The 72089-nt window shown below is 38.4% G+C and overlaps 1 non-coding gene and 1 pseudogene across 1 annotated transcript; one reads left to right on the forward strand and one right to left on the reverse strand.

Annotated features, from left to right (window-relative positions):
- Window positions 1–4831: 4831 nt before the first annotated feature.
- Window positions 4832–38128, forward strand: LOC122688517 (annotated as a pseudogene).
- A 30476-nt stretch (window positions 38129–68604) lies between these two features.
- On the reverse strand, window positions 68605–68677 carry TRNAC-GCA. Its single transcript has one exon. It is a non-coding gene; the product is annotated as a tRNA-Cys (tRNA).
- Between the last annotated feature and the right edge of the window lie 3412 nt (window positions 68678–72089).

The raw sequence follows: 72089 nt of genomic DNA on the forward strand, positions 1-72089 counted from the left end.
AGACACAAGGTGTATAGCCCACACAGAAATGGAAAATCGCAATCTCAAAACATAAATCTGACCACATCTCTTAATTATTTAAATTTAAACATCATCAATATTTAATAAATCAGAAAAGTATGTGTGCTTCAATATGATGAGACCCTGCCTAGTCTAACAAAGCATCAGGACTTCACAGCCTTGACAGAAAGCATTGCTCTGACACTGGGACTTCCCTGGTGGTTCAGTGGCTAAGACTCTACATTCCCAATGCAGGGCCCTCAGGTTCAGTCCCTGGTTGGGGAGCTAGATTCTGCATGCCTCAGCTAAGACCCAGCACAGCCAAATAAAGAAGAAAAAAAAAAAAAAGTAGAAAGTGTTGCTCTGACTTTGAAGTCTGGGACTTGGAAAATAATTCCAAGGACTTTGGCAACCTCACCTCTTCTGAGGGCTTCCCAGGTGGCGCTAGTGGTAAAGAACTCACATGCCAATGCAGGAGAGTTAAGAGGGTTCAATCCCTCGGTTGGGAAGATGCCCTGGAGAAGGGCATGGTAACCCATTCCAGTATTCTTCCCTGGACAATCCCATGGACATGTTGCAGGGTGGAAGTTGATTCTGGCTCCATGTCGTAAACTGTTTCTTTGACTTGCTTTTATTATTATAATCATACTCAATGGCTTGCCTTGAGGACCCTGCCCCTCTGCTTGACTGTAAACTAAAGTGCCTTTGTTCAGCTCACAGAGAGATACTTTGTCCCTGCTCACCTATAAATAGAAGATATTAACACACCCCTTCTGAAGGCTGAACGTTCCTTTGGAGATGTTTTGCAAGACTGAAGACCTTTTCACTTTACTTCCCCAGTGCTTCTCCCTCTCTAGTCTGCCTTTTGACATTAGTTCCTTGTTGCCTCTTTCTCTCTGATCTATTAAAGAACCTGGCATCCAGACCCCAACAAGATGGTTATTTTGAGGGGCTAGCCTGCCATCTTCTTGGTCTGCCTGCTCCCCAACTAAAGTCTCTTCCTTGCCTCAACACCTCATCTCTTGGATTCGTTGGCCTACCGTTCAGTGAGCAGAGCGAGCTTGGACTCAGTAACAGAGGAGCCTGGCAGCCTACACATCCATAGTGCTGCAAAGAATCGGGCACGGCTGAAGCAACTTAGCACACATGCATGCACACCTCTTCTGAATGCTCAAAGCAGTTTCTTCCTAAAGGGAAATGCATCAGGTATGTGCAAACAGACTGTTTTAAAAGTGAAGTGAGAACAGGAGACAACAAGAGGTTTCTGTTTTTTATTTTTATTTCTAATTTTTATTCCTATTTGTGACCTTTGTCCTTTACTTTTAACAAATCCTTTTACCAAATCCTAGTAAGAACAGCAACTTGGGAGCTAAAATTGAAATTGCACTGGTAAAGTCACTGGGAACTTAGAGCTTGTTGGGGATATTGGTGTATGGTGACATTAGCTTTGGGCTTATGTCTGTGCTTCCTTTCATTCATTTGTGGAAAGACCCAATTTTCTGAGACTCCTCCTTGAAAAATTCTCTCCTGCCCCTCCAACTCGATTGCCGCATTCCTAAGCCCAGAGATAAAGCTCCACTAAGATCTATTCTGGGCCATGGCAATTACTTTTGAAATATTTTGCCAAGCCTAAGTATTGGCAGAGGTTTACTTTAGCATTGGAACTGGCATTGACTAGCTGTTCTCAAGTGTAGGTCTGATTATTTTCAGCCATTAAAAGAAGAAGAAAAAAAGGATTCTTTAGACAAGGGCAGATTCTCTTTCAAATCCTGCCTGCTGTGCAAGCATGACAAAAGATTGAACGGATGGGAATGCGCTGAAGCAACCCAAATGCATCCTTTGACCTCTGAGCTCAACCGGCTGTCATGCACAAATTTGATTTTTGCTAGAAAGATCCATTTTTCCACCCCTCAAAGGAGAAAAGTAATGAGACTGAATGAGTTGAGGAATTATTTCTTGAACAATTTCTCACAAGTGATGTATAGCAAATCTGGAAGTTTTCCTTTCAATACATACTTTTGTTGGGCAATTTAGGGAGTGAGGACAAATCAGAGAACTTTTCTGCTTTAAAAATAAAAATCACGTTATAGAAACCAACCATATGGGCCATGTAGCACAGTGAGAAACATCTTAAACTCAGCATTTGAAGACGTAAGCTAAAATCTTAGAACACAGTCTCTACCTCTTACAAGATGTGTCATCTTTTTCTTGATTTCTGTGTCCTCTTTTTATATTGATTGGATATAAGCAAGTATCAATGATGTTGAGCCTTTCTGTCCAATCTCTCCACCTCCACAAAGTAATTTTCCTGAAAAGGGAAGTGACTTATTTATCCAGATGGGAATGAACACAAGTACATACTTACTTTATTCTAATGAATTTAAAATTGAGTTAAGCAAGGATAATGATAGGTAGTTAGAATAGGAAACAAGAGTCCAAAATGGCGGTGGCTAAAACACAAGGAAGGGAAAAGCCCGCGAAAATAGAACAGAGGAAGGTCAAAGAAGGTCCGAGGACTGAAGTGGGGACCTCAAGTAGAACAAACAGCGCTGCTGGATAGCCCAATTTACATAGAGCGGGCCAGGGGGAGGAAAAAGCATATAAAAAGCAGAGCCAAAGGGCCTGGGGCATTTCTCTTTCTCTCTCCTCTCTCCCCTCTCCTGTGCACGCGCACTGGTGCTCTTGCTCTCACTCTCGTGCGCTCTCTCTCTCTTTCTCCTCTCCTCACGTCTTTGGGTGAGCATGGCCTCATGCCTGGAGGATGTATTTTCCTGCTATTTTCTAAATAAAACTGAGCTGTAACATGGAGCTGTAACACTGATCTGGCTAAGAGCTATAACAAGGTCTATTCAAGACCCGAGAGCTATAACCGGTCTGTCCAAGAGCTGTGATGCTCCGAGGGCTTTAATGTCCGTTGCTTCAAGTTTTTGTTGAGACAAGACAGAACTGAGGAGATTACACTCGCCTAACATCTATGGTGCCGTGACTCAGGTTGAACCTGGCTGAAACAACCTCTGCGCAGTCCCCGCAAGGAAGAGGCCAAGCACAGCAGGAGCCCAACCCAGTGAAAGCTCCCTCAGTAGAAGCGGTGCGAAGAAAACCCAGCACAAGGGAAGTGACAAGAGGCCCATCGCGCTGAAAACCAGGACAGTGAAAAACGAACTCAGCAGAAAGCTCACACGGCTCAGTCTCAGATTCCAGAAGACCTCCGGTTAAGGTAGGAGGTCCTTGCTCCTATGGTTGGAGGGACATGTGCCTAACAAAATCTTAATTCTTTTACAATCTTTCATTTCTTGTTTCCCCACCCCACCCCCCACCCCGGTGAACAGGTGAGTGGCAGTTATTGAGGGACTCTGGAGAGGCTATTCCTCGGTATGTCCCAAAGGCACTATCTGCTGAGCTGGGCCCAGTAGCTGTGACCCAAGCAGGTGGGGGTTCTTCTGTCCTTAACCTTTGTGCCAAGGATTAGGCCAGTGAAAGCTATGAGCACAGGTCAGGTGTTTAGCAGATGCAAAAATCCAATGAGAGACACAGCGATAGGTAAGAGGTGGATTTGTTGGGATTCAGAGAAAAGCACACTCTGCAGGGTGTAGGCTATTGCAGAGGCAAATGTTTAGGCCATGGAATGCCATCTGGCTAGGTTTTGCCAATGGGGTGAATTCATATGATAATGAGTGGGAGGATCATCCCAACCTTGGAGGTGTCCTGCCACCTCTGGGTGTGTCATTTAGCTTACAGATTGGGGTTTAAGGTTCACTTGAATTTGACTTGTCATCTTGGACCCAATTGATTTTGATTGGTTTATGTTATGCCCTTGTGCTATGTCATTCTTTCAAAGGTTGTACCCTGCCCCCATCCCTCCTGTTTCATGCTCTTTTCCTTTGCCCCGTCCAGGCCCACAATGTTGCCTCTACAATCTTCTGGAGGGACAACCAGAAAATAGCTGGCCCTTGGGAGGGAAATACTGTATAATATCCAATCCCTCTAAATATTCAGGCCTTCATCTTCCGTGTTTCCTGCAACCTGTGCAACACCAGCATCTCTCAGTGAACCTGCTAGGGTGGGTGACAGGCACACAATGCCTGCTAGAAGTCCATTGGTTGGCATCCCTTCAAAGACGATTGGGCTTACAAGGATAATGTTTGCCATTTTGGGAGTTAGCTCTGCAGGCCATTTGGGCCCAAACCCTTACCACCCTTCTTCTAAAGTTACAAACATACCTCAGGATCAAATCTCTACTCCACTTGTGTGGAACATCTGGTCTGTTGCCTCTTAACAAATTTGTTCTTAAGCCAATTCCTAACTCCTACATTCAGGACCCTGCCCCCTTGTAAGCAATGTAGCTCCACCCAGTCTATTATTAAAATACCTTAATGCCTCTAACAGGGCCAGATAACCACTCCTTTGTCATTACTTCTGTTATTACCTAAAGTAGGTCTATAACAATGAAATGTTTACTATTGGAGACACCCTAACCTGCTCTTATGGAGGACTAGGGGAGGAAATCAATGACTTACAATCCCTTAGAGCAGTAAGAGGACAAGGCTTATGACTGTTTCACTGTTTCCCAGTCTCAGGGCATAGGCTTGGATTGCCTTACATCAGTGTATCTATTCCCATCTGTGGTGAACAAACTGGCAATGAGTTAAAGTTACAACCCCTTAATCTTACCCAGCACTGGTCACGCTGGAGATTTTGGGGATGCCCAACTCCAGTCCAGGGGTCCCAGGAGGTCAAACTGCCTTGACCTGCCTAGGGATCTGGTCCTCAAAATGTTGTCTGTCTTAAGTATGGGATTGTTGTATGCCCTAAAAGTGAGCCTACTAGGCAAATGCTGTTAGGCACAGGCAACCAAGAGAAGGAACCCCCTCGTGAAGGCTCACCTCTCACACCCCCAAAGAGACTGGAGCCTCCCACAGCTCCCGAGGTGCCTGGTGTTCCTTCCTTGTATCCAAACGTGCCCCCATATCCAGGAACACCCCTTCCACAAAAGCCAACTCAAGTATGTCCCTTAGTTGAAACTGGAGGAGAATTCAGACCAACCCGGGTCCATAAGTCCTTCTTCATCTTAGAACTAAGACAGATCAGACAAGACCGGGGAAGCTATACAGATGACCCAGGAAAATATAAATACACTCCAACACATTACCTTGGCCTTTGACCTGACGTGGAAGGACATCATGGTCATATTTAGTCCAAGTTATCTGACCCTGAGCATACTAGGGTCTTAAAGGAAGCCTGAAGATATGGAACAGGGCTTCACATGTCAGGTGACAAATACCCAGTAGGGGAAACTGCAGTCCCCTCCTCAGATCCTAACTGGAATTATAATGACCCCGAGCACATCTGGGAAATCCCTTTCCCATTTTCTAATCTGTGTGAGGCAGGACTGAAAGCAGCCCAGCAAAAAGTCATCAGCTATGCCCGGGTCTCAGCAATCACTCAGGAGCCCAGTGAGAACCCCATTGCCTTTCTGGAAAGGCTAAAAGAGGCCCTCCAAAAGTTTACCAATCTGGACTGAGACTCTTACGAGGGACAAGTGATTTTAAAGGACAAATTCCTGTCCCAGTGTGCATCAGAGATCAGAATAAAGTTACAACAGCAGGTCCCTGCTGCCTCTTTAGATGAGATGGTCCAGATAGCAACTAATACCTTTTATAACAAAGAACAGGAGAAGGAGGCCAAGGCCCAGGAGAGGGAGAGAAGGAAAGAGATGAGGCATGCCCAGATGGTGGCCACCCTCCAGGGAAGCCCTATGGCCAACCCAAGTCCTTAAAGCACAAGGCACGAGGCAAATGCCTAATCTGTAGACAGGTGGGGTATTGGGCCAAAGAGTATCCAAACCGTGACAAGTCTCCTAAAATGTCTTGCTACAAATGCCATCAACTGGGACATTGGGCGCTACTCTGCCCTTGGGACCCAAGAGGCTCGAGGTCAAGTGCCAAGCCTTCCCTCACGATGGCTCAACAGGACTGAAGCAGCCTGCTCCAGCCAGCCCACCTGTCACAGATAACCATCATGGGGCTGGAGCTAAGGGTGCAACTGGATGTGGCAGATAGGTCTGAGAATTTCTTGACTGACACAGAGGCTACCTACTCTGTCTTGAGCTCCTATTCCAGAGCCTTCTCCTCCCAAACCTGTGCCATTTTGGGTGCTACAGGAAAAGCAACTACTAAAAGATTCACCTGAGCACTTCTTTGTTGCTGGGATGGACAAATATTTTCCCACCAGTTTCTGGTGGTCCCTGAGTGTCCTACTCCCTTATTGGGAAGAGATATACTCACTAAACTGAGGACCACCCTTGTGACGGAAAGCTTTTCAGCCCCTAGAGTCCTACAGTGTCTGGTTACTACTGAAGAACCCGTTACACACTTTCCAACTTTATGTTCACGAAAGAGAGAGAATAGCCTTGGGAGTGTTAACTCAAAGGTTGGGGTCTGAGCCCCAACGTGTAGCTTATTTATCCAAGAGGCTTGACCCAACCCACCAAGGCTGGTCTCCCGGCCTTCGAAATCTTGCAACTATTGCAATCCTGATAGAAGGAGCTTTAAAACTCTCCTTTGGGGGCAGACTAACTATTTTTACCAGCCACGAAGTAAAACAACTCCTAAATGGGAGAGGCCTTTTATGGATGTCTGATCAAAGAATCCTCAGATATCAAATAGTGCTGATGGAAAATCCAGGCTTCACTATATCCCCTTGTGAGGTTCTTAACCCAGCCACCCTCCTGCCTACCTCCAAGGGCTCTCTCCCCTTTCACTCTTGCCTAGAAACCTTGGAACGCTGGATGAAACCCCGAGAGGGATTGTTGGGAAGATCCTCTGGCCACTTCTGAGAAAATCTGGTACACTCATGGAAGCAGCTTTGTCTTGGATGAAAAAAGAAGAGCCGGATATGCAGTAGTCTCCAATTTTGAGACCATAGAGTCTAAGCCTCTGCTGCCAGGTCAACAAGCTCCAACAAGCAGTACCAGTTCAACAAGGATATATAAAACTACAGCCAACCACGGAAAATATTACCCATCCTTAGATGGACTATAAGGATTCTGAGGTCTGACACTAGCAAGAGGGGGAGGCCCAATACCCCTCGCTGTCCCAGTTCAGCAGGAAGTAGCCAGAAAGACCTTGACGCCCCTATTCCCAAAGAATTGGGCCTCCCATCTCTTGAGTGGGGAATGTTAGGTAGTTAGAATAGGAAACAGGAGTCTAAAATGGCGGTGGCTAAAAGACAAGGAAGGGAAAAGCCTACACAAATAGAACAAAGGAAGGTCAAAGAAAAGTCCGAGGACCGGAGTGAGGACCTCAGGTAGAAGAAACAGCAATCCCAGATAGCCCAATTTACATAGGGCAGGCCCAGGGGGTGGAGGAAAAAACATATAAAAAGAGGAGCCAAAGGGCCAGGGGCCTCTCTCTCTCCTCTCCCACGCTCGCGTGCTCGTTCTCTCTCGCTCTTGCTCTCTCTCTCTCCTCTTCGCATATTTGAGTAGGCATGCCCTCACGCTCAAGGATGTATCTTCCTGCTAGTTTCTAAATAAAACTGAGTTGTAACATGGAGCTGTAGCATTGATCTAAGAACTATAATACGGTCTTTTCGAGACCACGGTCTGTGCAAGAGCTGTGATGCACTGAGGGCTTTAGTATCTGTCGCTTTAAATTTTTGTTAAGACGAGACAGAACAGAGGAGATTACACTCGCCTGACAGACAACATGCACATATGAAGTTTGAAAAAGAAAGTAATGATGCTATGTTTGCTTGAATCCCATAATGAGGAAATCTGTAAGGCAGATTTTTAGGAAAGAGAGACGATCATGGACTCAGTGCACAAGGTCAGACTTTCAAGAAACAGGACTTAACCTGTGCTTTGCGTCCTTCATAGAATTTTCTGAAGTCAGTGAAGAGGCCATTGTGATATGGTGGAAATGACACTGACATTTGAGGCAAAAACTGATCTGAAAATGATTCTATCATATACTAGCTGTATGGAAAAATCACTTAAAACTCTTTGATATTTTATCCCATTTATTAAATGTTGTTGTTCAGCTGCTCAGTCATGTCCGACTCTTTGCAACCCTCCATGGACTGCAACGCGCCAGGCTTCCCTATCCTTCAGTATCTCCTGGAGTTTGCTTAAACTTAGGTCCATTGAGTTGATGATACCATCCAACCATCTCATCCTCTGTCGTCCCCTTCTCCTCCTGCCCTCAATCTTTCCCAGCATCAGGGTGTTTTCAAATGAGTTGGCTCTTGCCATCAGTTGGCCAAACTATTGGAGCTTCAACTTCAGCATCAGTCCTTCCAATGAATATTCAGGACTGATTTCCTTTAGGATTGACTGTTTGGATCTCCTTGCAGTCCAAGGGACTCTCAAGAGCCTTCTCCAACACCACAGTTCAAAAGCATCAATTCTTCAGCACTCATCTTTCTTTATAGTCGAACTCTCACATCTATACATGACCACTGGAAAAACCATAGCCTTGACCAGATGAACCTTTGTGGACAAAGTAATGTCTCTGCTTTTTAATACGGTGTCTAAGTTGGTAATAACTTTCCTTTCAAGGAGTAAGCGTCTTTGAATTTCATGGCTGCAATCACCATCTGCAGTGATTTTGGTGCCCCCCAAAATAAAGTCTGCCACTGTTTCCACTGTTTCCACATCTATTTGCCAAGAAGTGATGGGACTGGATGCCATGATCTTAGTTTTCTGAATGTTGAGCTTTAAGCCAACTTGTTCACTCTCCTCTTTCACTTTCATCAAGAGGCTCTTTAGTTCTTCTTCACTTTCTGCCATAAGGGTGGTGTCATCTGCATATCTGAGGTTATTGATATTTCTCCTGGCAATCTTGATTCCAGCTTGTGCTTCCTCCAGCCCAGCATTTCTCATATAAATTTTTTCATATAAATTAAATAACCAGGATGATAATATACAGCCTTGAGGTACTCCTTTTCCTATTTGGAACCAGTCTGTTGTTCCATGTCCAGTTCTAACTGTTGCTTCCTGACCTGCATACAGGTTTCTCAAGAGGCAGGTCAGGTGGTCTGGTATTCCCATCTCTTTCAGAATGTTCCACAGTTTATTGTGATCCACACAGTTAAAGGGTTTGGCATAGTCAATAGAGCAGAAATAGATGTTTTTCTGGAACTCTCTTGCCTTTTTGATGATCCAGCGGATGTTGGCAATTTGATCTCTGGTTCCTCTGCCTTTTCTAAAATGAGCTTGAATATCTGGAAGTTCATGGTTCACATATTGCTGAAGCCTGGCTTGGAAAATTTTGAGCATTACTTTACTAGCGTGTGAAATGAGTGCAATTGTGCAGTAGTTTGAGTATTGTTTGGCATTGCCTTTTAATCTCCCCCATTCTCTAAAGGAAAATGTAGCTGAAAGCTAACCTGCCATTTTCACTTTGCTAAGGCCACCTCTCTTTCACAAATGCGCAAAATTGTAAATTGCCTTTCTTACCTGCTTAGTCTTTTGTGGGGCATTTCAGGGGCTACTGTCCATTCCTAGACCATGTCTTCATCAGAAAATGTGGCAGGTATGCACTCATTCACTGAGATTGCACTCTTGGATGGGTGTATTTTTGTTCCAAGCATTGAGTAAGCTTCACAGAATCTAGATTTGTTGGTAAGATTCTAGATGCTTCTCCCAATAGACACTAAAAGACATTTCAGCATGCATTGGAGGGAACCTGCATTTAAAGAACTTCCTCAAATAAGATGCAAACTATGCAATGGATAAATCAATCAGTGTCCAGGATCTTTGAAAAGTCTGACTATCATTACTGCTTGAGCAATGAGTGAGCTGGGTTTGCTTTTATTTTCATGTATCTTTTCAAGCAGTTTGCATCTGTGGCTAACATTGTAAAGCCAATGTCTGAGACATCTTTGTTTTTATCATGACAATGTATCTAAGCTCTCTTTATCCTAAGTAATCCAGTCCCTCTGAAAGATGATGCTGGGACTCTGAAAGAAAAGAAAAAATCTGATAAGATAACAGCTTACAGTGACATCTATATAATTGCCCCAGTCAAAACTCATTCCCAGCTGGGTTAGAGCTTACTTCAGGGCTGTAGCTAGGAAACAGGAAAAGCAGATAGCTGCTTCTCTTTGGCTCCAACCTTCTGAACTATTCGTGCTTAAAAGAGAACATTTCATCCAGGAATCCTGTACTTGCAGTCACACATAGATTTGCCTCTGAAGATTGAGATTTTCTTTGAAGGACAATGAGAGGGACTTTTTTCATCAGTGATCGAATAGTCCCTTTTTAGATTCAACAAGAAAGTTTCTGTATAATCAGTAAAATTCCCCAATTTTTCCCCTCCAGTCACATGTTATGGAGGGTCTTCAATACCCCCACTTTGACTGAATTGTTAATCTAGGTGGTAGAGTGGTAAAGAGCCCCGTGCCAATGCAGGAGATATCAGAGATGTGAGTTCGATACTTGGGTCAGGAATATCTTCTGGGTCAGGAATATTCCCTGGAATAGTGGCAACCCACTCTAGTATTCTTACCTGAAGAAATCCATGGACAGAGGAGCCTGGCAGGCTACAGGCCATGGGATTGCCAAGAGTCGGACATGACTGAGCAACTGAGCACACGGCACGCATGAGAAGTCAGCTACATTCACACTCGTGTGGTACTGACATGGCTGCCACTGCAGGCAGCAGGAATTGTCTACATGTAGCAGGATTTGTCTAGAAGCTGTTGCTATGAATTTCCATCAGGAGATTTGAGACAGCCTTTTCCAGTCCTTTTCTCTGTTCTCTCATTCCAGGGACCTCAAGATTTGCAGGTATCAGGAGTCTGCCTCAGTGCTCTAAGATTAGGCCTAAAAAGAACTATCCATTTATGCAGGGCTTCTCAAGTGGTGCTAGTGGTAAAGAACATGCCTGCCAATGCAGGAGGCACAGAGATGTACGTTCAGTCCCCGGTTTGGGAAGATCCCCTGGAATAGGAAATGGCAACACACTCCAGCCAGTATTCATACCTGGAAAATCCCTTGGACACAGGAGCCTAGGAGGTTACAATCCATAGTGTCACAGACAGTTGGACACGACTGAAGTGACCGAGCACACACACATGTATTACACAAGTGACAGACACTAAGGAGGAAAATTGCAATTTTTTTTTTTTTTTGTATATGCCCAGAACTGTTTCTGATATTCTACTTAGTGCATTCTGATTCAACTTTCAGTGTAAAGCTCAACTTTTTTTCCTAAATTTTGTCCATCTTCCTGTCCCCTGAATATCCTTTGTTTCTATTGCTTTTGCAGAAATCTAGGTCTCTTACCCCTGGCCCTTCCTTCCCACAAAGTCTTGATGGGAGAGCACTCACATCTATTCTAGAAACTGATACACAAAGCCTAGTACTGATTGGGTCAACTGAGAATGAGTTAGGACTGTGCTCCCTTCAAAAGTTGAAGTCCTACAGAAAAGCCAGCATCCTTTGCTTCCACTCAGATGACCTTCATTCTGTCACACTAAGGTCAGTCAAGTAATGAATTACCCAAGGGAAGCCTGCAACTTCTGTGAGTGACTTAGACTCATTTAGCTTTATGGATTTTTTTTTTTTAATTTAAAAAAAAAATTATTTTTTTTTAATTTAAAAAAAAAATTTATTTTTTTTTAAATACAGTATGGGGAGGAGGGGTCATGTAACTTGACCAGGCAAAAAATGTTTCAGGTAACTTGGTTTTGTGCCCCTATGGTACGTTTTTCACTGTGATGTGAGATCCCAGAGGCCCAGGACGCTGTCTTAGTCATGTTTGTATTGATGATCTAAAGAACAATCCCTGGACCTCCATGAGTACTCAATAAATATCTGCATTATAAATCATGACTAAGTGCAAAGGAATGCTTTATTATACAGTACTATAATGCTACTAATAGCTACCATTTATCATTTACTAAGTTAGAAAACTGTGAAAACGATGCAAGATATCTCAAATCCATAATTTCTCATTGCACAGAATATTCTCAACCATCTAGAAAGGAGAACTATTTTCTCTTCACTTTGTCATTGATAAAACATTGAGGTCATGAGGTTTTTAACTTGCTTACATTTAACATAAAGCTTCATACTGTTGATGTTTAGCTAATATTTGTAGAAGGGAGGGAAGGAAAGAAGCAGTGAAGGAAGGAAGGGAGGAAGAAAGGATCGCAGTGGTAGTGACAGAGCCACTGTAATAACCAGATCTATCTGGTTCCAAAGCCTTTTCTGTTTCTAAAAATGTAGGCTGACCAAATATTTTTAGATACATTTTTAATTTGCAAAGGCACTGGGAGCTAGGATTGTAATAGCATAGAAAACAAAGCCCCCACCTTCAGGGAACTTCCAGTCTAATGGGAAAGACCATTAATCAACAGGGGAAATAATTCAAAACGAAATCTCGTAGTTTGAAAAAGGGATACTTAAATATCACAAAGCATATCCTTTTGCATGACTAAATGTAAATCAACCCTCAGGAAAGCTGTAAAATCAGAAATCAGTGATGGCTATCTTCGTCTCCAGCAACTTCCCTCAAAGTCTTTTTTCCCCTCTTTAAAGCAGGTTCAACTTCAACTACTTCCCTCTGCCTTCTTCAAAATCCCCCTCTTAAGGGAATGTATTAACAGTATTGACACATAATGTGAATTTCAGTCATTGATTTATTTCTTTGTGCTGTTTAAACATTAAAACCATATGTCCATCTGTGGAATTCAAGGCATTAGCAAGAAATCAGATGGATCTGGGACTTCCCTGGTGGTCCAGTTGTTAAGATTCTGTGTGTCCACTGCAAGGGGCACTGGTCAAATGCCAGCTGGCTGGGGAACTAAGAGCCTTCATGCCATGAGCTGTGGCAAAAACAAAAAGAAAAAAACAAAAAAAACATTTTTTTACAGGAGTTGGATGGAGTTTTATGCAGTGAGCCCTTTAATATGTCACAGATGTATCACATTACACAATCACATTCTCTGCTAACATGTAAACCTAAATGTGACTGAGAGAATACCATCAAAAACAGAGAATCATGACCCAACAGTTGTGATTTAGCAGTTAGTTGATATTCAGATATTCACTCCTCAAATTCTGCTTTTAATCTGAGAAAGCACAACTACCTGAAAATATACTATCCAGAAAAAAACTAGTCACCACCACCTAAAGACAACAGCTCTTTGGGTATAAACTTCCTTCAAATTTTATACATGTCCATAAGATTACTGGTGCCTCAGATGGTAAAGAATCCACCTGCAATGCAGGAGACTCAGATTTGATCCCTGTCAGGAAGATCCCATGGAGAGAGTGGCTACCCATGCCAGTATTCTTGCCTAGAGAATTCCATGGACAAAGGAGCCTGATGGAATACAGTCCATTGGGCCACAAAGAGTCAGACAAGACTGAGCAACTAACACTTTCATTTTCTTTCATAAGGTTACATAATAAAATTGAGGTTATGATAAATAAATATTTAATTTGTATGCAGTATTCAATGGCTATAAATATTTAATAATGTGAATATATCTTAATGTATTTAACTGGTTCTCAATTGATATTCACTTAAATTATTTTCAGTTTTGCTCATAAGTAGCCCTGTAATGAACATCCTCATTGATAAACCTGTACACATGTGTCTGATTATTTCCTTGATATAGATTCTTAGAAATAATTCTCTGTACTCTTTATATGGGCTTCCCAGGTGGCACTAGTAGTAAAGAACTGGCCTGCCAATGCAGGAGACCAAAGAGATATGGTTTTGATCCCCGGGTATGAAAGATCCTCTAGAGAAGGGCATGGCAACCCACTCCAGTATTCTTGCCAGGAGAGCTCCAGAACAGAGAAGCCTGGAGGGCTACAGTCAAGGGTCACAAAGAGTCAGACACAGCTGAGGCGACTTAGCATGGCACTTTTTATACGACATGTTACAAATCTTAAATTATTTTAAAAAGTTAAAAACTATTGTATCAAATTCCATGTACACAGGTATGTACATATACACATAGCTGGGTGTTTTCTTACACTTTTCTAATCGGTTCTTCCAGTGAATGTACTTAAAGTCCCTCAATACCACTTCTGAAAGAATCTAATGAGTCATGCTGAATTTGGCTCATAGGAAATATTCAGAAATATGATGAATGAAAGAATATATGAATAAAACACTTATGTTTACAGTAAATGGTCTACTTTGCATCTACCTCTGCGTCTACCTCCCTTTAAACTCATGCCTATTTTTTTTTTTTCCACATGAATAGCAATATATAAGACCAATAACTTGAAGTTATGTTTTCTCTCTGCTTGCAACACAACTCCCTGCATAGCTCCACTAATGGAAAATTAGTGACATAAAATTACTAAAACTGAGGTCACACACTGAAGCTATTTGACCCCTCTGTTGGGACAAAATCTGGTGTCATTATGTTAGAAATTGTCTGTTCTGCATAGAGTTCCTATCTGAGAATTTCTTATGTTCATTTTATATTAAAGAGGCTTTTTAATAGAACCTTTGACCCACTCTGTAAGATGAAAAATACGTATTATCACAACTTTTATGATACCTTTAAAATCTCTTTGGGACTCTAACCTGTGAGTAGCCTGCAAAACATTTAAAATTCTTTCTGACAGTGTCAGATGAAAAAACTATGCAGTGGCTCTAGAAGCCAAAGGACCACACTTATGGTTTCATCGGCCCTTGAATTGAAGCCCTTGAACTTTGAGAAATATTTCACATTTTGTCCTATTACTTTCTGAGTTTGATCTGTCAAAACTGTAGCCATTATATACAACCCTCTTTACTTTCTTTCGCCTCTTATTATTAAATAATTATTTACATATTCCCTGAAAGAAGTATAGTGAAAAGTGACTCTTTACCCTGAAAAAAGAATAGTGTAAATAGTCATTTCTCTTCTTCTTTTTGCCTTTTTAGATGAGATTCAGGGTTTCAGATGCTCTACAAGTCAGATATAAATTGCTGACTTGTATTTAATTCATCCTGTGATTAAAATGTTCTTGCAGGATCAAAGCAACTTGATTTTTCATTTCTGATGAGTATTAGGCAGTAGAAGAAATCCATATGTGGCTTTAACAGGTAAAATAAATAAGATGCCAATATGCCAAGAAATAAAGAAATAACCTTCACAGAGGTATGCTGTGGTGTATTTGAAGAGATTTTTTTTCTCCCTAGATTAAAACTTTTTGCTAAATTGAAGCACCTATTTTCTCCCCCCACAATGAAGCAAAGAGCAAACTGTTATCCTCCTCTCAGCAAAGGTGATAGTCCCAGAGTTATACTGTGTAAGAAACCTAACTAAGGCACTGAATTATTCTTTCTTACTGATATGTCACCTCCTCCCAGTTTTTACAGGCAAATTGCTTGACTAAGAAGTCCTTAGTTCTAGTCCAAGTTGGTCTATAATTCACTGGAGGTAACCTTGAAAAAGTCATTTAAATTCTTTTAACCTTGACTTTCGAATGTTGTAGTTAGCATAAACAATCTTGAAGGTTTACTTTGATTTTCTTTTGATGTGACAGTATACTAAATACACTATACTACATTGTACTATAGTAAAAACCTATGGCCAAACTAGACAGCATATTAAAAAGCAGAGACATTACTTTGCCAACAAAGGTCCATCTAGTCAAAGCTTTGGTTTTCCGATAGTCATGTATGGATGTGAGAATTGGACCATAAAGAAGGCTGAGCACTGAAGCATTGATATTTTTGAACTGTGGTATTGGAGAAGACTCTTGAGAGTCCCATGGACTGCAAGGAGATGAAACCAGTCAATCCTAAAGGAAATCAGTCCTGAATATTCATTGGAAGGAAGGATGCTGAAGCACCAATACTTTGGCCACCTGATGCAAAGAGCCTACTAATTAGAATAGCCCCTGATGCTGGGAAAGATTGAAGGCAGGAGGAGAACGTGATGACAGAATGAGATAGTTGGATGGCATCACCAACTCAATGGACATGAGTTTGAGCAAGCTCCGGGAGATAGTGAAGGACCAGGAAGCCTGGCATGCTGCAGTCCACAGGGTTGCAAACAGTTGGACATGACTGATCGACTGAACAACCACAGTATACTACAGTATATTTAGTATACTATCACATTAAAATAAAATCAAAGTAAACCTTAAAGATTGTTTATGCTAACTTCAGTATTTGAAAATCAAGGTTAAAAGAATTTAAGTAACATTTCCAAGGTCATATCCAGTGAATTACAGATCAACTGAGACTAGAACTAAGGACTTTTTAGTCAAGTGATTTGCCCTTATTTAGTAGATACCTATTTTAACTCCTGCCCAGAATTCATCCATTCTTCTTCTGATCACTTTATGCAATTTTCCACTAGATAATTACCCTTCATTTTACTTTTACTGTATTCTTCTAGGGTTGTTCACTTCACCCCTTGCTTCAGAAGCAGACCTTTGACTATCTGAGAGCTGCTGAATGAAACTAGAAAATAAGTCCAACTAAGGAGAAGAGAGACAAAACAGTTCCTGTATCCAGGATCTGTTGCAGTATCCAGTCTTGTATGAAGATAGAATACCTTGGATAATCTCAGTTATATAGACCAACAAGAGTTTTCTTTTTGTTTAATTCTGAAGCAAATGTATCTGTTAGGATGTTTTTGGAAGCAAGAAAAAAATTACTGCAAATGTCTTAAGTAATACATATACTATATTGGCTCACATAGCTAAAAAATACAAAGAAGAACTTCAGATTTGTTTCATGTGAGTGTTCAGTGATGCTGTCAAGACCCATTTCCTTTTGATTTTTCTTAGCTGATTTCCATAATAACTGCTTTTTATAAAGTCTGGCTTTTCCATAATAACAAGATGGCCAGTTGTAATCTGATTTACATATGTCCTTGTCTAATGAAAGAATAATCCTACTTGGTATTAAGTTTGTCAGAAAAGCACTTTTTTAAAATAAAGTGTCACATTTATGTCCTATTGACCAAGTTTTATGTAATGCTCATTCTTACACATCCCCTGTGGCCAGAGGAATGCTAAGATTGACAGACTAAGAAATAGACCTCCTTAAGCAGTAACTGTGGCCTTGCAGTTAATCAAATCTGAACTCACCCACCCAGATGTTGGAGTGGATCAGTCTATCTGCATTGCCTGGGGATATCATGGGGAAAGGGTGACAGAGATGTTGGGGAGGCAACCACAGTGTCCTCTATAGCCAGGTAGGTATGAGTGTTTTGAAGCTTTCAGTTTCCAGTTTCCACTTTTATCCAAAGGTCATAAGGCAGATCTGGGACAGAAACTGAAAAATTGCACATGCTCTATTTTCTCATTCCCCTTGCTGTGACACTGAACTTTAGGAAACCCAAATAATCTAGATGAGACAAACTAGAAAAAATCTAAACAGAAAGAAACTTTCCGGAATGCAGAATGGAAACCAAGTAAGAAAAAATTCCTGGAATCCTAAAGTTGAGGTCAGTCCTTGGACCTTCTCCCTACCTTTTCTCTTGTACAACCAGGATCCTCTGATAGATCCTAGAAGATTGTCAGATTTCAGGTAGTCTTAAATTCTAGTAGGATTTAAAGGTAAACTCTTTATTATACAGTTGATTAACAATCAACTATTTATAGTTGATTATAGTTGAATAACAATATTGTATTAGTTTCAGATGTATAGCAGAGTGATTCATTTATACAAATACATGTATCTATTTTAGAATCAAGATTACTGAAAGAAATATCAATAATCTCAGATATGCAGGGGGCACCACCCTTATGGCAGAAAGTGAAGAAGAACTAAAGAGCCTCTTGATGAAAGTGAAAGAGAAGAGTGAAAAAGTTGGCTCAAAGTTCAGCATTCAGAAAATTAAGACCATGGCATCCAGTCCCATCACTTCATGGCAAATAAATGGGGAAACAGTGGAAATAGTGGCAGAGTTTATTTTTGGGGGGCTCCAAAATCAGTGCAGATGGTGATTGCAGCCATGAAATTAAAAGACACCTACTCCTTGGGAGAAAAGTTATGACTAACCTAGACAACATACTGAAAAGCAGAGACATTACTTTGCCCACAAAAGTCCGTCTAGTCAAGGCTATGGTTTTTCGAGTAGTCATGTATGGATGTGAGAGTTGGACTATAAAGAAAGCTGAGCACCAAAGAACTGATGCTTTTGAACTATGGTGTTAGGGAAGACTCTTGAGAGTCCCTTGGACTGTAAGGAGATCCAACCTGTCCATCCTAAAGGAAATCAGTCCTGAATATTCATTGGAAGGACTGATGTTGACGCTGAAACTCCAATATTTTGGCCACCTGATGCAAAAAGCTGACTCAATTTGAAAAGACCCTGATGCTGCGAAAGATTGAAGGTGGAAGGAGAAGGGGACGACAGAGGATGAGATGGTTGGATGGCATCACTGACTCAATGGACATGAGTTTGAGTAAACTCTGGGTGTTGGTGATACACAAGGAGGCCTGGCATGCTGCAGTCCATGGGGTAGCAAAAAGTAGGACATAACTGAGCGACTGAACTGACTGATTGTTTTTAAAATTCTTTCACATTTAGGTTACTACAGAGTATTGAGTAGAGTTCCCTGTGCTATACAGAAAGTCCTTGTTTGTTCTTTATTTTAAATATAGCAGCATGTACATGTCAACCCCAAACTCCCTATCCATCCCTCCCACCGTCCCACTATTCCCCCAGGAACCATAAATTTGTTCTCTCAGTCTATGATTCTGTTTGACTTTTGTAAATAAATTTATTTTTATCATTTCTAAGATTCTGCATATAAGTGGTATCATATGATATTTGTCTTTCTCTGTCTTACTTATTTCGCTTAGTATGATAATCTGCAAATCCATCCATGTTGTTGCAAATGCCATCATTTCGTTCTTTTTAACAGCTGAGTAATATTCCATCACACACAACACACACCGCACATATTCTTATTCATCCATCAATGAACATTTAGATTGCTTCCATGTCTTGGCTATTGTAAACAGTGGCACAATGAACATAGAGGTGCATGTATCCTTTCAAAGCATGCTTTTCTCCAGATGGCCATGAGTGGGACTGCTGGATCATATAGTAGCTCTATTTTTAGTACTTTAATGAACCTCCATACTGTTCTCCATAGTAGCTGTACCAATTTATATTCCCACCAACAGTGTAGGAAAGTTCTCTTTTCTCCACACCCTCTCCAGGATTTATTATTTGTAGTCTTTTTGATAATAGCCATTCTGACTGTGTGAAGTGATATCTTATTGTAGTTTTGATTTGCATTTCAGTGATGTTGAGTCTGTTTTCATATAGGTCTTTGGAGAAATGTCTATTTAGGCCTTCCACCTATTTTTTGATTGGGTTTTTGTTTTGTTTTGTTTTTAAGTCACATGAGCTGTTTGTAAATTTTGGAGATTAATCCTTTGTTGGTAGCATCATTTGCAAATATTTTCTTCCATTGTGTGGATTATCTTTCATTTTGTGTATGGTTTCCTTTGCAGTGCAAAAGCTTTTAAGTTTAATTAGGTCTCATTTGTTTATTTTAGTTTTTATTTCCATTACTCTAGGAAATGAATAAAAAAAGATATCACTCAATAGACATGTTTACTTTTGCCATCAGACCCAAATCATCTTCTGTGGCACAGCTCTTGGGATGTAGGGTGTCCATAAGGAGCCATGTTGTTCCAGCTAACCTGAACTCTTGACCTGAGTAGCTTTATCCAACTCACAAGAATTTGAACTAAGGGATAAAGATAAACTCTTATTCTTAGGAGTGAGATCTATAAAATTACATCAAGTAGAGAGACAGAATAGCTGAAGTCATGGTAGAGCAGAAATCACAGACTACATAGAAGAAATTAACTTGCAGCAAAAAGAATAAAGAAGACATACTAGACATGCATTGAAAAGTAAGGAGAAGGGATCTTGTGGTCCTGGAAGGAGAAAGATTAAAAAATGGACCTGACCAAAGGGTTTCTAAGAATTACTAAAAATGTAATTTCTAAGAATTACAGTTGGAGTAAAATCCCTAAATTCTCAAATTAACTTCACACTTATTTTACAGGTTAGCTAAAACTCTTAAGCAAAATTGATGATTTTTTTTTTGATAGTGAATAATCTTGGTGTAGGTGAGTCTCTTGATGATAAAGACAAAGAATAAATATATAGAAGATAGATTCCTCCTAGTGACAGTTCTTGGCCAGTCCTAAAGGGAAAAATGACACTAACAGAACTGGGAGAAAATCATAAAGTCATATAATTGATGGTCTGAAATGAACCCCCAAAATAGTATTAAACCTTGCCTATAACATTTCATATGATCTTTTTTTTTTTTAATCTTTACAGCAGTCATATGACATATTGTTATCCTCATTTTTAAGTGTTGGAGACTAAAACTCAAAGAAACTTAAGAACTTACACAGAGGAGAGTGGTATAGCAAAAATTTCTTCCATAACACAGGAGAATGACTTTCTGTTTTTTTCTCTTTCTGCCTCCTACAGCAATGGCTAGGAATCCTTCTAAGTATCTTTGTCCAGCTAGGTTCATTGTATGATCTTATTATTCATGCAGGGAGTATGCAGCGTTCCAGGTGGAGAGAACAGCAAGTATAAAGGAACGTACGTATATGGTGATTGGGTATTTTGAGAGAACTACATAAAATGCTGTTTCTAGTAGAGGGTTCAAAATGCTATTTTGAGCAGAGGACTCAAAATGAAGAGTAGTTACAGATGAAATCAGAGAGCTAGGAGGGGGGTCAATTTTTGGAGAAAACCACAAAATTCTGTAAAGCAATTATCCTTCAATTGAAAAAAAAATTTAACAAAAGGATCAGGGAAATCACCATTTAAAGAGTGAGTGTGTCATTTCTGAGCCACAAAAACACATAAAACATGATTATACACACATACGGAAACAGAGATGGACAAACAAACTATACCTTAGAATTTTGAAACAGACAAAAGGGAGGTAAAATAGTGCAAAGCTATCTCTATCCACTATGTTTTATTTTGATACACACAGACTTTGGGATATAAACCTGTACCTGTGTGATGACACTGCAGTCTTCATAAGTGAATCCAGGCATTTTTCTCTGGATAAGTATTTTCTGTAATTCCAGCACATTCCTTAGCAAGTTACAAAATAATGTTCCTTATAGACCAAGAGCCCACTTGATGAGCACATATGAAAATGTCTTGCTCCCAAGACCCAGGGAACCTGGGCATTCAATTCCCATTTAGCCTACAAGCTGATTCCTGGGACTCTGCCTCTCCAGACACTTGCCAGTGTATAGATGGATGGTGTTAATTTCAGACGGGGAAATCTACTAATGCTGTCCTGAACCCTGCAAACAAGGTCAGACATTTGTAAGAGCTGTAGCCCTTCAGGAAAACATGTGCCACTTTATTCTCTCCAGTGTGTTTTTTTTGTATTCTGTCCAGAGATTTCTTTTTAAAAATGTACATGTATCAAAGATAATGAGAAATATTCCTGTGTCTAAATTTTCTGTGATTCCCAATCACTGAAAAACTGGAGAGCTTCCTTAGTTTGATTAGAGAGCAGACTGTCATCAGGGTGAAAAAGCATCAGCTGTCTGGAGGAGAATTGAAATCACTGTACTTTCAGGTCTGTCGGTCAGACTGGCCTTTTAGGTTCTTCGAGGAGATTGCATTCCAATAAAACTTGTGAAATGGGTGACACATCTTTAAACATCTCCTAATTCTTTACCCTCCTCCATGTCCTGTGATGCTTCTCTCTTCCTTATGTTCTTATCCTCTTCCATAACTCTTATCATCTAATCAAAATTAACCAGTATTTCTTAAGCAGCAATTAGGCACAGAATGGTTCTAGTTATTGTGGGAAAATAAGGTCATTGCCCTTAAAGAGCTTTTAATTTAGATGAGGAGACAAGATATTTACCAAAAAAAGAAAAAAAAAAGTATAATAACAGATGGTAAAAAGCTACTGTTGTGTATCTGTTTGGTACTTTGCTTCCTACTTGCAGTTTGTTAAGACGTACAGTGGTAGCAGTCAGAACTTATAGCTGGCACAGTCTGCCTTAATCCAAGGTCACTAACATGGAAACTCACAGAGACAAGGCTCAGAAGCGGCTCCAAGGTACTGAACTTGGATGACAAGAGTCAATTATTGCATTCTTCAAAAAGATGACAAGTAAACAAGAGACCTTTTTTTTGGAAGGAAAATGAGTCTCAAAAAGAACTGCTCAGATAATGTTTCTCACTCATCTATTGAAAAAAAAAAAAGGCTGTGACATCCTGCTGTTAGATGTTTGAGTTTGGTAGAGCAAAACTCTTACCTGTAGCAGTTATGGTGCTAGGCAACAGAGACATAAGATTTAATCAATCACACTCTCTACCCTGAACCTCGGCATAAGTAGAAGAAGGTCATGAATAGATGGATTCCTTGAGGAAAAAGACTGTTACAGATTAAGTGAAGGTGAGTTATTGGGAAGCAAGCACACCCGCCTTCCAAATCAGCCTCCATCAGTGAAGAGTCACCAAAAGGAGAGCGGGGGCAGGATTCTGTGGCTCTTTGCATGCTGGGGCAGCACGCAGAAGTCTGGACATTAAGCTCCAGAAGAGGGACCCTGATCAAAGGTCTGGGGGCTTCTAAACTCCTTGGCTGGGGACCTTGTCCCTAAGCTTAATCCAGAATTGAAGCACTCAGAGAATACCCTCCCCTTTGGTGATTAAGAAACTGAGGTCCAAGCATTAAGAATACAGCTATAAAACTAGTAGAATTCTGTGCCATCAATCCAGTATTCATGGTCATGAGAATTTTAGTGCCTCCACTGGTATCATCAGGGACTAGAGTTCAAACCACTGAGCATGTAATGTGGTTACAGCTAGTCAACTTGGTAGAACCATTACTCTGAACTCTTGTTGCAATCCTCTGCAGGACTGGATGCCTTTGAGCATCAGTGTAACCAGTTTCTTTGAAGCTTTGTAGCAGCCAGTCTAGAGAGAATCAGTCTTGTGAAAGTTAACCCTAACTTTCAGATGTCAAAAGAACAGAAATCTGCTTTGGGAAACACTAACCTTAGGAGACAGGGTTCAGAGCCACAGAGGTAAAGAGAGAGATGAATTTCAAGTAAAAAGATATATAAAATGCTAGATGTTACTGAACCTATGACCAACATCCACTGGATCATAGAAAAAGCAAGAAAATTCCAGAAAAAAAAATCTACTTCAGCTTCATTGACTATGCTAAAGTCTTTGGCTGTGTGGATGACAACAAACTGGAAAATTCTTAAAGAGATGGGAATCCCAGACCACCATACCTGCTTCCTGAAAAACTGTATAGAAGCAACAGTTAGAACTAGACAAGGAATGACTGACTGGTTCCAAATTGGGAAAGGAGTACATCAAAGCTGTATATTGCCACCCTGCTTATTTAATTTATATGCATAGTACAGCATGCAAAATCCCAGGCTGGATAAAGCACAAGCTAGAATCAAGATTGCCAGGAGAATATCAATAACCTCAGATATGCAGATAAAACCACCTTTATGGCAGAAAGCGAAGAGGAACTAAAGAACTTCTTGTTGAAGGTAAAAGAGGAGAATGAAAAAATTGGCTTAAAACAACATTCAAAAACCGAAGATCATGGGATCTGGTCCTATTCCTTCGTGGCAAATAGATGGGGAAACAATTGAAACAGTGACAGACCTTATTTTCTTGGGCTCCAAAATCACTGACGACGGTGACTGCAGCCACGAAATTAAAAAATGTTTGCTCCTTGGAAGAAAAGCTATGACAAACCTAGACAGCATATTAAAAAACAGAGACATTACTTTGCTGACAAAGGTCCATATAGTGAAAGCTATGGCTTTCCAGTAGTCATGTATGAAAATGAGAGTTGGACCATAAAAAAGGCTGTGCACCAAAGAATTGATGCTTTTGAACTGTGGTATTAGAGAAGACTCTTGAGAGTCCCTTGGACTGCAAGGAGATCAAAACAGTCAGTCCAAAAGGAAATCAATCCTGAATATTTTTTGGAAGGACTGATTCTGAAGCTGAAGTTCCAAAACTTTGGCCACCTGATGCGCAGAACTGACTCTTAGAAAAGTCCCTGATTCTGGGAAATTTTGAAGGCGGGAGAAGAAGATGACAGAGGATAATATGGTTGGGTGGCATCACTGACTCAAAGGACATGAGTTTGAGCAAACTCTAAGAGATGGTGAAGGACAGGGAAGCCTGGCATGCTTCAGACCATGGGGTTGCAAAGAGTCAGACATGACTGTGTGACTGAACGACAACCACAACTGAATTATAGGGAGAATGAAATACAAAAAAAGATGTAAGATTTAAGAAGAGAGGGGATATTAGTGTCTATATTTCAATAGTAATATGCAATCGGAAATCAGATTTAAAGTTGTTGGACTTCCCTGGTGGTCAAATGGTTAAGAATCTGCCCGGCAGTGCAAGAGGCACAGGTCTGATCCCTGGACCAGGAAGATGGTACAACCAAAGAAAAACAGCCCAGGCACCACAACTACTGAAGCCCACACAGAGCTGTGATTTGCAATGAGAAGCCACCACAATGAGAAGGAGCCCACATTCACTCCAACTGGAAAAAGCCCATGTGTAGCAACCTTGACCTAGTACAGCCAAAAAAATAAATAATTTTTAAAACTTTAAATAATTGTTAAAAAAAATAAAGAAGTGATTAGACGATAGCTTGAGATATGAAGAGATTGTGACAGATACTCCGTTTCTAATGCAAAGATACCCAAGCTTGTGTGAAAGGAGCTTCTGAAGACGGAGAAAGTTAAGATGGTTAGAAAGAAGTGTTCTCTGGTTTCTTGTGCTCAAATGGTTTCTAGTTCTGCTAGTGAGTTACCCGTGTGTTAAATTAAAGGGCATCATGGGTACTTACAGAAGTGTTTTCATTTGATTAAGGCTAATTTTATGACTATACTCTTAACTCATGGAATATCTCTAATTGGTGATCAAGCCAAGCTAAGAGAGTCATCTTTTTCTATCACCCTTCACATTTCAACATCATTCTGCTCCTTTCCTTATATTTCAGACAGTTCTGTCTCTACAAAACAGCATCCGTACACATATTTTCTCCCCCCTCACTCCAAGCCTGACCGGTCAGAACAGTTGTGGCCAAAATCAGTAGTGGACAAACTGAATGGGGATTTTCCTCTCTTCTTAGGAAATCATGTGAAAGTGTTAATCAGTCATGTCTGACTCTCTGCAACCCCATAGACTGTAACTTGCCAGGCTCCTCTGTCCGTGCAATTCTCCAGGGAAGAATACTGGAGTAGGTAGCCATTCCCTTCTTCAGGGGATCTTCTCAATCCAGGGATCAAACCCAGGCCTCCTGAATTGCAGACAAACTCTTTATAGTCTGAGCCACTAGGGAAAGGCAATCATGTATCTAACTTCAATAGCTACAAAGGAAGGAACCAGGCAGAAGTGAATTGACTTTTTATTTTTACTTTTTATAGGCTTAGCAAGTTATAACTGCAATTTTACATTTGTAACACTTTTTGAAGTATAACATTCAGGCACCAAATGAGGAAGCAGGTACAGAAAGTTTCAGAACATTTCAAAATCAGAAGAAAAGTGAATGACTATACCAACATTAAACAATCAGATGCTTCTGATCCTTTTTAGTTTCTTCAACTTCTCTGTTGATACCATGCAGGTGAAAAATGGCTTGTTTTCAGGATGCAAAACCATCACATCCTAGAATTTGTCTCTCTTTGGTGGATTTTGTCTTTGGTTTTTCTTTTTTTCAGGTCTGGATATTTCCATTTTGAGACCTGATGGCCTTCTTCAGGATATTTCTAGGCAATGTGACAACAATAGCCCAGGTAGTTGACTGCCAACATCAGTCAAAATAATAGCCTGGTATCAGGAAGAGACTTTAACCAGTTGAATGGTTGTTTTTTTCCTTTCACTTTTCAACTCATCATTCAAAAAGCACACACATCCCTGCAGATCATTTCATATATGAAACATTTATTAAGTTGCATTATATTAAGCAGAGAGAGTTAACGTTGCCTGTTTCCTGATTCAGGTCCTTGGTTATACCACTAGAAATGTTCTCAGCACATGGTAAGTCTACAGGTCTTCCTTAGTGTATATCTGGGACTCAGGCAACATTAACTAGAGCCAATAATAATTTTATTCAGAGAACAAGTGTATGGTCTAATTCACACCATTTTTTTTTTCTCAAGACTAAAAGATACGTGTTTTTTTAATACAAACTGTTGAACACAATAGTTTTTTGGATATTTTTTTGAATATTCTTTGAATACAGAACACCATTCATCCTGTTGTAGCGTGCCTTGCCAAATTGAAGGTCACAGGCTCCTAGCACGCTAAAGCGGGAACTCATGAATACATATGAAGCATACTTTCAGTGGCAGAGATGGTGATTGCTGGGCCCAGATGGGCCTGTATTCATTGTGAAACACATGCCTGGGAAGATCATCCACTCTTTTCCCTTCATTCTCTTGCTCTAAATAGCTTTTCCCTATTAACATTGACTACTAAAAATAAAATAAGTGTTGTTCCAAAGAGTCCATTTAAGGCTTTTTTTTTTTAAGGAAAATGTTTATATTACGAGGAGAATAATGATCTGAAAAATTCAAACATCTGTTCTCTTCAAATGATTACTGTATCCCACTGATCCTACTTTAGAAAACTTTCTAGTTGTGCTGCCATTGTTGGCCCTCAACACTTCCTACCTGGGATAAAGTTATTGCAAAAGTTCACTTCTTGATTCCCTAGCCTTACCTCTATACATATATGTTAGGGTGTGCCACTGAAGCTGGTACCATGCCTGAGAGAGGCAAATCTCTTTCTTGGGTTCATCTTTTAGCACATGACTAAAATATTCCTTATCTCTTTTTGTCAAATGACAATTTTTCTATTAATTCTTTAGAAATCAGTTCTAATATTGGGAAGTGAGTTTTGTAAGATTCTATTTTTAGGGGCAGATGAACAACTCCATTTTACTGTTTGACCCCAGAAAATATTTTTTTCCTATTTTCTTTTGTGACTTTGATAAATACTCAGATAATGTAGCTGTAAACTAATTCTTGAATCTAGAGAAATTATTTCTAACACTTGTACCCTTAACAAGTGATGATACACATACACCTCTGCTTTAGGCTCATGGAATGCCAGGCTCTCTGGTGGCACCGTTTCTGCAATGTCATTCCTAAAGACTATAGTATCTTCCCTCCCTTGATCCACTCAGTGAAACTGTTTCAGTATATGTTGTCTGACAGACCAGGCAGAGTCAGTTCCCATTATTTCAGGCACTTAGAAACTTTATTTATACCATAATTATAAAAAAGAAATCCTCCTGAATTTTGAAATTTAAATTTGCCATTGTCTTCTTCCACCAAGGCCTATGTTATCTTTTAACTCTCATGTATTATGTCAGGAATACTGTTGTCTCATGATAAGATTTTAATACCTGCATTAAGTAAATCTATAAACCAGTGTTATTGTATGAACTTGTAGCAGTTCAAATATTTTAGGAAGGTCATGAGCTCTGAATATAAGTTTGAAGCATGGCATATGTGGCAATATGATTATGGATTTCAACGTATTTTTACCAGGGTGGCCAAAAAGAGCATAGGAACTCAGCAAAAACCACACAGTTAAATCTACTGAGGCTAATGGGAAAGTTATTATCTTCTAAAAAATAGCACAAGTTCTTGTTCTAAATTTTCATATATAATACAGATACATACATATGTATGAACATGCACACACACACACTCAATACAGATGTCATTGGCTTTCTTTTAGTCATTAGTGTCCATAAATAGCTCCAGTATCATATTGTCTATATGCAGGGAGACAGAACTACATAATGGTTGAATTAATAGATTTTCGAGTCACACTGGCATTGTTCAAATTTGGCTCTGCCATTTTTATATATAAGATTTCTGTTGCAGTTAAAGGTAATAACAATAATCACTATACCAGAGTATATTGTTAGGATTAAACTAAATAGTATAAAATCATTCTAGCCATTCTTGAAAATGAACAGGATTTTGGGATTCATACCATCTGATTTCAAAACTTATTATAAAGCTATAGTATGATAGTCACAAAATGATAGACATCAAAATCAATGGAATAAAATGGAATAGTCAAAAACAGACTCACACTTATACCATCAAATGCATTTTGACAAAGATGATAAGCCAAGACAATGGATGAATCTTGACTCATGCCTCAAACCATCCACAAAAATTTCCTGAAACTGATCATAGTCCTAAAATAGATAAAATAGATAAAACTATTAAAGACCTAGAAGAAAGCAATGAAGAAAATTCTTGTGATGTTGAATTAGGGAAAAAAAGAAAACATAAACCAAATACAAAAAGTACAAAATGCAAAAGAAAATTAATAGAGTCCCTTGGAAAACAAGATCAAACTAGTCAATCCTAAGGAAATCAACCGTGAATATTCACTGGAAGGACTGATGCTGAAGGTGAAGCTCCAACACTTTGGCCACTCAATGTGAAGAACTGACTCATTGGAAAAGATCCTGATGCTAGGAAAGATTGATGGCAGGAGGAGAAGGGGACAACAGAGGACAAGATGGTTGGTTGGCATCACTGACTCAATGGACATGAGTTTGAGCAAACTCCAGGAGATGGTGAAGGACAGGGAAGCCTGGCGTGCTGCAGTCCATGGGGTTGCAAAGGGTCAGACATGACAGCAGCTGAACAACATTCATACAAATTAAAGCTCATTGAAAGATAAAGTTAAAAAAATAAAAAGGAAAGTCATAGACTTGGAGAAAATGTGTGCAATGTGTATATAACATATAACTAAGGGATCTGCTTCCAGAAGTATAAAGAACTGTTACAATGTAATATTAAAAAGATGACCAAAAAAATTAAAGAAAACAAGTAAAAGCTGAACATATATTTCACAAATAAATACAAATAGCAATAGGATATGAAGATGTGTTAATCACTACTTTTCACCAGAGAAATGCAAATTAAACCACATAAAAACCACTATACATCTATTAAAATGGCTCAAATTTTTAAAAATAATATTGAAGTCCTGTTAATTTGCAATGTGTTAATTTCTGCTGTACAGTAAACTGATTCAGTTATACACACAAACACACATATATATATATATATATATACACAGTCTTTTTCATATTCATTTCCAGTATGGTTTATCACAGGATATTGAACATAATTCCCTGTGCTATACAATAGGAACTTGTTGTTTATCCATTCTATATATAATAGTTTGTGTCTATTAACCCCAAACTCCCAGTCCTTCCCTCTCCCATCCTTCCCCCATCCCCCTGAAAACTAGAAGTCTGTTGAATATATCTGTGAGTCTTTTTGTTTCTTAGAAAGATTCATTTGTCTCTTATTTTAGATTCCACATATAAGTGATAACATGCATCACTAATCTTTCTCCCTTTTACTTCACTTAGCATGATAATCTCTAGTTGCATTCATATTGCTACAAATTCATTATTTTGCTCTTTTTTGCAGCTGAGTAGTATTCCATCTTCTTTATCCACTTATCTGTTGATGGACACTTAGGTTGTTTCCATGTTTTGGCTGTTGTAAATAGTGTTGCTATGAACACAGGGATGCTTGTATCTTTTTGATTTATAGTTTTTCCAGGATATATGCCCAGGAGTGGAATTGCTGGATCATATGGCAACTGTGTTTTTAGTCTTTTGAGGAACCTCCATACTGTTTTTAAGAGCTGAGTGACAGATATTTTTTACCACTTTTCTTTCATCCACTTCCTTCTTTCTGCTGATTACAGCACAAATCTGACATCTATCTCTCTCTTTCTTTTTTTTTTGCTACCACCACAAATGCTGTATATTGTCACCCTACTTATTTAACTTATATGGAAAGTACATGATGAGAAACGCTGGGCTGGAGGAAGCACAGGCTAGAATCAAGATTTCTGGGAGAAATATCAATAACCTCAGATATGCAGATGACACCACCCTTATGGCAGAAAGTGAAGAGGAACTGAAAAGCCTCTTGATGGAAGTGAAAGAGGAGAGTGAAAAAGTTGGCTTAAAGCTCAACATTCAGAAAACAGATCATGGCATCTGGTCCCATCACTTTATGGGAAATAGATGGGGAGACAGTGGAAACAGTGTCAGGCTTTATTTTTGGGGGCTCCAAAATCACTGCAGATGGTGACTACAGCCATGAAATTAAAAGACGCTTACTCCTTGGAAGGAAAGTTATGACCAGCCTAGACAGCATATTAAAAAGCAGAGACATTACTTTGCCAACAAAGGTTCGTCTGGTCAAGGCTATGGTTTTTCCAGTGGTCATGTATGGATTTGAGAGTTGGACTGTGAAGAAAGCTGATCGCCAAAGAATTGATGCTTTTGAACTGTGGTGTTGGAGAAGACTCTTGAAGAGTCCCTTGGACTGCAAGGAGGTCCAACCAGTCCATCCGCAAGGAGATCAGTCCTGGGTGTTCACTGGAAGGACTGATGCTGAAGCTGAAACTCCAATACTTTGGCCACCTCATGCGAAGAGTTGACTCATTGGAAAAGACCCTGATGTTGGGAGGGATTGGAGGCAGGAGGAGAAGGAGACGACAGAGGATGAGATGGCTGGATGGCATCACTGACTCAATGGACATGAGTTTGAGTAAACTCCGGGAGTTGGTGATGGACAGGGAGGCCTGGTGTGCTGCAATTCATGGGTTCGCAAAGAGTCGGACACGATTGAGCGACTGAACTGAACTGAACCACCACAAAATTTATTCTTGTTTCAAAATGCAGGTTTGTTATCTTGAACTGAAGCAGCTATTGAGAATCACGAGGAAAAACTCATTTGTGAAGCTGGTAAAGCAATTAAATTGAAGGAGATCAGATTCCTGGTCTACAAAGCCAACATACTATATCTCATTATGAGAAAAATAATCTCTACCTTGTTCAAACCACTATCATTTTGGGGTTTCAATTACAACTGAATTAGTCTTTATAGACGGAAGTGTCATATAATACATACTTTATTTGGAGTGACATGTCATATGCAATTTCCTGAGATTATTTTTTTCCCTCTGGGAATTTTTGATACTCTCTTATGGTAACATTTAATTTTGTAGCTGAAGTTGCAAACAAGAGGATAAGTGATACTTTTGTAGCATAGAGATACATTTTTGGCTAATAAAATTCTAAAAAGAAGATTTACTTTGCCAACACTAAAATTCAAGAATTATACATAAACTGTGGCATTTTGGAGTTCAAATTAATGAAAATAAATGTTAGTCAGAACTGAATATACGTAGAGCAAATATTCCACAATTTGCCATCATCTTCCCCCTTCCTGTCCCTATTAATCATGATACCTGACCTATTTCACTCATATTGTTTACCTGACCTCTTTCGGCATTTGAATCTGTAACCACCAATTTAAGACAGAAATGCATTGAATGTATTACAGAAAGCTCCACACACAGCATGCTCCCATTTGTTCATATTTGTTGTTGTCTAGTCATTGTCATATCCGACTCTTTTGGGACACCACGGATTGTAGCCCTCCAGGCTCCTCTGTCCAGGGGATTTCCCAGGTGAGACTACTAGAGTGGGTTGCCATTTCCTTCTCCAGGGGATCGTCCCAAACCCAGGGATCGAACCTGGGTTTCCTGCTTGGCAGATGGATTCTTTACCACTGGGAAACCCTCTTTCTTATATTCAACCAATATTTTTAAACTACTATCCTTCTAAACAATAGGAATATAAAAACCACCCAAGTCTTTACATTTTGGAAGGAAAAGACAGACAATAAGCAGCTAAATACATTCTGATACTTCTGTTCTTTACGATGAGAATGAAAGAAGTTTGAAGAGAGAGAGAGGTTAGGAGTAGGGAGTCCTGTGCTGTACATTAGATTATCCGCATAACCTCTCTAAGGAAAGGCCCTTTGAACTGGGTCCTGAATGACAACTAGGAATCAGCTATTCAAGAACCATGGACGATCATTTCAGGCAGAGGAAATGGCAAGAATAAATCACCTGCAGTAAAAATGAGAGTGAAATATTTGAGGACCAGAAAGATAACTGGTATGGTGGGGATATAGCCAGGAAAAGAGTAGTATCAGAACAGGTTAGAGGAGGTAAGAGTTCTTGTTGTTCAACACTTTGGAGCCTAAGAATTTCCCCAATTTTCCTAGGATTACAAAAATGTAAAAAAGAAAAAAAACAAAAAACTTCCTTTTTATCTGTTGTCATGAAATTTCTAAAAAAGAAAAAAAATCCTCTTGGCTTGTGAAAATGGATCTTCGGTAGTCTCAAAAAAAAAAAAAAGATGAGTTAAAAAAATTAAGTCTTGGTGTATACCTTGTGTGGGAGCATACATGCAGAAGAACAGCCATTCTTAATTAAGGAAACACCATGTCACAAACAATCAGAGCTGAGCCCTTTGAAATGTTCCCTCACATGCCGGCAGAATACAAAGCCACCATCAAATTTTCTGCATTCTGCATAATGTGCTGGTAATTAACCTTATAAACATTTTCTGAGCAAGTCTCATAGTTGATAAATGCAGTTAAGGGCAAAAATCCAGCAAGGTTATTGAATAACAATCAGTGCCTCCAGAATGAAAAATAACCCACCTTCTTCTGAAGTAAGATATGAATAGACTTTACTCTTGTAATTAATGTTGCTGCATTTTGCATGAAGATGGGATATTTTTCATTTAAAGCCCATGTGTTAATTTTCCTTCCTAGACAAGCCAAAAACCTTGACTCCTATCATCAGACCTTTGGTACCTCTTTCTGTTTCCATCTTGGGTCTCTGCCAATGCATCATATTCTGTGTTTGGACTTCCATGCTGGGGTTAGGGCACAGATAGTCACAAGAAACATTCATTTTGTTTTCAATCATACTGAGATTAAAACAAGCCACATGAAAACCAAATGCTACTCCTACTACAGTGCATATGCCAAAGATTAATCCGAAAGGCGAGGAACCTCAAAAGCCTGGATTAATGAAAGCAAAATACAAGAGCTATTGTATAATAGGCAAATGATGGTACTGGCATTAAACAGTACCAGGCATCGATATATTGCAACTATCTTGCAAAGTCACGATGATTTTGAATCTCCAAATAATTCTGGACAATGAATAGGAGGCCTGTGGTCTAGTCCAGTTCTGCATCTGGTCCTTGGTAAGAGCTTAAGAACCTCATTTAGCTTCTAAGAAGCTTAAAGTCTTTTTATCTACCAAGAGTAGAGATGGACCTTGAAAACTCCTACGTTCCTTTCCAAAGCTGATTTATTTTGTCACACAGCAGACACCTAACACAACATTGTAAAGCAACTGTACTTCAATAAAAATTAAAGAATTAAAAACATTTTAACAACAACAACAAAAAAAAAAAAAACCCTAAAATTTGTATGAGTTTGAGAAGATTCAGTTGTTCTCTTTTTTTTTCTTTTGGAAATATAAAGTAAATAACATATTTGCTAAGGTGAAAAGTAATATGTGGGGGGGTATGTGTGTTTGTTTTCACCTCAGTTTCTAACCTTTTCTGTGTCTCAGTGGCTTGCCATTATCAAGTGATAAAGATACTAGCTTGAGTCACAAGATCCTATAGAATCTGATCATATCCACACTGCAGATTCATCTTCTCCCTCCTGCTGGAAATCTGTCTCTTGCATTCTAGGATACTGAATAGTTCTTGAATGTGTTATTCTATTTTCCTCTATTCTCAATACCCTTTTACACCACCCTCATTTACCTGAAAAAAAAAAATCTATTTGTAATCAAAAGCCCATTTCAAGCAAGAATTATTCTAAAAGACTGTCTTGTGTCAAGACCCTCAGTCACTCCCTCCTCTGTACCAGTCCTTTGCCTCACATCTGTATTCTGCATTTATCACAGTTAACATATTTGATTCTTCATGAAACCAGTTGTATGTTATTTACGTTACCTAACACTGTCTTTTACCTCAAGAAATGTTCAGAAAATGTGAGTGAAATTTAAATCCTTGAACTTTGTGATATTTTTAATGAACATGTGCTAATTTTTGTTCTAATTTGATAAATGAGTTTGAGAATATATGTAGTATTCATGTTGTCAGTTTAGTAATTTAAACAAGTGTTGACTTTAAAAAATACACAATGTTGAGAGTTGTGAGTTAACTTTTATTGGGGGCAAAATGAGAACTATAGTTCAAGAGATAGCACCTCAGATAGCCCTGAGAAACTGCTCCAAAGAGGTAGAGGCGAAGGTCAAAATATATGTTATTTTGTTGAAGGGGTAGTACATGTAATCAATCCCATATTTTTTGCAGAAGTTTTCTGCTTGTCATGAGGAGCAGTCATCACTATGAAGAATTTTAGTGCTTTTCTAGATACAAAGAGATACAAGAATTGAACTCTTAAAATTGGCTCCTGAAAAGATTTAACTATCTGAAGACTTGTGCTTCCAGTTTCCTCCCCCACAGCACCCCACACTCCACCACCCCCACCCCCGCTGCAGGCTGCCTCATTTCTGCTCTCTACCTTGAATTCCTCTCAGAGGGTGTTGAAAATCAGCAGCTGCAACAGCACATGATTTAATCCTTGTGGTAGATGGCAAGTGCAGTGGCGAGGGCCGATTTGTAGTTGATCCAACCTGTTAATACAACCTGTATACAACAGATAAATACTGTTTCTTAACCATCCACTATTAGAATCAAAATTACAACACTAGAAAATAATATTTTGTACTGTATTAGGGAGAGAATTCATCATATATTTTCTCAATAATCTTAAAATATAAATAAATATCTAAAATTTTTAATCCAAGGCCAAAAATTTACAAAGAGAGTCAAATTTTGTAATGAGACAGTTAAAACAAATTTTGTAAGTTAATCTTATAAATGTCAGATCAGTAGTTTTAGATCCTATAATTTATGGAAATCCAGTATTGGCTCATGACCAATGTGCCCAGTTAAATTTCTAGGTTCTTTTTTTTATCTCATAATCACTGAACACAAAATTTTGTCTCTTAAAAAAATGGATACTGTTCCTTCATATTCTTAAAAATAAGTCCTCTTTTTATGGACATATAGATAAAATTATATATAGATCTACATGGCATTTATATATGTCAAAGCTTAAGACTCAGTTGTTAATCATAGATGTTTCATTTATTGGTAAATGCACTACTAAACACTTTTAAGCTCTTCTTGAAATACATAGTAAACTGTAGTTTAAAAATTGACATAGAGTATGAAACTAAAAGGCTTTAGATTTGCAATGGTGATTTCTTCCAATAGTTTAAAATTTAACATGAAAAATTAAAAATCTAATAAATAATAATCCAGAACATATTATAAAAATATAAAAGGTCAAGCTCGATATTGATGCATTATATTTAGTCACATGATTCAGTGATTAAATATGCCTTGTACATAATTGTACGTGTTGGTGTTCAGCTTATACTTATTAAAGGAGGAAATATTTCCAGTGATGGCTCTTGTAATGTGACTTCATAAATTTTGCTTACTTTTATCCATTTAATTTTTACTTACCTACATATTTGCACATAGTCATAAATATATCCAGGACCAATTCATATCCTCTCATAACTAAAGACATAATTTCAGAGAAATTGAAAGAAAGTGATATTAGGAGTTACAAATATTTGTTTCGTTTTTTTTTTTTTGTTCTCCAGGGTAAACTCACTTTTTCTTTTGATCATACTGAGTAACACCTATTTTTATATTTTTATGTTTATAATATGTGATTATGTTTCTGTTTCACCTATCTGCCTCTCTTCTAAAGAAAGGTTGCTGAAAATAATTTTCTCTTTATTACTACCAGCTAGCACAGAACTAGGTATATAGATATTAAATAAGTGCTGGTTCAGTGAATAGTTAAATGGATGGGTGGATGCATGGATGTATGGATGGATAAATGCATGATTGAATGAATAGTGACAGAAATAAATAACTGTCTATGTGACTAAAACACAGGAACCATTTAACTGATTCATTGGTAATGTATATAGCATCCCAGAATCCTTTTGTTCACAATATTTCAGGTTTCATTTTTAGTTTTTCAATCTTCCCCAGATAGTCTCAGGTCAGCCAAGCTCACAAAAGCTAGTGCAGAACTGAATGCTAATTTAACAATGTACAGAAAGAAATATCACTGCTAAGCAGACAGGATTTATAGTTTCCTTGACCAACTTATGATCTCTGTAGGAAATCAAATGGGAAGCCAAGCTATAAAGACAAGTTTGCTTACTTCATATAAAGAATTAGAACAAAGAGTGTAAGGTGAATGATTATAATGTCAAATCATGTCATAAGCAATGAGTAGTTCAGAGCTGGCACTGCCAAATTTGCTTTCTGTTAAAAACTTACTTTCCAGGCTAACCAGTGTGGTTCTGATCAACTCACTTTCCAGTTCTCAGTATCAAATATTACTTAAGCATTCATTTTCTTTAATACATTGCTCAGAAATGTATTGCTTATATATTTTTGTCTAAAAATAGCAAGCTATCACAAGAAATGTTGAAAAATGCAACTTATTTGAATGTTAGTAAAACAACAAAACATCTGCACACCCAAGATAGGATTTATCTTCAAAATGTCAAAAGAAATACTCAAGTTAATTGATAAAGATGAATATATATAAAATTAATTATTTTATGTACAGTGATTTCATCAGGGCTTTGGGGAGAAGAATCTATAACAGTAAGTATGATAAGTTCTGACTAATTTTTATTTTCTAGACTCATGAAAAAATAATGAATATTATATTCAAGGTAAACAATTGAAAATGTTATCTTTAAAATTGTTATTTAGAATTGTTCTAGCAATATGGCTGCTTTGGTATTGTGAAAAATGATGCACGATTAAACATCTAGAAATGTTGAATACATTTTTACAAACATATATTTAAGTGGATAAGAGATCTCTCAATAGGTTGAGGTAAAATCCACATAAAGCAAAACTGAAAAAAATAAGTTGAAATGAAAGTGATGAACAAAAAATGAAGCCACAACTATAAACATATAACTATAGACACATATCTTACAGACATATGATGATACCAGGACCCTAAAACTGTGGGTATTGATCATCACTTGGAAAAAGGGGAAAAGTCTCAGAAGCAACAGAATTGAGATCCTCACATACATTGATAATCCTTAAGCCACTATATTTTCAGTGAAAAAAAGTAGACTAGAAAAACATCTACCATGGTCCTCTGATCCCAGTCGGCGGAGCTCAGCAGTCATGGCCAACCACATGTGCTCTACACTGGCGCCAAGATGCCCATCTTGGGGCTAGGCACCTGGAAGTCCCCTCCAGGCAAAGTGACGGAGGCTGTGAAGGTGGAGATTGACCTTGGACTCTGTCACATTGACTGTGCCCACATGTACCAGAATGAGAATGAGGTGGGTTTGGCCCTCCACGCGAAGCTGCAGGAGAAGGTTGTGAAACGTGAGGACCTCTTCATTGTCAGCAAACAGTGGTGCACGTATCACAACAAGGACGTGGTGAAAGGAGCCTGCCAGAAGATGCTCAGCGACCTGAAGCTGGACTACCTGGACCTCTACCTCATCCGCTGGCCCACGGGCTTCAAGCCTGGGGAAGACTTCTTCCCACTGGATGAGGACGGCAACGTGATTCCCAGTGAGAAAGATTTCGTGGATACCTGGACGGCCATGGAAGAGCTGGTGGACAAAGGGCTGGTGAAAGCTGTTGGACTCGCCAATTTCAACCATCTCCATGTGGAGAAGATCGTAAACAAACCTGGCTTAAAATACAAGCTGCCGGTTAACCAGATCGAGTGCCACCCATACCTCACTCAGGAGAAGTTAATCCAGCACTGCAACTCCAAAGGCACTGTGGTGACTGCCGATAGTCCCCTGGGCTCTCCCGACAGGCCAAGCCCGAGGACCCTTCCATGCTGGAGGACCCGAGGATCAAAGCGATTGCAGACAGCACAGTAAAACCACAGTCCAGGCGCTGATCTGAGTCCCCACGCAGAGGAACCTGATCGTGATCCCCAAGTCGGCGACGCCTGAACGCATTGCTGAGGACTTCCAGGTCTTTGAACTGAACAAGGAGGATATGACCACCTTGCCCAGCTACAACAGGGGCTGGAGGGTCTGTGCCTTGGTGAGCTGTGCCTCCCACAGGGATTACCCCGTTCATGAGGAGTTCTGAAGGAGTTTTGAAGCTGCGCCTGTCTGCCCTTGGCCAGGTGACCTGCCATCTCCCACCTCACTTTCCTTGTGTGTAGAGTAATTTGGCCCGTTTCCCTCAGTGGTGGATCAGCGACTTCTAGACAAACCGCTGAGGGCTCAGCCAGCTTGGTGTCACGTCCAAAGAACAGACTCAATAGATTAGTAGAAGTGTCTTCAGTTTTCCTTTGCCCTTCTTGTCTGGGGAACTGGGGAACATGCAACCCAAATACTCTTTTCTAAATTGAATTTACAAAATCAGAATAGTGCCTCTAACAGTGGGATTTTAGTTGCTTGGTACTGTAATCCTTTCAGCTAGACTTTTCTTTGCCTCAAATAAAAAGTGCTTTTATGAAAAGAAAAAAAAAAAAATCTACCAGTAAAACAAACAGAACAGCAAAGCAAGAGTATAAGGATTTTTTTTTTTTCCTTTGCTTTAAATAAGATCCTTGGGGAAAAGTATATGCAATTACTGGTCTAAGTTAGGAGGAGTTGTGGTTTTAGTTAAAAACACTTAACATAATCTAGAAAACCACAAATTAAGAAATAGCACTCCAATCGGGTGCTATGTTTAGTTTCTCAGTCCTGTCTGACTCTTTGCAACCCCATGGGCTGTAGCCCACCAGGCGCCTCTGACCACTGGGATTTTTCAGGCACGAATACTAGAGTGGGTTGCCATGCTTCCTCCAGCGGATCTTCCCAACCCAGGGACTGAACCCAGGTCTCCCACACTGCAGGCGGATTCTTTACTATCTGAGCCACCAAGGGTAATTTTATATAAATATAAAGCAAGAGAGGAGCAAATGTGGTGAAATGTTAATATTATACTTAGAAATTTTTTGTGAAAAGCAAAGTTCTCTGTATTATTTTTGTAAGTCTTCTCAATATCTCAAACAATTAAAAGAAAAAAAAGAGGTCACATCCTATAGAACCTTGCAGAAGGAAAAGAAAATCAGCTCCCAAAGATTATACTCTGGACTGGACTTCTCAGAAGTTTTTTGGTTTTTTTTTTTTTTTTCTTAGTATCATAAAAGCAGGGACTAAAAAATCTGAAAAGTACAAAATAATTGGGCTCTCAACTGAATGAGACCCATCAAAGTCTTCAAATATGTGAATTATCAGGTATGGTACAAAATATATATTTTGATTTTTTTCTCAATTTAAAGATGTAATTTTTGTTTCTGTTTTTATTTTAAATTATACTTAAAATCTATTAGGCTAGGCTTGGGTTCTCTGGTTGTTTCAGAAGCATTATTGTCTAATAAGTTACCTTCTTGACCTCTTCTAGGCATTTAAATTCCCTTTAAATGTCTCCCTGTTGTTATAACAATTAAATACCTCATTATTAATTCATAAATAAGATAAAACATTGTTCCCAATTATATGAAGGACACTTTTATAGTGTAGAAGCTTGTTTTTGATATATAATTTAGTGAAAAAAAATCATATGCTGCTTGATCTTATAAAAATGTTTATTTAATGAATAATATGTAATGAAAAAATTCTGAAAGAAACTTTACCAAAGTTAGTAATAGTTACCTTTAGGAGAAGAATATAAATATTCCAATTATTTTTTGGCTCATGAGAATCATCTAATTTTATGAATAGACAATGTATTCTAACATAATTAACTTTAGAGGGAAAAGGAGGTACCCATCTTTTCTTTCTCTAGTAAATTCTGAAACATTCATTTCTTTATTCAATTATTTTTTTGTTAAGAATGACATACTGATAATTAAAACAATCAATTTAAACAGAGCAAATGACTCAATTTTTCTTTTTCAATTGATATCAAATAAAGAAAATTTGAGTATCATAGACCTAATCTGTCTTTTGTTTCTCTAGATTTAAAAAAATAAATCATAATTCTGTGTGTTAAATGAAAGCAGTTTTTAAAGAATTTCAATGATATATATATATATTACATTTTTAATTTACTTTTTAAAATATGTTTTCACATACCCAGAGGTTGGAAACTACATTTCTACTTTTCTACTCCTATATATTTTGTGCATGTTATTAATAACATATGGGTGATTTTCACCCATACAGTGTACATTATATGAATTCAGCATGTGAGTAACTCTCTGGAATAAAATCTGAATTTCCCTCCCCCTTTATTATTTGTAGATATAAAAAATGCATATTCAATAAAGCAAAATGATTTTAATCATATGAACTTTTACTTGGGCTTCCCAGGTAGCACCAGTGGTAAAGAACCTGCCTGCCAATGCAGGAGAAGTAAGAGACATGGGTTCTATCCCTGGGTCGGGAAGATCCCCTGGAGGAGGGCATGGCAACACACTCTGGTATTCATGCCTGGAGAATCCCATGGACAGAGGAACCTAGTGGTCCATGATCCATAGGATCGCAAAGAGTTGGACACAACTGAAGTGACTTAGCAAGCATGCACATTTACTTACCATCTCCCTAGCTCTATCTTCCTGGCTTTTTCTTTCCTTCTTCAGTTTAAAAACCTCAAACTCCTTGCAAGTCATCAGTATTTTGATTCACGCTTTTTGGAAACAATCATGTTCATCACATGTACAGCCTGGTTATTGAAATTCATGTATATCCAGTCATTAATGATTAAACTGAATTGTTTCTGTGGCATAATAAGAAATATGTTTTTGATCTCTATCTCTGATTCCTGATATAGAACTGCTAAAACCCTTGGAATTTCCTGACTGTTAGTGGTGAGAGGAGAATCTTTTGTTATTCATACGAGTCCCTTTCTATCAAACCTGAGTTTTTGCTAATGAGGTGACTCTTGGAGGATGGGGGCTGGTTGTCACCAGAAAAAACTAAGTGATTAGAGAGTTAGAACTTTCAGTCCCACTCCCTGACCACTGGGGAGGGGAGAGGAACAAAGGTAAGTTAATCACCAATTGTCAGTCATTAGTCAATCGTGCCTGTTTAATGGAACCTTTATAAAAATCTTAAAGGAGTTCCAAGAACTTCAGGTTTGGTGAATATGTCTTGGTGCTAGAAGGATAGCATCCCTGGAGAGGGCATAGAAACATTTCATTCCTTAGAAGGCATGTAGCATGCCTCATCGTGTCTTGGCTCTCTTACACATGGCTGTTTCTGAGTTATTACTATATCCTTTAAAATGCTGTTGTGCTGGCTGAGCTCACTCAGTTGTGTCCGACCCTTTGCAACCCCATGGGCTGCAGCGTGCCAAGCAAAGTGCTTTCCTGAGTTCTGTGAAGCATTCTAGAAAATTATTGAATGTTAGGAGAGGAATTGTAATAACCTCTGTTATGGAACCAGTTGGTCAGAAGTATAGCAGTTCTAGACTTAAGAAGTGGGGACAGTCCTGTGGGACTGAGCCCTCAACCTGTGGTGTCTGTGCTAATTCTGGGTAGTTAGTGTCAGATGTGTGAGTATAGAAAAAGAGTTCTTCCCTTTCACCTCTCACAGCTGGAGAGAGAGAACAGTCCTAATATGCAGTTCTTAAAATTTCACCTTTTATACTAATTTGATTCATGCTGGGTTTGACCTTCTTTGATTTGTTCATAAGTTGAACATCTCATTGTCCAAAAAGCTAAACTATAAGTTCCTGTTATATGCTTGACAGATTCTTCATTTGATGAAAGGAAAGGTGCGTTAGAAACCTTGAAACCTCTCCAAGAGGAAGGGGACATATGTATACTGATGGCTGATTTCATGTTGCTGTTTGGCAGAAACTAACAAAATTCTGTAAAGCAATTATCTTTCAACTAAGAAATAAATTAATTTAAAAAAGAAAAGAAAAAAAACCCTGAAATAACTGATATCCTAAAAAGTCTTTTATTTTTCACCTACCCCACCAGCTAAGAACTAGAACTGTTAGGGGAAGCACACTGATTGAAACCGCCCACCCTGGCCAGGCACCATAGTAACCATTTGCATGAGTTGTTTTATGACAGGAGATCCTGATAAGGAATACAGAACTAATAAGCCACCACCAACCGGAAGAGTTCGGGAAAGGTCAAAAGGAAACACCACGTGTCTATCCACTTCCCAGAATCCCTCTTGCTAGCATCCATCTTGGCTGAGCGATGTGTGCGCCACCAGGAAAGACTCTGAATTAGAATGATTGGCCAAAGACTACCCGGAAACAAATCCCATCACCATAAAACCCAAGACTGCGAGCCACGCGGCAGAGCAGTTCTCCTGGGTTCCCTTACCTCCTGCTGTCCACCCGGGTGCCCTTTCCCAATAAAATCTCTTGCTTTGTCAGCATGTGTCTCCTCGGACAATTCATTTTCGAGTGTTAGACAAGAGCCCAGTTTCGGGCCCTGGAAGGGGTCCCCCTTCCTGCAACAGAACCAAGAAAACACAAGCTATCAATATGTTTTCCCAAATACGTGAAACTACATAATAGTTTTAATGGTACCACAAAGAGTAATTGGGATGTAGTAGCATATTACAATTTGAACTTATATGGACTTTCTCCCAGGATAAAGCAGCAGAGGTTTTTCTTCATGATATTCAAATGTGCTTCTTTAATTTTGTTTTTTAACTCTGAACACTGATGGTGGTACTACAGACAATATGTTGATAGCATTTATGTTATTCAAACTATTTTACCTTGAATATATAAATCTATAATCTGTCACTCTTCCTATACAAAACCTGAGAGAATTTCATGCCTTTCATTTGAAAAACCTAGCAGCCTTATGTCTTATTTATACAGTATTGACAGAGGTCATTCTCTTCCTGGAACCGTGGACATCTGTAAATTATCAGAAGCACAGGGGGTGTAATGAGTTATGCTGAGAATGGGAAAGTTTAATAGGAAACTGAGAAAGTCAGGTTGACCATTTATATTAGAAGAAACACTTTTTTAAAGTTGTATATGTAATTAATATATTTTCTCTTGACTTTTCACTTTCACTGCTTTATTTATTGCATTTTGTGTTTTGTAATCAAATGATGAATTGCAAGATTCTAGTCATGACAAAATTTTCATGACCTTCTCTTTTCGTCTTGCTTTAAAATGTCTGTTATAAACGTAAGCAGTCAAGAGAGACCAGAATTTTATAATCTCATTTTTAATCCCTACTAAAACATATACTTGCAAAGTTATTTTGGTAAAATTTCTTAGATTCTTCATCTATAAAATAGTTTACAGTCATTTCAAGACAGGTTAAAAATGTTGGTTGAGAAAATACCAAGTTTAGTGTAAGTGCTCACTATGACTCAAATGCTTAACTGACTTCCTCTAGATGGATTTATTTGAGGTTAATCAGTTTTTTGAGGACATTGGGAAGATTGATTTCTGTTTTATCAGTTATACAAATTAGTTGTCCATTCATCAGCATTGAGGAGTCTTAGTCCCTGAAGCCCACCACTCCTCTGCCTGACTTACTTGAACCGAAATTTTAGTTCAACCAGAGTGTAAGTTTTGCCCTTCAAATGGTGAAATCTGCAAGGCTAACAACTGTGTCTTGTTTACTACTGCTATTCTGAGGTCCATCTGTAGAGTCTGTGTGTGTGTGTGTGTGTGTGTGTGTGTGTGTGTGTGTGTGTGTGTGTGTGCGCGCGCTCCGTCGCTCAGTCATGTCTGACTCTTGGCAACCCTTTGGACTGTAGCCCACCAGACTCCTCTGTCCTTGGGATTCTCCAGGCAAGAATACTGGAATGGGTTGCCCTTTCCTCCTCCAGGGGATTTTCCTGACCCAGTGATCAACTGCATCTTCTGTATTGCAGGATTCTTTACAGCTGAGCCACTGGGGGAAGCCTGTTCTACAGGATTGGACAAAGCTGAAACTCTAAGCAATCTTCATTGAATGAAATCACTAAATGTTTTATGGTTACTTCCCAAAGCCAATCTCTGTGTCCCTCTCTTGGTCTCTTTCCCATTCACTTACTTCCCTGCCTCCCTCCCACATTCCCCGTTCAAATTAGGTGTTCCTAGTAAATACTTGGTAGTGACACATGCCGGATCTCTATTAGTATATAATCCTAGAGCATCAATTGAACTTTTTGAGTTTTGCTGTGTTAAGCCCATTTGCAATGTTGAGCACATACATGGTAGACTTTCAAAATGTATCTGTGGAGTAAATGGAAAAGTAAGTTAAAGAATAACCCATTGGTTACTAAGCTTTTGGAATTTAAGGAAGATTAGACATGAAAGAATCGTGTAACAAATTTGGCAATAACTAGAGATAGGAGAAATTCTTGTTGCTGCTATCTATCTATACATTCACAATCAAGCGGTTATGACAAATCTGTTTATAACAGTAGAACTAAGCATTGGAAGATAGGAATAAAACATATGAACTACATGAGAAGTAGTTCCTCAGCTCAAATCATTCACAATACAGATAGAAATAATATTCCATCACTTCTCTAGAGTTTTGAAGACTGAACATCATTCTTAAGTAAGTAATAAGGTGTCACATCAGATTTGTACTTCAGCCCATGGGGTTCACTGTAATGAAGTGCTCTGGTTATAGTTATTTGAATGATAACAACTCTCTATGAAGTAAGATTAGATTTAGCACCAGTGAGGATTCCTATTCTCATTGCTTATAAAAAGTTAAAATGTTTAGAAATGAGTAACTAAGCAAATGTGATTTGAGATAAATAATTTACCAAATGTACTCTATTAATAATAATAATTTAAAAAAAACTGCTACCCATTTGCTTCAGAGATGTCATCCTTCAGAATTGTGCCAGGTCACTTCTGACTCCAATCCCAAATGTCACTCTGCTGACAGAATCTGAGAGTCACCAATGTTAGATGTTCCTTCCAAGAACAAATTATTTCCGGCAGTAAAAGCCCATCTGTTTATCTAATTTGTGGATATGCTATGCCTACATTATCATTTGCCCAACTAGCCTTGAAATAATCTCTCTCATATGACAAAACATTATAGGCACTGCATGACTCCGTTTCTCTGTACACTGCCATTGGAAGAGACCAGTATCCCCAGCTAGGACAATGAACTAGCTTTCTAAACTAACAAACAATTCATTCTACGAATTAGGTGCCAACTCCTTCTGAAATACTATGTTAGGTAACCAGGTAACCAGGGTGATTTTATGGTGAAGGATAGACTCTGAACCTTATGAAGAGTGCAGTTTCCTGGGAATTAACACAATCTACTGTAGTACATTTATTCACTCAATTCATTTTTTTAAAAAAACACTACCTATGAAAAAAAATAAGTGAAATTTTAAAACCTGAGGTAAAAAATATAAAATAAAATAGTAAATCTCTCCTGTAAGTAATGTAAACCTAAGGAGTGGGTCTCATGAGGGTTAAACAGTTCTAAATTCAGCAAGGATTTATAGTCATTGTATATAATAGTAAAAAACTAGAAATACATTAAATGATTAGTAATACTGATAAGTCCACACAGTGGAATCTTTTGAATTCCTGTCTATAAAGGCTGCAATATCACAGAAAAATGTTGTATAGATTTAATTTTAAAAGATTATATATATATATATATACATATATATATATATATAATATCTTTTAAAATATCTTACCTGGTGGCTCAGGCAGTAAAGAATCCACCTGCAATGCAGGAGAACCAAATTTGATCCCTGGGTTGGGAAGATCCCCTGGAGGAGGGCATGGCAACCCACTCCAGTATTACTGCCTGGAAAATCCCATGGACAGAAAAGCCTGGTGGGGCTACAGTCCATAGGATCACAAAGAGTCAGACATATATTAGTGACTAACACTTCATTTCACTTCAAATATATATAACCAATATAACCAATAAGAATGGAGAATGAAACAATAATACACACTCTTTAAGTGATAGGGGGCTTCACTGGTGGCTCAGCTGGTAAAGAATCTGTATAGTCTATGGGGTCTCAAAGAGTCAGACGACTGCATGACTTCCACTTTCACTATAGATCTATGAATTATTTTTTTCCTCTTCTGTGTTTTCTAAACTTTCTAAAGTGTTCTGTATGATGGCAAATCAAAATATTATGCCTCACATGAATTTAGGCTTGATCCATCTATATTGGATATTCTATAACCTATGGCCAAATATCCCCACACTGGCAGAAACATATGAACCAAAACCAATTCTTGGCAACCCCATGGGCTATACAGTCCATGGAATTCTCCAGGCCAGAATACTGAAGTGGGTAGCCTTTCCCCTTTCCAGTGGATTTCCCAACTCAGCAATCAAACTGGGTCTTCTGCATTGCAAGCGAATTCTTTATCAACTGAGGTATCAGGGAAGTCTTAAAGTGATCAGGGGTGAAAATTTTATCTCAGGCATATTTCAAGCAGGAAAAAAAAATTATTATAGGGCAATTTATATTTCACTACACACCTTTAGAAATATGTTATTATTTTTTTCAGACAATCTACCTAGACAATAGATCTTATTCTTGTTTTACAAGTAGGAAATTCTGATTCAGAGAGTTTAAACAACTTGCCCCACACCAAAGATTTAGTAAACATCACAACTGAGCCTCAAATCCCTACTTTATAACTCTGGATCCAAGATATTTTTCCTGCACGTATTGTCTTTCCTAACAAGACAGCCTCTGACTTCATTTGTTTGTTGGGATAAGTCATTTGGAAAAAGGAATATTTTTAAATGAGCTTGCAAGCAAGCTTTTGACCCCCCTGTTAGGTACAAATAACGTGCTTTACCTTTAGATAAAGAATCTTTAGCTGTTTTCTTTATAGTAATACATCTAATTTTCAACATAAACTAAAATATATCTGAAGTGAATATCTCCTGTCTTTCCTTCAAAGTTTAAAACTCTTAAGGCTTTTCTCTGTTAGCCTATGAAAAATAACACAGATGTGAGAAAGAGGCTAAAAGACAAAAATAGAGGTAAGGGAGTGTTTTCATGACTAACAAAGTCCAGTCTTACATTGGATTGGCCAAAGAGTTCATTCGAGTTTTCCCGTAACATCTTATGGAAAAACCTGAACAAAACCCAATTTAAGGCATATATGACAACCACATCTACTCACCTATGACTTAGAAAAGAAATAATCTTACAATAAATTTAAGGCATTCACTTTAGAAGCTGCCAATGCCCTCCTTACACTCAGCAGGGAAAATCAAAGCAGTCAGTTATCTTTCTCACACAACCACACATTTGCTTATATTTTTTCTCTTCATAATACTTTATTCTTAGAGATGCAGTCCCCTTCTATTCAAGGCAGTCTACTTTTTTCTCCCCAGTGCACCACTTGACTCAACTACTTAGGTCTTGCTTTGGAGATCTTTCTCTCTCTGTCTGTCTTCTATTTGTAAACATCCTTCAAATTTTTACCTCCTTGAGCCTAAGTCCTCTTCCAGTAACCAAATCTCTCTACTCTGCTCTTAATCTAAATTTTTCAAAAAGCTGATCTGTTTCTGTCATCATTTTCTCACTTCATATTCACTCTTTAGTCCATTGAATTCCAGTTTCTGCGCCATGACTCTAAACTCATGACTAAAGTTATCTCTCATTAAAATCAAAGAACCATCACATTTTCACACCCAGTGGGCATTTTTGAATCTTTAACATACTCAATCTTGCTATCACATTTGTCTTTATTAATTATTTTTTCCTGTTTAAAATGTTATTCCTCCTTACTCCTGTGACCCTCCTTGCTTTCTTCACACTCCTCTGGATATTATTTCTCTCTCAGAGTGTGAATAACATTATAAAAATTTTGCAAAATAGTTTACTAGGGCATTTCACCAGTATCATTAAATAAAAATGTCTATTTAGCCATTCAATCTATGGAAGCATAATACAAAAACAGTTTATTGAAAATGGAAATAGTTATTTTACCACAAATTGTGATTTTTGACATTGTGTTTATATGACAGATAAGCAGTAAAATAGTATATTTTATTGTTTTCTTTATCAACTTAAAATTTAAAAATTAATTGATTGACTATATTTCTTTATATAGTCCAATATTTCCAATATTTGAACTCTTTCCAATATTTCCTCTATCCTTGGGGCAGTTGTATAAACTTTCTGTATCATCCTTTAGATGCATAAGTAAAATAAAATGCTATCTGTGCTGAGGTAGATAGCAGTGAACTACCAAGGAGCAGAGACACAAGTTTTGGTTAAGTGGAGGCTGGAAATTTGGCTAATTTCTTTTTTTTCTCTCTCTCTCTCTCTCTATTTTTTCCCCCTTTGGCTGCTCCACATAGCTTATGGAATCTCAGTTCTCCAACTAGAGACTGAACTCAAGTCACCGCAAGTGGAAGCACCAAATCCTAACCACTGGACCCCCAGGGAACTCCCTAGGCTAATTTCTGATTGTAATAATTTTGAAGGACTAGAATATGTTCTACATCCCCCTGGGAAGCTATTGTATTCTTTTCTTTTCTAGGTTGCTTACTATCTGTGCAATCCAATTGTCATTTATTACTTTGGTGTATTAGTAAGCTTTACTCCTGTATAGGTCAGTTTTCCTAACTAGTGATTCGAACTTCTTTGGGAGAAGAACAGTATTTTATTCTTATTTGTGTTTCTCAGGTTGCTTTTCAAAAAAATCTAAAACCTCAAAATTGTTTTCTGCCTGCTTTATTATATAACTGATTTATTAAAATACAATATTTTAAATCTCTGAACCTGAATCAAACTATTTTTTCCCCTCATTTGGCATCTATTCTGAACAAAATTACTGCCTACTCTATTTCTAGGATTTGGAATTAGAGAGGAAATAACTATAAAAAGGCATTTGTACATGAGGTGACATGTCTTTAACCACAGAAACTAATGTATTTTTAAATACCCTGGAGAAGGATCATTACAAATAGAAATTTGGGGGAAAGGAGAGTATGGTGTAGATATGTTTGCATTAGTTTTCTTTTTTAAAGAAATTTATTTTTTAATTGAAAGATAATTGCTTTACTCACCTCACACACTAGTAAAGTAATGCTCAAACTTCTCCAAGCCAGGCTTCAGCAATACGCGAACCGTGAACTTCCAGATGTTCAAGCTGGTTTTAGAAAAGGCAGAGGAACCAGAGATCGAATTTCCAACATCTGCTGGATCCTTGAAAAAGCAAGAGTGTTCCAGAAAAACATCTATTTCTGCTTTATTGACTATGCCAAAGCCTTTGACTGTGTGAATCACAATAAACTGTGGAAAATTCTGAAAGAGATGGGAATACCAGACCACCTGACCTGCCTTTTGAGAAACCTGTATGCTGGTCAGGAAGCAAGAGTTAGAACTGGACATGGAACGATAGACAGGTTCCAAATAGGAAAAGAAATGTGTCAAGGCTGTGTATTGTCACCCTGCTTATTTAACTTATATACAGAATACATCATGAGAAATGCTGGGCTGGATGAAGCACAGGCTGGAATCAAGATTGCTGGGAGAAATATCAATAATCTCAGATATGCAGATGACACCACCCTTATGGCAGAAAGTGAAGAAGAACTGAAGAATGTCTGGGTGAAAGTGAAAGAGGAGAGTGAAAAAGTTGGCTTAAATCTCAACATTCAGAAAACTAAGATCATGGCATCGGGTCCCATCACTTCATGGCAAATAGATGGGGAAACATTGGAAACAGTAACAGACTTTATTTTTCTGGGCTCCAAAATCACTGCAGATGGTGATTGCAGCCATGAAATCAAAAGACACTTACTCCTTGGAAGGAAAGTTATGACCAACCTAGACAGCATATTAAAAAGCAGAGACATTGCTTTGTCCACAAAGGTCTGCCTGGTCAAGGCTATGGTTTTTCCAGTGGTCACATATGGATGTGAGATTTGGACTGTGAAGAAAGCTGAGTGCCAAAAAATAGATGCTTTTGAACTGTGGTGTTGGAGAAGACTCTTGAGAGTCCCCTGGACTGCAAGGAGATCCAACCAGTCCATCCTAAAGGAGATCAGTCCTGGGTGTTCATTGGAAGGACTGATGCTGAAGCTGAAACTCCGATACTTTGGCCACCTGATGCGAAGAACTGACTCATTGGAAAAGACCCTGATGCTGGGAGGGATTGGGGGCAGGAGGAGACGGGGATGACAGGGAATGAGATGGTTGGATGGCAGCACCATTTCAATGGACATGGGTTTGGATAAACTCTGGCAGTTGGTGATGGACAGGGAGGGCTGGTGGCTGCAGTTCATGGTCGCAAAGAATCAGACACTACTGAGCGACTGAACTGACCTGACCTGAACTGAATTGCTTTACAGAATGTTGATTTGCCAAATATCAATATGAATGCACTAGTTTTCTATTGCTGAGTAACAAACTACTTTCAAACTTCGTGGCTTACTCAAAACTTAGTAACATTTATTATCTCACAGGTGTTTTTGTTTGTTAAATTTGTGGTTCTGGAGTTTTCTGCTTTTTTTTTTTTTAAATCAGGAATACAGTTCAGTATGTCTGAACCAACAGTTCTCACAGGACTGAATCATAGGAGATCAGACAGGGAAGCCTTGTGTGCTGCAGTCCATGGGGTCTCAAAGAGTCAGATATAACTTAGCGACTGAAGAACAACCACCAAGAAGGACCTACTGTATATCACAGGAAACTGTACTCAATGCTGTGTAATAACCTAAATGGGAAAATAATTTGAAAAAAAAAACCAGAAACATGTATGTGTAAAACTTTGCTATACACCTGAAACTAGTTCAACATTGTTAATCAACTATAATATAAAACAAAAACTAAAAATAAATTTTAAAAATTATGGGCAGAAAACACACAAAATCATATCAATATGGTGAGAAAAGTGTCTATTAACTGCATTATGTAGTTCAACTCTATGAAAGGGAGAAATGAATTTGTCCCTTTTGTGATAGAATGAACACAATTTTTCCATTTTATGTTTCTGTTGTAAAAATGGTTTAGTCTTTTGTGGAGTGATAGAAACAGCTCTGGTTATTGTTTTAAATGATCGAATACAGGAATAAATTCCAAAAAAAAAAAGAAAGAGACTGAATCAAGATGTCAGAAGAAGCTGCAGTCATCTTAAGGCTCAATTTAGGTAGAGTTTCTTCCAGACTCCGTTAAGGTTTGTGGCCATGAGCAAGCCGGGAGAAAGAGGAGAGCAGGGAAAAAGGAATTCAAGTCTTTTGTGGCCTAACCTAGAAAGTGACAACTCGTAGCTTGTACATATTCAGTGCATTAGAAACCAGGCACTGGGTCCTGCCAACATTCGAAAGGACAGGTTTACACTGGAGAGTGATGAATACCAAGAGGTAGAAATCATTGCAAGACATCTTAAAAGTGTGCCTATTCACATTGCTGCAAATGGCACAGTTTCATTCTTTTTAATGATTGAGTACTATTCCAGTGTGTGTGTGTCACTGCATGTGTGTGTACACACCATCTTTATCCATTCATCTGTCAATGAACATTTAGGCTGCTTTCATGTCTTTGCTATTGTGAGCAGTGCCAAAATAAACAATAAGATGCATTTATCTATTCAGACCATGTTTTTCTGCAGATAAACGCCCAGGAGTTGGACTGCTGAATCACACGGCAACACTATTTTCAGTTTTTTAAGAAACCTCCATATTGTTCTCCATAGTGGTTGTACCCATTTACATTCCCACCAACAGTGTAGGAGGGTTCGCTTTTCTCCACACCCTCTCTAGCATTAATTGTTTGTAGACTTTTTCATGATGGCCATTCTGACCCATGTGAGGTGATATTTCATTGTTTTGATTTGCATTTCTCTAATAATTATTAAATAATTATCTAATAATCTCTAATAATTATGTAGCCTGCCAGGCTCCTCTGTTCTTGGGGATTCTCCAGGCAAGAATACTGGATTGGGTTGCCATGCTGTCCTCCAGGGGCTCTTCCCAAGCCAGGGATAGAACCCAGGTCTCCTGCATTACATGCAGATTCTTTACCATCTGAGCCAGCAGGAGAGCCCCAATAATTACCAGTGTTGAACATCTCTTTAGGTGCCTCTTGACTATCTGTATGTCTTTGGAGAAATGCTCATTTAGGTCTTCTGCTCAGTTATTGATGGGGTTGTTGGTTATGTGGTATTGAGCCACATGAGCTATTTGTAAATTTTGGAGACTAATCCTTTGTCAGTTGCATCATTTGCCAATATTTTCTACCATTCTGTGTCATTTGCAACAATGTGGATGAAACTGGAGGTTATAATACTAAGCAAAGTAAGTCAAACAGAGAAGACAAATATCATATGATATCATCTATGTATGTATACTCAGTCGCTTAGTCATGTCAGACTCATTGCAACCCCATGGACTGCAGCCCACCAAGCTCCTCTATGCATGAGATTTTCCAGGCTGGAATACTGGAGAAGGTTGCCATTTCCTCCTCCAGGGGATCTTCCCTACCCAGAGATCAAACCCACATCTCCTGTGTCTCCTGTATTGGCAGGTTGCTTCTTTACCACTGTTCCACCCAGGAAGCCCTGATATCTCTTATATATAAAATCTTTTTTTTAAAAAAAAAAAGATATAAATTAACTCATTTACAAAACAGAAACAGACTCATTAACTTAGTGGATGAATTTACGGTTACCAGGAGGGAAGGGAGGTTTCAGAGTCTGGTATTGACATATACATGCTGTTATATATAAAAAATGGAGAATGAACAAGGACAATGTATGGTGCAGGGAACTCTGCTTAACATTCTGTAAAACCTAAATAAAAAAAGAATTTGGAATATAAATACATGTTTTGTGGTTGTTTTTCAGTCACTATGAGGTGTCTAACACTTTGTGATCACGTAAGGTGGCCAAAATATTAGAGCTTCAGCATCAGTCTTTCCAGTGATTATTCAGGGTTGATTTCCTTTAGGATTGACTGGTTTGCTCTCCCTTCAGTCTAAGGGACTCTCAAGAATCTTCTCCAATACCACAGTTAGAAAACATCAATTCTTTAGTGCTCAGCCTTCTTTATGGTCCAACTCTCACATCCATACATGACTACTGGAAAAATGATAACTTTGACTGTTCAGACCTTTATCAGCAAAATAATGTCTCTGTTTTTTAATACATTGTCTAGGTTTGTTATAGCTTTTCTTCTAAGGAGCAAATGTCTTTTAATTTTGTGGCTGCAGACAACCATCTGCATTTTCTGGGTCCACATTTTCTTGGATCCCAAGAAAATAAAATCTGCAGTATTTCCACTTTTTCCCCATCTATTTGCTGTGAAGTGATGAGACCAAATGTCATGATCTTAATTTTTTGAATGTTGAGTTTTAAGCCAGCTTATTCACTCACCTCTTTCACCCTCATCAGGACTCTCTAATTCCTCTTCACTTTCTGCCATTAGAGTGGTGTCATCTCCATATCTGAAGATATTGCTATTTCTTCTGGCAGTCTTCATTCCAGTTTGTGCTTCATCCACCTTGGTATTTTGCATAATGTACTCTGCATATAAGTTAAATACACAGGGTGACAATATACAGCCTTGATGTACTCCTTTCCCAATTTGGAACCAAATCATTGTTCCATGTCTGGTTCTAACTGTTGCTTCTTGACCTGCATTCAGATTTCTCAGGAGGCAGGTAAGGTGGTCTGGTATTACCCATCTCTTTAAGAATTTTCCATGGTTTGTTGTGATCCACACAGTCAAAGGCTTTAATGTAATCAATGAAGCAGAAGTAGATGTTTTCCTGGAATTTCCTTGCTTTCTCTATGATCCAGTGAATGGATGTTAACAATTTGACCTCTGGTTCCTCTGCCTTTTTTAAATCCAGTTTGAACAACTGGAAGTTCTTGGTTCATGTACTGTTGAAGCCTCGCTTGGAGAACTTGAGCATGACTTTGCTAGCACGTGAAATGAGTGCCGTTGTACAGTAGCTTGAGCATTCTTTGGCATTGCCCTTCTTTGGGATTGGAATGCAAACTGACCTTTTCCAGTATTATGGCCTCTGCTGAGTTTTCCAAATTTGCTTACAAAATGCTTGTTTATGTATAACCAAATCACTTTGTTGTACACCTGAAGCAAACATAACATTGTTATTCAACTATACTACAAATAAAATAAAAAGTCTAAAATTATCTATTAAAAAAATATGCCTACCACAGAACTATTTCATTATCTCCTTCTAATACATTGTATGATAGAAACAACATTTGGGAAGGATGAAGCAAGGAGCACATGAATTTGAAGAGTCTTCCTCTTTACACAGAAATTTAAAATGGAGTGAAAAATAAGAGGGAGAAAAGTCACTTAAATGAAACACAATAGAAATAATAGCTATCATCTACAAAGTTGCAATTATATCTAAATTTTGTGCTCAACTTTGTATGGAATATATGTTGCTTTAAACCCTTTAAACTTCTTTGAAAGTTAGATAGCATTATTCATGTTTGATAGATGAAGAAATGGTAGTTTATAATAGGAAAAATGGCTTCTTAAATCCTCATAGCCAGTAAGTAGCAGTGACACTATCAATATTAAAATAATATTGAGCAATCTTTCTGGTCTTAAAAAATCACAGATTCAAAATGAATGTTTAAGAAAACTATTTTAAAGTTAGGAATTCCATTTTTATTGTAATACCAAAAGTCCCTATTCCCAAAAATTCAGCTGAATATTCTTTGTTTTCTTTTTTTAAATTATAATTCAGATTCTTTAAAAGTTATACATTTTTTCAAAACCACATTAATGTGCCATTTGGTTATTGCCATTTTACTTTAAATGAGTTTTCAATCCCATCCTAAAAAAAGTCAAGTTTGACTTAGAAAGAGACCACTGAGATGCAGCTTAGGTTGTTTCTCTCTGGTTTGTGTGTGTGCTATGTGTGGTTGCCAGATCCTGACTCCTACAATGGGAAGAAATAGTACAAAAATTGAATTCATGGTTCTAAATCACTTGTTTCACTATAATTCTGGCACTGTCGATCTCCCTGTTCAGGGAAGTGTATCTCTATTTCTATCTCTGTCTTTATACATCATCTATCTATCTGTCTAACCAGCCTCATCTCACACTGAAGTGTTGCCTAATAACCAGTTATTTCATTAATCTTAACTGTCATAAGATATTGACCCTAAGCTTGACAGAATAATTCTATTCAGAGTTCAATTTTATTTCCAGGAAGGGAGTAAATTTGCATACCATACTATTACTTGTGAATATAATCAGGCATGTCTAGATAAGAGTATTGTGCAAGCTACTGTGTTCACAATTGCCTAATTGTGCTTGCATGTATCCAATTATCAGCGTGATTGGCCATTTACTCTATCAACAGTCAAAAGTTTTAGCTGCATGTACAATTACCTGTATGCTTCACTCAGGATTCTCAGTTGTTTCTTCATTCATGTTTCTTGAAACTGTGGCTTCAAATGAGGAAGTAGAGCAAGCTGCTAGAAACAAGTCAATAGTAAGAAGATAAAAAGAAATCTGGAATTTAGTTGCTTAGCTTTGGTATACCATGAGTAAATTAACTTGCTTTGATAATTTTTATTATACTAATAATATTCTTGTATGACAGGTTTTTTAGACCAATCTTCCTGACACAAACTCAAGAAAGGTTAGTAAGGGAAGTTTACATATACAAACACTGATTTTTTTGTTTTTTGTTTTTTGGTTACTAATGTAAGGAGTTAAATTACTGTGTATTTAGCATGTAAGTTGTGGTATGGTTTTGGACATCTTAATGGAATAGGGTAGAAAATAGTCTAGGAAATACCAATAAACTAAAGAAAGTTAAAAATGCAAATTGTTAAATCTAGATGTAATCCTGTATTGGAATAGAAATGAGTAGGACAGATACAATAGTGGGAGAAATTTTATATTTGTAGTGTAAACAGTCATGGGATTAATGAAGAAAAATTGCAGTATTTTTTAAATTGAGATTAATTACACAAACCTAAAAGTTTTAACTGTTTTGAACTACTGATGCATTACATGCTTTCACATTGTCATGCAATCATGATCATCCACCTCCAGAACTTTTTCATCTTCCTGAATCAATACCCTGTGACCCATTAAACATTCATTTCTCCTACTCTCTTCCCTCTTTCCCGGCCCCTGGTAATCACTAATTTATTTTCGGTCTCTATGAATTTGACTACTTCAGATACATCAAGTAAGTGGAATCAGCAGTATCTGTCTTTTTGTGACTGATTTATTTCATTTAATAGAATATCTTCAAGATTAAATCATGTTGTAGATAGTGTCAGACATTTCTTTTTAAGGCTGAATAATATTCCACTGTAAGTGTATACAACATTTTGTTTATCCATTGTCTGATAATGGATGCTTGTATTGTTTCTCTCTTTTGACTGTTGTCCATAATACTACTATGATCATGGGTGTACAAATATGTTTCAATCTCTATTTTCAGTCCTTTTGGGTATATAAGGAATGGAATTACTGGATCTTATGATAACTTTATGTTTAATCTTTTGAGGAACTACCATACCATTTTCATAGCAGCTGTATCATTTTACATTCCTAATTTCTCCACATCCTTACCAACACTCATTTTCTACATGTTTGCTTGTTTTTTATCATTATAATAGACATCCTAAAGAGACTGAAGTGTAGGTCATTGTGGTTTTAATTTACATTTTCCTAATGATTAGTGATGATGAGAATCTTACATGTGCTTATTGGCCATTGTGTATCTTCTTTGGGAATGCTTTTATTCAAATACTCTTTGCTCATTTTTTCATTTGGATTTTTAAATTTGGTTCCAAAACAATGTTTCTGACATCTAATTGCAGATAGGCTTTACTCAACCAAGGCCCAATCAAACTACAATCTATATAGGGTAAAGCCTGAGCAGATCAATTTTCCCATCAGGATCAGTTAGAAAAATCAGACTAAAAAAGTTTGATGGCATAAGTGAACTGTCAAGGCAACCAGACTGGAAAAAACCAAGAGCCAAGGAGAGAAGCATCACAGAGAGTGAGCTGATATTTTGCCAGTCACTTTCTCTCTAGGAGCATCTGATTTTTCTTGGCAGGAAACATCCCAGGTGGAGACAGGAAAGGCAAAGCTTTTGCCAATCACATGGCATTTTTTTGTAGTCAAAATTAAAGATTATGTTTACCATGGGAGCCAAGACATGAGGAGCAAAGGCATTGATGAGAAGAGAGGAACAGAGAGTGAGTCCAGCATTTGGTGGTTTCTTCCTATAGCATCTGCTGGCAGGTAAACGAGCTAGGAAGTTCAGTGAAAAGCTGAAGAAGAATAACTTTTTCTTTATCATGATGTCAAGGAGGCAAAATATGGGGTTTGGGATTCACGAAAGGAAAGGCATTCTACTGAACACCTTAAGGTCTCCGCTGGGACACTCGAAAAGGCTACATTTTAAGAGCAGGGCAAACCAAAGATAAGTTGGAGACTTACAAAGGTGACAACTTAAATGGAGACATTTTAGATTTTTTTATATATAGAATCAAGAAATGTGATTTATCATGTTAACTTAAAGTAGAAAATATATCTTAATAAACAAAGGATACTTTTTGATGTATTTAAATACCAGTCATAATAGCTCTTGTAAAATTAAATTTCAAAGGAAATTATTTAACCTGCTTAACATTATTACAAAAAATAGACAAAAATCTTAAAGGTGAGATATCAAAAACTTTTGCCTGAAATGTAGAAAAGGGCAAGTGTTGATATCTACTACACACGTCTATTCTCCTGAATTTGAGAGCCTACACCAGTAAAATAAGGAAAGATAAAAACAATATAAAACAGATAATAACTGGAATGAGAAATATAAAACTATAATTATTTATAAATAAATGATAGTACAAATAGATAACACAAGTGAATTAGTAAGAGAGTACTTAAAGGTTATTAGACACATTATTAAAATAGAGAATTAATTATAGTGCTCTATATCAGTCACAAACAGTAAATTTAATTTCAAATACATCACTCATATCATAAAAATAAAAACCATTAATTTTCCAGTGAAAAGTATGAGGCATTTACTCTGAAACTAACCACAAAACAACAAAAATACCACTAAAAATGTAACTGAGATTTAAAAAAAAAAAAGCCTAAATACATGAAGGGAAATGCCTAATCAGAGGTCAGAAGTCTCAATATTGTAAAAATGCTAATGTCCCACAGATATATCTATAAACATGCAATGTGGCCAGTCAAAAGCCCTACATCATTTTTTTTTTTCAAATTAGTAACTTATTATAAAATGTAGATGGCAATCTAAAGAACTAAAAACAGTCAACACGAACTTGTAGAGAAACAAGGCTGGAGAACTTAAGGTTCCCAGAAATCAAGATGTATCATAAAGATATACAGTAATTAAGACAGTATCATATTGGTGTATAAAAACCTAGTAGCCCATGGAACAAGAGAAATAAAAATAAAAGAACCCAGGTCCACACAGATAACAGGTATTTGCTTCATACCATGTTACTTGCTTGATGACACTGATTATGTATGGACAAGGATGGTCTTTCAATAAATGATGCTTGGGCATCAGAATTTCCATATGGGAACAAAAAGCGAATTATTTCCCCTACCACCCATCATAGATAAAAATCAGTGCCAGATAGATTGCAGATCTAAATATAAATGGTAAAACAATTAAGTGTTTGACAGAAAAAGGATAATATGTTTTGGGGGAGAACAAAGATTTCTTAAATGGCACTTAAAAAGGATGAACTATGTTAAAACCCTGATCAAGTGAACTCCACTAAAACTAAGAACTTAGGTTTATAAAAGAAAACATTAAAAACATTGAAATGCAAGCCACGAAGTGGGAATGGATGTTTTCTATATGCCACAACAGATTAATATCCAGTATTTAAAGAACTTTTACAAATCTACAGACTTGTACAAACTGTCAAAATTACAAACTGTTAAAAGAGATATTGGCAAAAACTTTAACAGATACTTCTCAAAAGAAGATATTCAAATGGCTATTAAATATATGAATATATGTTCAACTTTAGATATGAGAAAAATATATGTCAAAACCAGAGTGCAATACCCATAAGAATTGTTAAACATGAAAAAGACAGATATCATTAAGTGTTGCTGAGACTGTGGAACAACTGAGATTGCCATGCACTGACATAAGGGATGTAATTTGTAAAGCATCTTCTGAAACTATTGAGTAATATGTTCAAAAGCTGATTAGAGATACAGCTTATAAACTGACATAAGTTGTAAACTGACTCCTAAGAATATCTAACAGAAATGTACACATAATTCACACACAAAAAAGTTTATAAACAACCCTAATTGTAGTAGCCACACATTGTTAGTCAACGGTATAATTGATGGGTACACTGTGGTATATTCTTACAAGCTAATGCTATAGATCAACGAGAAAATAAAACTGTAACCATAAGCAAAAATGAATATAGCTATTAAATGTAACACTGAGAAAAGTAGACACAAAGAAATATACCCTATGCTTGCTCATATATGTTTCAAAAGCAGACAAATTTAATGCCTTGTGTTAAAATACAGAATAATGGTTATCTTGAGATGGAATAATAACGGAAAGAAACAGGAGGGAACTTGTAGATTGCTGAAATGTTCAGTGGATTCATCTGGTGGTGGCTACAAGGTTATCTTTGCTTTGTGTGAATTTGTTACGATTTGAGCTTGTTTATCAGTTATGCAATATTTCAGTTCAGTTCAGTCGCTCAGTCATGTCCAACTCTTTGAAACTCCATAGACGGCTGCATGCCAAGACTCCCTGTCCATCACCAACTCCTGGAGTTTACTCAAACTCACGTCCACTGAGTCGGTGATGCCATCCAACCATCTCATTCTCTGTCATCCCCTTCTCCTCCTGCCCCCAATCTTTCCCAACATCACGGTCTTTTCAAATGAGTCAGTTCTTAGCATCAGGTGGCCAAAGTATTTGGGGTTTCAGCTTCAACATCAGTCCTTCCAATGAACACCCACGACTGATCTCCTTTAGGATGGACTGGTTGGATCTCCTTACAGTCCAAGGGACTCTCAAGAGTCTTCTCCAACACCACAGCTCAAAAGCATCAATTCTTCGATGTTCATCTTTCTTTATATAAAGATCATAAGGATATATATATATCTGCATAAAGTTGGTCATAACTTTCCTTCCAAGGAGTAAGCATATTTTAATTTTATGGCTGCAATCACCATCTGCAGTGATTTTGGAGCCCCCCAAAATAAAGTCTGTTACTGTTTCCAATGTTTTCACATCTATTTGCCATGAAGTGATGGGAACAGATGCCACGATCTTGGTTTTCTGAATGTTGAGCTTTAAGCTGACTTTTTCACTCGCCTCTTTCACTTTCATCAAGAGGCTCTTTAGTTCTTCTTCACCTTCTGCCATAAAGGTGGTGTCATCTGCATATCTCAGGTTATTGATATTTCTCCCAGCAATCTTGATTCCAGCCTGTGCTTCATCCAGCCCAGCGTTTCTCATGATGTATTCTGTATATAAGTTAAATAAGCAGGGTGACAAGATACAGCCTCGACACACTTCTTTTCCTATTTGGAACCCATCTATCATTCCATGTCCAGTTCTAACTGTTGCTTCCTGACCAGCATACAGATTTCTCAAGAGGCAGGTCAGGTGGTCTGGTATTCCCATCTCTTTCAGAATTGTCCACAGTTTATTGTGATCCACACAGTCAAAGACTTTGGCATAGTCAATAAAGCAGAAATAGAGTTTTTTCTGGAACTCTCTTGCTTTTTTGATGATCCAGCGGATGTTGGCAACTTGACCTCTGGTTCCTCTGCCTTTTCTAAAACCAGCTTAAACATTTGGAAGTTCACAGTTCATGTATTGCTGAAGCCTGGCTTGGAAAATTTTGAGCATTACTTTACTAGCGTGTGAAATGAGTGCAATTGTGTGGTAGTTTGAGCATTCTTTGGCATTGCCTTTCTTTGAGATTGGAATGAAAACTGACTTTTTCCAGTCCTGTGGCCACTGCTGAGTTTTCCAAATTTGCTGGCATATTGAGTGCGGCACTTTCACAGCATCATCTTTCAGGATATGAAGTAGCTCAACTGGAATTCCATCACCTCCACTAGCTTTGTTCATAGCGATGCTTCCTAAGGCCCACTTGACTTCACATTCCAGGATGTCTGGCTCTAGGTGAGTGATTACACCATTACGATTATCTGGATCATGAAGATCTTTTTTATAGAGTTCTTCTGTGTATTCTTGCCACCTCTTCTTAATATCTTCTGCTTCTGTTAGGTCCATACCATTTCTGTCCTTTATTGAGCCCAATTTTCCCTGAAATATTCCCTTCATATCTCTAATTTTCTTGAAGAAATCTCTAGTCTTTCCCATTCTATTGTTTTCCTCTGTATCTTTGCACTGATCGCTGAGGAAGGCTTTCTTATCTCTCCTTGCTATTCTTTGGAACTCTGCATTCAGATGGATATATCTTTCCTTTTCTCCTTGCTTTTCGCTTTTCTTCTTTTCACAGATATTTGTAAGGCCTCCTCAGACAGCCATTTTGCTTTTTTGCATTTCTTTTTCATTCATTTTTTGCATTCTTGGGGACGGTCTTGATCCCTGTCTCCTGTATAGTGTCACAAATCTCCATCCATAGTTCATCAGGCACTCTGTCTATCAGATCTAGTCCCTTAAATCTGTTTCTCACTTCCACTCTATAATTGTAATTGTAATTCCACTCTATAATTGTAAGGGATTTTATTTAGATCATGCCTGAATGATCTAATGGCATACCTGAATGGTCTAGTGGTTTTTCCTACTTTCTTCAATTTAAGTCTGAATTTGCCAATAAGGAGTTCATGATCTGAGCCACAGTCAGCTCCCTGTCTTGTTTTTGTTGACTGTACAGAGCTTCTCCATCTTTGGCTGCAAAGAATATAATCAATCTGACTTCTGTGCTGACCATTTGGTGATGTCCATGTGTAGAGTCTTCTCTTGTGTTGTTGAAAGAGGGTGTTTGCTATGACCAATGCATTCTCTTGGCAGAACTCTATTAGCCTTTGCCCTGATTCATTCTGTACTCCAAGGCCAAATTTGCCTGTTACTCCAGGTATTTCTTGACTTCCTACTTTTGCATTCCAGTCCCCTATAATGAATGGGACATATTTTTGCAGTGTTAGTTCTAAAAGGTCTTGTAGGTCTTCATACAACCATTCAACTTCAGCTTCTTCAGCATTACCTATAATAAACTATAAATTAAAAAGGAATAAAGTACACTTCTATTCTCCATCTTCCTCTTTCTGCTACTTTGAATGTGGAGGTGGTGGGGAAGCAGCTGTTCTAAGCTATCAGCCTTAAGAGGACATTCTCAGGAGGGCAGAGAGAGAGAGAGTGAAGGGGAGCCCAAGTCCCAGATGACATGAGACTGCTACACCAGCCCTCAGCTGACAGCAACTGGGCCTCTATTACATGGACAGTGTCTTTCATCTTCTTGCCAAGTAAGAAATGGTTATTTCTTGAGCCCTGAACAATATGAGGAAATCAGTGTCCATCCTGCCAGAGAATTTAGACTGGATAGTTCATCTTCATGAATAAAACAAATAACAGGAATTTAAGAGTTAACCATTCTACTGACTTCCTCTTGAATTTCTCCACTATTTCCATTAGAGATAAAAATCTCACAAACAGATTAATAGAAAAGATATAGATTTAATTATTTTTCCCATGCACGCTAACAAAAGCAGTAAAATGTGTTTTATTTACTGGGGCTGTTCTATACCATCACAATTCTTTGGAGGACTATCCTCATCAGCATTGTTTGCCTGAGAAGAGTGATGACTTTTCTGCTGAATTTAAGGTAATTCCACAGCTCAGCTTTTGTGAACACCCCTTAGCACATTAATGAATAATATTTGTGCATTAGCAAACATGCTCCAGAGACAAAATCAAATCAAATGGGCTTGGGTGTTCATAAATTCTGACACTTCTAAGCTCTCAGTGAGACACTGCTTCATAATGAATTGCACAGGTTACATGCATTCCACCAGGAGACTTAAGGCTTTACTGGGCTTGAATAAAGTGAAATTTAGTTAAGGATAAAACAGTGACAATAATTAAGGATTTTCACAAATCCTTAAGGATTTTAATTAAAATCTGACTTTCTAATCATTCAGCGCTTTTTGAAGCCACCTAAACTTTGGCAGCATTCTTTGAAGTGTGGTATAGACGTAGATCACTTCATTTTTAAAAATGTCGCCTAGCCATTCCTTAGCATTTTTGGAGAGCTGGGATGATGACGGTAGAGTTGCCACAAGGGTGGCTTTGAGATCAAGTGAATCTCACAATGAATAAATTGCAATGGCTTCTGCTTCTTAAGAGCAGATAAAATTTAAAAAAAAAAAAGAACAATAATTGAATGCAGGTCTTGGTACCTCAGTTGTCTTTATTTCTTTGTATATATCATCCCTTCTGTTAACGTTCAGTTCAGTTCAGTTGCTCAGTCATGTCCAACTCTGTGAGCCCAAGGACTGCAGCATGCCAGGCTTCCCTGTCCATCACCAACTCCTGGAGCTTGCTCAGACTCATGTTCATGAAGTTGGTGATGCAGTTAACATTGATCTCATCTTTTCAAAGCCTTCTGTTAATTCTCTTTCCTGCTCCAGTCTTAACTTCTTCCCTTTCCACCCAAACCTTTTGCATGAGATTGTTTATATTTGCCATTCCCATATTTTTAAAATTAATTAATTAACTAAAAAAAATTTGGCTGCACTTGACGTTCCTTACTGCACACAGGCTTTTCTCTAGTTGTGAAGAGCGGGGGCTGCTCTTCATTGCGGGGTGTGGGCTTCTCATTGTGGTGGCTGCTCTTGTAGAGCAAAGGCTTTAGGTGCAAGGGCTTCAGAAGTTGCAGCACACAGCCTCACTGGTTGTGGCTCACAGTCTTACTTGCCCCAAGGCATGTGGAATCTTCCAGACCAGGGATTGAACCCATGTTCCCTGCATTAGGAAGCAGACTCATAACTGCGTCACCAGGGAAGTCCTATCTTTTTAAAAAATAGTTAATTTTTATTGAAGTATGGTGAATTTACAGTGTGTGTTAGTTTCTGCTATAGAGCAAAGTGAATCAGTTATAGCTATACATATATCCACTCTTTTTTTAGATTCTTCTCCCATATAGGTCATTACAGAGTATTGAGTAGCATTTCCTGTGCTATATAGCAGGTCCTAAACAGTTATCTGTTTTACATATAGTAATGTGTATATGTCAAGCCCAATCTCCCAATTTATCCCTCTACTCTCTTTCTCTTTTGTTAACCTTTATGCTTATTTTCTACACCTGTGACTCTATTTCTGTTTTGTAAATAATTTCATTTATACCATTTTTTTCAATTCAATATCATATGATATTTGTCTTTCTCTGACTGACTGATTTACCATTCACATCTGAGTTATAAACTGGCCTACTGCCCTGCCAGTGGCTAAAAATTAAACTTCCTAGAGTCTTTCCTAACCTCCTTGCTACTAAGCACAATAAACACTTTGAGGTCTGTTATACTCGTACTCTTAAATATATGACAATATGCACATTATTCCCAGGTGGTGCTAATGTTAAAGAACCTGTCTACCAATGCAGGAGAATGTAAGAGACTGTGGTTTGATCCCTCGGTCAGGAAGATACCCTGGAGGAGGGCATGGCAACCCACTTCAGTATTCTTGCCTGGAAAATCCCCATAGACAGAGGAGCCTGGCAGGCTACAGTCCATAAGCTCACACAGAGTTGGAGGTGACTGAAGTGACTTATCATTGGAAAAGACCCTGATGCTGGGAGGGATTGGGGGCGGGAGAAGAAGGGGACGACAGAGGATGAGATGGCTGGATGGCATCACCGACTCGATGGGCATGAGTTTGAGTAAACTCTGGGAGTTGGTGATGGACAGGGAGGCCTGGTGTGCTGCGATTCATGGGGTCGCAAGGAGTCGGACACGACTGAGCGACTGAACTGACTGACTGACTGAAGTGACTTAGCACACAGCTACTCTTCTCAGTAGAAACCACAGTTTATTGGCCTCTTGTGGTCTTGACTTGCCAACATTTCATTGAACTGTCTTTCATTGGCTCTGTATCAATTCATCCTCACCAGATCTCTCTTTAATTTTTGTTGTTGTTGTTATTTAAGTTTCTCCATTAAGCTCTTTTGTGGCTGCATTCTGTTAAAGCCCCTGGGAGGGGTTTATCCACTTTCATGGCTTCATCTGTTTTCTTGCCACAGAGTCCAGTTTCAAGTTCCTCACTTAATCCTCTTTTCTGTGTGCCACAGAAAACAAATACAACTAAAAATGACTTTCTAGGGACATTAAAACTTAACAAGAGGACTTAATTAAAATCTGACTTTCTAATCTTCATCTAAGTACATTTGATATTGATTTAAACCTCTAGCAATGTTCTTCCTTCTCAAATATCCTACTGGAGTATTGCCATTTGAGCAAAAAACACTATATCTGACTGGAATTCTAGCCATCAAACAGGGAGTTAGGCTTAATTCTTACTTCTTCCCACCGCGCCATCTCACCATGCATGTGCATGCCTGCTAAGTCACTTCAATTGTGTCTGTTTCTCAACCTTGTGGACTACAGTCCACCAGGTTCCTTTGTCCATGGGATTTTCCAGGCAAGAACACTTGAGTGGCTTGCCATTTCCTTCTCCAGGGGATCTTCCTGACCCAGGGATTGAACCTGTGTCTTCTGCGGCTCCTGCATTGAAGGTAGATTCTTTACTGCTGAGCCACTGGGGAAGCCCCCATCTCACCATATCATCCCCAAATTTTCTATTTTCTAAATAGTTCTTGAAAATATCTACATATTTTTTATCTCTATTGATCTACATCAGTATAATTTACCACTTCATCTTTTCTCACATCACAATAACCTATTATGATATGAACTAATTTAAAAAAATATTCTAGAAGCCATATACGGTATGGCTTCTCTTCTTCCATAGATGCATCTCTCCACTTATTTTCTCACTATAAAGCCAGAGTAATTGTTTTACAACTAAATTTGACCATATCACTCCTATTATTGAAATCATTGATTAAATTATCTTGGCCTTTAAGATCACCTAGAAGTTTAAATCCCTTAGCCCATTCATTCTTCAGAATTATTTTGTCTGTCACTCTTCCATGTTTTAAGAACATTATATTTGAACGTGTTCAATTAGGGGTTTCATTCAGTTACATGTAGAATTTACCATTTTCCTATTGCTTACTGCCTGACACCTTTTACACTCCACTTTCCCTGCTGAAACCTGAATACATTGAATTTGTGACCCTTTGATGAAAGTTTGTACTTTCAGCATAGTTTACGTAGGCTTTTCTGATTTTGCTCCTGCTTACTTCTAAGCCTCTGTAGCTGCACTCTGCATACCTTGTAGTCAAGCCAAAACTGCATTCCTTTCAAAATTGTGCATTGCCTCACAATACCATGCTTTTGCATATGTTGATTCTTCTGTCTTGAATGTATCCATATTCCCCTTCATACTTAATGAATATCCACTCATTTCAGTACATAATTCAAATGACAGGCTACTAGAAACATTCTCTTTCCTCTTCAGATATAAATGATCACTTTTTCCTTTGTCCCACCACTGTACCATCAGCATACTTCTAAATTAATCTGAAAGATATTATCATGATTTTTAAAAATATATCGGTTTACCTTAATAAACTATAAATTTCTTGAATTTCTTATATTTTTCAGAGCCTGCATAATGCCATATGGACAGTGGGTGTTCAATAAGGGTTTTTGACTAAATAATATATAAACAGATCATTTCACAACACTGTTTTTCTTTTTTTTTTGCTAAAATCTTATTTTCCTAAGCACTATTTACTGGTCACTTCCTCAAGCTAAAAACTTGTAATCCCTGGAGCTTTAGAAGAAGTATTAGGAATGGAATAGGAATCAATTTATAGTGGATTTATCACAACCACAGCACTCCTGGTAGGAACTCTAAATATGAGGATGAATGCCACCCAATTAAATAACTCTTTAAAACTTGAGCTTCTCCAGCAGGAATGACTAATTATTTAAAACTCTTCAAAATGTGGGCCATGGACTAATTTAGTAAGTCAGGATTTTACAAGTTAATTGGACTCAATGCTAGAAAGAAAGTCTTAGGCCTTTTCCTAACAGCTGTTAGCTGATGGAGGAGTCATATGGACATCATTTGCATTGCTGAAATGGTGTGTCTTGTTGAATTGAATGGTACCCAATTTTATGACCTCCAGACACTTTAAATTTTTCTCCCCATGGGAAACATTCTACATACCAAAATAAACACCCTACATTCCACGTCTGACTGCTAATCAGGAAAAGTGTAGATTTACAATAATTGTTTAAATAATTGTTTCTTAATTAGTTACCTGCTAGGTGTGATTTAGTTTGAGCTTACATTTACTTGAAATATAGTATTCTATGCAGTTTCTCTTTGGCTTTCTGAAAAAACAGAAGACTCAGTAAATTGAAAAATGTTCTATAGGTGATGGTTTCCACATGACTGGTGAACATTTAGTGGTGCTTCTCAGGTGTATAGAACACAGGATGCAGTTTGGACAATAAAAAAAAGTAAGTACAGTCCTTCTTCCTTAATGTATATGAAACCTACTTGCTCTTCTCTGTCTCCACTGCCACCTACTCTGCCCAGGCTAATTTAACTTCATGCTTGTGCAGCTGTCGGAACTTGCTGACTAGTCTCACCAATTCCTGTTTTCCTGCGATCTGTTATCTAATAATCACAATGTCCTCCTTCAGACACTTTAATGGTTCTTAAGATAAAGGGCACCATTCTCCTCCTGAACTCAGAGACCTTGTAGTATCTGGCTCCTGCCTTCCTCTCAAGTCTCGTTTTGGCGTCCTCCCATTTCCTCTGCCAGAAGTTTGGCCACATTGGCCTTTTTCAGACCAATATCTTTTCCAAGTCCTTTCCCATTTCAGGGCTTACACTTTGCTCATCTCTTTGCTTAGAACCTTCCCCTCACTCCGCCCCTACTACCTTGGCCAATTTCTGGTTATTTTCCAAGCTTCAGCTTGACTCAATTGTTCAGAGAGCTCTTTCCTATCTCCACACAGAAAGCAAGGCTACCCTGGTATTTGCTTAAATAATGGACCCTACAACAATCCAGATAACTTGAAAGAAGTTAGTGATGTTTGACAGAAGACAACAAAATTCTGTGAAGCAATTATCCTTCAATCAATCAATTAAAAAAAAAATTAATTAAAAAAAATTCAAATAACAGCACCACCAACAAAAACATTTATATGGGGGTCATTCAAACAAAGCCCTTTTAAAAAAACTCCAACCTCTGGAAATTAGTTGAAACACATAAGCAAAAATTTTTGAACACCTGAAACCCACTCATTGACATAATACCACTTTTATTCTCATAATTTGAGATATAATGTTTTCTAAACTAAATTATACTAATGTGTCTTAAAATAAATCATACTGAATAAAATGAGTTGCCTTGATGCTACACTATGAACTGCTCTAAGAAAGAAAGTGAAAGTAAAGCCTCTCAGTCGTGTCCGACTCTTTGCAACCCCATGGACTGTAGCCTATGAGGCTCCTCTGTCCATGGAATTTTCCAGGCAAGAATACTGGAGTGGGTTGCCATTTTCTTCTCCAGGCAATCTTCCTGACCCAGGAATTGAACCCGGGTCTCCTGCATTGCAGGCAGACGCTTTACCACCTGAGCCACCAGGGAATCCATGAACTGCTCTATGAAACCATAATAATTGGTAGGATTTCTTAGGGAGCCTCAAAAACTCATACCCTTCTTCCCTAACAGGGTCCTAAACAACTGAGTAAGAGAACAGAAACATGAAAGAAGAAGCAAAATATCAACCTCATGACATCATTGCTATAGTATGTGATGTCGTGTTGTGTGACAGTCGATTGAACCTGTGGCCTGAATCATAGGGCCAGGCACACAAATTAACTCTCCTGACTATTTTCTCTAGTGCTTCCATGCTCCCCAGGAAAAGCCACTGTCTGAGGGAAAAAGGCAGAGCTGAGCCCAACATGAGAATTTATTCCTCCCCAGTTCACCAAGAGATGACTGTTAGGAGACAGTTCTCTACGGATTTTTCATGTCCCTGCATGGTCAGGGCCTTCCCAGTGTAGGACATGTTTGAACAGCAAAGAGCCTTGGAAGTTAGGGATGGTGTGTTCCTCCAGAAGGCTTTAAAGACATTCATTCCAGGGTAATAATTATGATGCCTTCTTTCCCCTTCCCAGAGATGGTTGCTTCCACTCACCAGAGCCAAGCAGTGTAGATGTGTTGGCAGTCCAGACAAGTTCAGAATCTCCTAATGTCAGTAGCCCTCACCTGGGATGCACAGGTCACCCTGGTTTTTACTACATTGCCCTTTGAGAACTGGGCTGTGGGAAACCAAGGTCAGGTGCTGCTCTGACTGTTCTTCTTTCTCTAATGAATGACCTGATCCAGGTCATTCTCTGATCCAGGATCTTGTATCATTTTACCACAATTGCTAACTTAACAATAAATTATTCAGTTCAGTTCAGTCGCCCAGTCGTGTCCAACTCTTTGTGACCCCATGAACCGCAGCACGCCAGGCCTCTCTGTCTATCACCAACTCCTGGAGTCCACCCAAACCCATGTCCGTTGAGTCGGTGATGCCATAGCATATTGGGCACCTACCGACCTGGGGAGTTCATCTTTCAGTGTCCTATCTTTTGCCTTTTCATACTGTTTATGGGGTTCTCAAGGCAAGAATATTGAAGTGGTTTGCCATTCCCTTCTCCAGTGGACCACATTCTATCAGACCTCTCCACCATGACCTGTTTAATAAATTATTACAATTTCCCAAAGGTGGAGAGCTAAAAAGAGAGAGACATGCAGTGTACAGTGGAGTAACTCTTCTTTCTGGAAATTAGGAACAGGGAAAAAGTGTTTTGTCTTCTGAGAATGATGGTGGGGATATAGGTAACAATAAGGACATCGGCATTAGCACAATACTTACCCTTTATTAAATGCTTGCTATGATCTCTGTACAAAGAGCTTTGCAATTGTTACCTCTCTTAACACTTTAGCAATTTCATAGGAGAAGAACTTTTATTATCCTCATTTTATAGAAGAAGAAATTAAAGTTTGGAAAGGTTAAGAAACACTGCATGACATGGTAATATAGGTACAAAACAGAATGAAGGCCAAGGTCTGTCTGACAAAGAATCCTTGTCCTTTTCTACTAAGTAACAGTGAAAACTCCATGAGAAATAAGATTGTGTCAGACTTAGTTACCACTAAATTACCATAGTCCCAGACCCTCAAAGTGTACTGGGGAGAAATAGATACAAATATGAATATATATTCCACTGTTAAGCTATCACATCTCTATGATTTCAATGTGCCTACCTCTGCTAGCCCTGTATCACTTAAATGTGAAAAAATCAACCACGAGCTAGTTTTAATCCTATAAAAATAAGTGTAAATGATGAGACTCTGAGGAATTCGCTGGCTCTCAGGTTTATATTGAAACATTAATGGTGACAAAGAAATGAGGTTAAGTAAGGGATTATGTATTTATCACTTCCCCAGAAATTCCTGCAGAGAGTAATTGCAGCTTGAATGCAACAAACTGTTCAAATCAAGCCACTCTCACTTTGCAGTACTTCTTAAGGAACAACAATTCTCATTCATTTCCATTTTCAGAACACAAGAAATTTACAGCAAGTAAAATTTGAAAGACTCTATATTAAAGTGATTAGATATTCATATGTTGTAATATCCAGTGACACGTCCTGCTGACACTGTTACACTTTTTTCTTTTGCATTACTTTAAATAAAAAGTTACAAGAAAAAAAAAGGTGGGAGTAGGGAGTGGATTTTACCTCTTTCTTCTCTGAAACTGGCCTAGGTGAACTCTGCTTGTCTACATGGCACAAGCATGTTGACAGCAAACATGATCCATCCTTGGCCTAACTAAACGTCTGATTTCTGACTTTATGAAACTCAAGTATTACAGCATGGATTGCAGGATCTTAGTTCCCAGATCAGGGATTAAAACTTGGTCACAGCAATGAAAGTGCCAAGTCCTACAAGGAGCTCCCTCAAGTCTTATTTAACGGCAATAATTTTTTTTTTTTTCCTCAGAGTTTCTGTAGATCAGAAATCTTGCTGCTTACCAGGGTCCTCTGGCTCAGGGTCTCTCACAAGACTGCAATCAAAGAACCAGCTGGTTCAGTGGCCTTTTTAAGACTATTCCTGGTAGAGAAGGCAATGGCGACCCACTCCAGTACTCTTGCCTGGAAAATTTCATGGATGGAGGAGCCTGGTAGGCTGCAGTCCATGGGGGCGTAAAGAATCAGATATGACTGAGCGACTGCACTTTCACTTTTCACTTTCTTGCACTGGAGAAGGAAATGGCAACCCACTCCAGTGTTCTTTCCTGGAGAATCCCAGGGACAGGGGAACCTGGTGGGCTGCCGTCTATGGGGTCGCACAGAGTCAGACACGACTGAGGCGACTTAGCAGCAGCAGCAGCTGGAGGAGAATTTGCTTCTAACCTCACTCATGTCCTTATTATTATTAGACTCAATTCTTCATTGGTTCATGGGCTGAAAGCTTCCGTTCCCTGCTTATGGGGGCCTCTCCATAGCGCAGCTCATCACTTGGCAACTTATTTTCTTCAGATCCAGTGAAGGAGAGAAGGAGAGAAGGTGCCCAAAGAGGAAGACACAGCCTTGGTATAACCTGTCTTAGTCTGTCTAAGCTGCTATAACAAAATACCACAGACTTGGTGACTTAAGCAACACTTATTTCTCACAGTTCTGGAAGCTGGAAAGTCTAAGGTCAAGGCTCGAGCGGATTTGTTATCCGGTGAGATCATGCTTCTTGTGCTGAACTCTCATTGGTAGAAACAAGTCTCTGGGGTCAGCCCACACTCAAAGGGATGGGCCTGATGACACCCAGTATGAACGCAAGGAAGCAGAGATAAGCGGAAGCCATATCAGAAGCCGCCTGCCAAGTGTTCCTGAAAAGACAGTGGCTGCAGCCGTAAAGCAGAAGGCACCATCGTGCTCGGTCGATCCTTCCGTGCTCCGCTGGAGAGAGGCAGAGAGTCTCACCACCTCTAGGCAGCTCTCACCTCTTCACC

The sequence above is a fragment of the Cervus elaphus genome, chromosome 33, assembly GCF_910594005.1.
Source record: "Cervus elaphus chromosome 33, mCerEla1.1, whole genome shotgun sequence".
Lineage (NCBI taxonomy): Eukaryota > Metazoa > Chordata > Mammalia > Artiodactyla > Cervidae > Cervus > Cervus elaphus.